Source organism: Haemaphysalis longicornis, unplaced genomic scaffold, assembly GCF_048455015.1.
Source record: "Haemaphysalis longicornis isolate Haplotype H1 unplaced genomic scaffold, Haemaphysalis longicornis Haplotype H1 scaffold_5, whole genome shotgun sequence".
In the NCBI taxonomy this organism is placed as follows: domain Eukaryota; kingdom Metazoa; phylum Arthropoda; class Arachnida; order Ixodida; family Ixodidae; genus Haemaphysalis; species Haemaphysalis longicornis.
The window spans coordinates 45,517,485-45,589,097 of NW_027526385.1; the positions used below are offsets into that span (position 1 = coordinate 45,517,485).

Sequence of the window (71,613 nt, forward strand, 5' to 3'; positions counted from 1 at the left end):
GCTGGGCACGCACCGGTGCCAGTGCACCTGCCGTGGCTATGACGTCACTCCCCTGGAATGCTCAGACCGGCGAATGTGCAGACCCAATTCTCCGCGCACCCGTATTTCAATTGGATTGGATTTTCAATCCGATCCAATCTAGTCCGATGCTCCTCGCGCTTGCGCAGCCCGGCCCTTCAAAGTCCACGCGAAACGGCTCAACCTCGGCCAGTGGAGCTTGTGCTACAAAAGTATGATGCGCATCATGGGCATGAATTCATTCGTTCTCTTCGATTTTTTAAATTTTCTTCGCGTTGTGTATAGCTATGCAGCATGCCTATACTCCCGGGTTACTCTTGCGGATTGAATACTTGAGCGAATTTCTGCTTTGCAAAATTTTGTAGCGTGAGCTACACTGGCCGAGGTTGAGCAGTTTCGCGAGGCTCGTGGAGAGTCGTGCTGCGCGCCGGAGCCGCCGCTGCCACCGCCGCCACGACTGGATTGGATTGGCTTGGATTAAATTTGATTGTATTGGATTATACTGGATTTGAAATCGCTTTAGCAGCAGTAAGCATGATAATCAGCTAATCCTAGACAACCAGGAAATCTAAGAATAACCAACTACCTTAGCTCACGCTGCGTATATTCTGGAATAGCCGAGCTAAGCCAGTGCTAATTTTTTTTGCTTGACAAGGGCCGACAGAACAGGGTGGTTCGGTAATTATACTCCTCAAGTAAGGAACTTAACTATGCGCAGGAATAAGAATTGCGACATTAGGTTGTTAACACGAAAGTATTTTATTCCCGGATACACGAAGATTTCGCTGACGTCATATCCGTGACGGAAGTGACGCCTGTACAACGAAGCAAACAGCCTGCAAAGGGTGCACCCCTGCACACAGCGTCTTATAGCGGGGAAGCAACCTTTAGCAGTAAAGAGTGCGTTATACTTAGGGTTGTTCGTTTTCCGGTTTTGTATTTTAACGCGAAAGTGTTTTATGCCATAATACCCCACGATTTAACTGACGTCATATCCGTCACGGAAATGACGCCGGTACACCTTTGCCGAAGCGACCCGCCAACAGGACGTCGCTCTCCAAGCACACCCACAAGACAGCCGCCCACCCGCAAATCATGCTCAGCTGCAGATTTCGCTGGACATTTCACTTTCCTGCTTTACTGATTCCTATGACAGAGGAATCAACTACAATTTTTTTTTCTCATAGAGAGAACGGAACATGCCAGGTTCAAACAGATTTGAAAGAGAGCCATCCCATGCCCCTTTGGATGATCTGCTTTGCCCAAGCGGACACTGGATCGCGTAGTGATCCATCTTACCATTTGTCCTTCGAAGTTTGGAGCACAGAACCCTTTGTGACACTTAGTAATTGCCCGCAGTTGTTTTGGAACTGTGACGGCCGGGCGGAGGGATCCGGAACTCCAGAGATCGTTAGATCCGCTTTTGCATTAACAAAGCACCAGCAATGAAAGATCGGCCTCCTACGCAATTCCGATACGAGGACAGAGGGAACAGCGTAGCTGGTGGTGTTCCCCAGATTTAACTTGGCTTTTCTTAGATCTACCCCGTCCTTTAAAGATGGTTAAACTCGAAGGTATCTTAAGACACAGTTAAATCAAATTGCATAAACTCAAATCCTCAAGTCAAAAATACAAACTTCAAAGTCCGAAGCCAATGTCAACGCCAACTCAGCTAAAGGCCATAGCCAACACTCGCGCTACGAACCCAATAGAAATTCTCACAGCCCCTAATGCGATGATAGCACAATCGGATACACGCCGGTTTCGTAACGCGAGGGGCCCAAGTTAGAATTCCGACCACGGGAGGCGTTTTTTAACACGACAGTGTTTTATTCCGGAGTTCACGAAGATTTCGCAGACGTCACCTCCGCCACGGAAATGACGCCAGTACAACGAAGCAAGCGGCCTGTGAAGGGTGCACCCCCGCACACATGGTCTTGTTGCGGGGAAGCAACCTTTAGTCCTAAAGAATAAGTTATACTTAAAGTCGTTCGCTTTCGGGTTTTATATTTTAACAGGAAAATGTTTTATGCGGCGACTCATCAAGATTTCACTGACGTCATATGCGTAACGGAAATGACGCCAGTGCACCTTTGCCGAAGCGACCCGCCAGCAGGACGTCGCTCGCCAAGCACACTCACAGGACAGCTGCCGACCCACATATCACTCAGCTTCAGATTTCGCTGCACATTTCACTTTCGCGTTTTACCGATTCCTGTGACAGAGGAATCAACCACAGTATTTTCTTCTTTAGGCGCGCACTCCCAACACCTGCCCATGGGCTCCTTGCCTCTTGGACACTGTTCCTCACACTTGGCCTAGCATTTTCTCCCTCTCCAATAACGCGAAGGAGTTTTCTGTTACCGTTCGGCACGGCCAGAACTCAAGCTAAAACAGCTCCGTTGTTGAAGGTATGCCGTGGTTGAACGCGATTAAACTGAGTGTATGAAGCCATAGCTCCGTTTCCGCGCCGAAAGGAAGCGCACCCACAATTTCCCCGCAAGAAAAGTCACGGACTCTGCTCGGCGCAGTCGCCTGGCGAGGCGCGAACACGAAGAGAAATTGGTTACAGCAAGCACCTTTCATAATTATATGACACGCTCTCTCTCTCTCTCTCTCTCTCTCTCTCTCTCTCTCTCTCTCTCTCTCTCTCTCTCTCTCTCTCTCTCTCTCTCTCTCTCTCTCTCTCTCTCTCTCTCTCTCTCTCTCTACTCTCTCTCTCTTTCGCTCTACTCTCTCTCTCTTTCGCTCTGTCTCTTTCTTGTTGCCTCTCTCGCTGTCTCTCTCTCTGCTTCTCTCTCTGTCTGTCTGTCTCTCTCTGTCTCTCCCTCTCTCTATCTCTGTCTCTCTCTCTGTCCGTCTCTCCCTGTCCGTCTCTCCCTTGCTCTCGATGTCTCCCTCTCTCTTCCTCTCTCTCTCTCTCTCTCTCTCTCTCTCTCTCTCTCTCTCTCTCTCTCTCTCTCTCTCTCTCTCTCTACTCTCTCTCTCTTTCGCTCTGTCTCTTTCTTGTTGCCTCTCTCGCTGTCTCTCTCTCTGCTTCTCTCTCTGTCTGTCTGTCTCTCTCTGTCTCTCCCTCTCTCTATATCTGTGTCTCTCCCTGTCCGTCTCTCCCTTTGTCTCTCCCTTTCTCTCTCTCTCTCCCTCTCTCTCTCTCTCTCCCTCTTCGCAACCCTCCCTTTGGAACAAACTAGTGATTAGAGTGGTTCCCTGCGCCACTGCACCAGGCTCTATAGCGATTTTGGCTGTGCTTTGAGTTTAGGTTTAGGGTATACGAACCTTTTTCAAGCTTTACATCTTCAGTATACAGCTTCAGCTCTTACAAGAAAAAAATGTCCCGTCGATTCCCACTTCAGCTAGTCCAGTAAGTGTGCTTTAGGACTGGGAACGAGTTCGGAACGTGTGCGATCCCTGACAGTTTTTTTTTATTATTCCTGACGATCGAAAAACCGCAATGACCTTCCCGTTAGTTTGAGTTGCCCAGTCAGTTCGTAGCCACAACAGACACACCGGCGTAGAGAAGAACGAGCCTTGATACGTGGGACGGCCTCCCATCTTCCCTTTTATTAGTTGAACTCCTCGGTGGGCCCGTATTTTAACGCGTGAAGCGACCTTCAGCATTTCATATACAAGAATAGAGAAAGAAGATAGAAATAATTTAATATGGGTCTTTGAGGAAAGACTTGAAGCTGAGCAAGGTGGAACTTACGTTTCGGCGTCTTCCGAGAATCCCGTGTAGAAAACGACCTGCCAGGGCAAGACTGCACGAACCGCCAGACTTGCCATGGAATTACGGATGGCCTCCCGCGTTGCGTAGTTGTCGGGCGACGTCTTCACCGCCACGACCACTTCGGTGTCTTTCTTGCCGGACGCGTGCCGGCACAGCTGCTTGGGGAAGTGCTGGCGGACCAAGGAGCTGTTGAAGTGGTGTAGCACGAGGCCAAGAACCAGTAGACTCACGAAGATCCCCAGCACAGTAGTGACCCGCGAGCGGCCCTTGTTCGACACCATCAGGATCAGGCTGCGATGATGAGGTAAATTGAGGCGCCGGTTCACTACATACGGGTTGGGGCATAGAAGAAGCAGACCGACGTCGGTGGGTACTGTCCACGGATATGTTTTAAAGACAAGCTTTCCATGCGTCTCTGATTACGACCACTCCGTCGCAAAAACAAGCAATCAATCTTTAATCAAACAATCAATCAATATTTGCTATCAGCAACCGCACAGATACCCAGGGGCGCAGACCAAAAACCGGATAGGGAAGGCTTGACTTGGTCTGTTTTTCTTAAGTATAGCAATGTACAGAAAAAAATATACATACGTGTGAATGGGTAATAGATATATATACACAGTTGAAACTTCAAGTATTCTTGATCAGCACATGCGCGAAGACACAGTTCAGACAAAGGGATGAGGACTCCTCCATAACAACTACTTCACAGAAAGGATATATCTACTGACCCAGCGAGTTCAGTAATGACGGCTGCTTAAAGGAGAGCAACTGGCGACCATAATTGATGCGTGTATGGGAAATCGCCCATGTTTCAGCACGGCGAGTATGATGAACAGGACAGTTTCGTTTTATAATTGATAATTTAACGATTGTAATGTTGTTACGCCTCATTCCTGCGAAGTAACGCTTGAGGAGCGTGTCATTATACAAATGTGGAACGGTTGTATAATAAAAAAACGCACTGCGTAAAAGCAAGCGTTGCACAACGGATTTCACAAAACGATATTGATAAGCAAAGCATTTCAATCGCCTCAAAACACGTTTCCCGCGGTCGGAATCGAACCCCGGTCCCACGCGTCATGGAGGAGACGTGCGTTCGATTGCGCTATTCCGACACGGTCAACGCACTTAGGATTTCAAGCGCAGCTTTCAATTGGTCTCACTGATGGCGACAAACCTGTTAGCAAAGCGCCTACATCCACGTGGACAGCGAACGAATCTATCTAAAGAAAGCCGAGCATTTACAAAAAAGACTGCGGCTTAGCTCAGTTAACATTGGATATGCAAAGCAAAAGCTTGATTAGCTTAGTCTGGTTGAGTCTTGGTTTCGCATGGTTAACCTTTGATGTAGCTGTATTGCCGACCACGGCCCAAAGCCGTTCGGTCCCGCGCAACGCTCACAGGAAGAGGCCCGGCGGCGTTCGCCGGGGCGAACGCGGCGTTCATTTACGGCGAACGCGCCGTTCCTCCTTGCCTGACGCGAGGCGAGTCACGTAGCCCGAGAAGACCCAGCGGCGCATGCATGGGAGGCTGCGGGGGTGGTCGGCTGCCGATCAGCTGAGCGGCCGCTACCGCGGCAGCAGCCGCCGCTCATATGAACTGAACCACTGAAAACGAGGCCTTGTGCGCAGCGCCGAAAGCGGGCCCGGCAGGCCACACGATGCGGCTTCGAAGGGTGTGTCGCCGGGGGGGGGGGGGGGGGGGGGGTGAGATGTCTTTGGTCAAAAACTCCAACCTCCCCTCGCGGGAACCCCTGTGTAGATGCGACGCATAGGGGGTTCACGTTGCAGCATTGGACAGCGGAGGAACGGCGCTGGAACGATGGAGCGGAGCGGCGCAGGCACCGCGTTTTATAGCGCGCATAACGGTGAGGCGACGCGCCGGCGCCAGTGCGTCTGCCGCGACTATGACGCAACACAATCCACTTTAATCCAATCCAATCCAAATCCAAGCCAAACCAAGCCAAGCCAGGCCAATCCAATCGAATCCAATCCAATGCCCCTCGCGAGAGTGTTCGCTATTGGAAAGGAGAGGCGGTGAGCGGCGGAGAGCGCAGTTGGCGCGGCGAGGAGAATGGGGGAGGGGCGGACGCCGACGATGCCGGATGCAGGGACAAGGCGAGTGAATGAGATGCGGTCGCATCTAAAAGGTTGACTTGCGCATCCTCCGCGAAACCGCTAGACGAAAACAGTAAAGCGTTGTTTTAAAATGTGCACGCGGACGTCTGGAATGCTGAAGCGACTTCGTCGTCGTCTCCGGCCGAACCACCATGACACACGGAAGCACGCTACAAGTTACGTATAATAATGGAACAACTGGCTGCGTCAGGCGGCTTAACCCAGAAGACCGGTTCTCTACAGCACCGCTAAGTCTCCATCATCGTGATGGGGCGTCGGGAAAGTTCATTTAGTACATCACCATCATTCTGTGATCCGCGGTTTATGTTTCAATACTACTTGCGCATACTTCTCGTCGTGTGTGGGCGAGCAGCACACGTGACCCGAGAATGAGGTGGTGAAGGTGGCGAGGGGCATAAAGAGAATCTGCAACCGAACTCCCTCAGCAGGTGGCCATGTTTGACTCTGAAAGGCACGAGGTGGGAAAACCAGTTTACAAAGGCCCATCACAAACCGATTCTTCGAACGTTGGCTTCACCTGTAAACGCAAATGCATACCTGGGAAGGCGTCTTTTCATGGGCAATATAAGCCGCCTTATGTCAAAATATGGGTGATTTTTTTTTCTATTCGCCGAAAATTTTGATATACGCTCGATCGACCAGCGCCTAGAAAATTAGGTAATAGAATCTCAACAAACTGCAAACTTTAGGATTACTTTCGGCCGCATCTTTTGTAAGTAATTTTCGCTAACACAATTTGTCCTCTCCCGATGTAACCTTGATCGATTAAAGAAAATTTAGCGAATTAATCGAGCAAACGAGCCTAGCGACGCATACTAGCTAGCTGAAGAAACAAACAAGAGTGCCTAACAAATTGAGACGGAAAAAAGAAGGCCGAACACCAACCAAGAAACGACCAATCGAGCAAAAAAGTTGTCAGAATGCAGTTAAGCAAACAATAAACAGACATATAGACTGCCAAGCAAGCAAAATATAATTGTTAGGAAAAAAAAAGAAATGAAAAGCATTTAAAATGTAAACAAAAACCATACAATCAATCAAGACACAGGCAGGAGAAGGAAGCATAAAATTGCGTTACAAAATGGCAAACAAAAAATTGGCCAATTGCCTAAAAAAACGTGGGTGCAAAAAAATGTTTACTATTTACGCACTGCTCGAGTGCGTTGAAGAATTTAGGCAGATAGTAAAACCCACTACGCGAATCTCAGGAAAACAAGCTGCATGAAAGGTATAAACAAAACACCATACTATAAATCAAGACGCAGTCAAAGAAACCAAGCATCAAACCAGATTACAGCCTGGGAAAAAAAGGCCGATTGCCTAATAAAACGCGTCTTCAATAGGAAATATTTTATAACTAATGCGTCGTGGGAGCGCGTACAAACATTTAATTATCAAGCAAAAGCAGCTCTCAAAAAACAGATTCCTGCGTAAGCACTTGTGTTCATTAGGCACCGAATTGCGGCTTCTTGGGAAAGCACGCTATCTAGCAAGCAGGCCGGATGATTTCGGCAGCTCTAACGCGGCTGGTTACACTTTAGACTGCGTCTAATCTTACGAAAGCCGTGAGAATTACCCCTGGAAAATTCTCACGGCAGTTTCCATAAAAGCTGACTGGCCTAAAATTCGCTCAATAATATGACGTTCCAATTTAACCTAACATAACATAGCCTCACCGAACCTAACGTAACCTAACCCAACGCGTCATACCCTACGCAAATCCAGCCCAACTACAACAAACCTAATCTAACCCAGCCCAGCGACACAGAACACAACCTGTATTAAACGAAATTCAACCCATTCTAGAAGTCATGTGCGTCGATCTTTTGATATATATATACTAGGTGACAATTTAAGAACGGCACCGAAAGTTGCCGCTGTGCCTTATCACCGCAGCCGGATGTTTCTCCGCGCGGCGCAAGCAGGGCGTTACTGGGAATATTTTGAACATGGCGTGAGCTGTTCCCTGATTCTATGGACTTAATATGCTTATAAACGACTCCAGTGACGACAAACAAACTGCGTGAGACAAGGCAGACGATATCACGCATTCGTAGCAAACCCCTTTCAAAACGCGCGCGCACTGACGTCACGGGTCCGGCGCTTTGGCGGAGTGATACACTACATGAGGTGGTGCCGTTCTTGAGTTGTAACCGAGTATAGTAAAAACCAGAGTAAAAAAAAGCATCAACAAAATTACGATTAACAAAAAATTCGGAAAGCCAAAAAAGAAAAGAAAAAGCTGGCAATGTCGGACTCGAACCTGAGCCTTCTCATGTAAAAGTCAGTACTATACCACAGCGCTACGGGGTCAGCTACAAACGCCTTTTAGGGGTGAAGCACCTTAGGACCCCCCTTGTCCGTGGCTTCTCCATTGGCGTCCGTGAACAGTGTTGCGCATGCGCGAGGATCATGGGATTGGATTGGATTGGATTGGATTAAATTGAATTATATCGGATTGGATTAGATTAGAATAGTATATAGTGTACACACGCGCTGTCACTCATTTACATGCGCGAGTGGGCATTGCCCCGGGTGCTTTACAGTAAGAACGATCCCCAGTGCTTCGCCCACTAGTCATGATTCACTTCGTGCATATGCGTGTATATTTAGGGAACATTCATCCAATAGAATCTCCGGGTAGCGTGCTCAGCCAATGAGAGGCGACTGCCGTGAGAAACTTCTGGCAGCTACGAGCACGCCTTTTTAGGGAATATTTATCCCATAGAATCTCCGGGTAGCGTGCTCAGCCAGTGAGAGGCGACTGCAGTGAGAAATTTCTGACAGTAATTATTCTCCCGGTTGCCGTGATAACAGACACTACCTACACTTTACAGCAGCAAAAACGAATAAAAAAGTCCGCCTACTCCCCACTCTTGAGCGATCTCTCCGTGATCACTCCTCAGGGATTTTCCCCTCCGACCTCAACTCGCGACCAGGGCCGGCTGGCACACATATATCTGCCACGGAGCAAGAAATGCATAAGGTGCACAGCGTTCTCCTTCGAAGCGTAGTTTCGCTTAAGCGTAATTTTCGCCCCGATACTACCTGGTCAGGTTGAAACTGTTACAAAAAGCACGAAAACAAGCACAAAAATCAATCTCTCGCTGCTCACCTCATTGTTCTTCCGCTAGCCATTCGCTTCGACCCGACCGTCATCTTCTTTCTCATTGATATGCAGGCCTGGCACGCGAGATGCGGTTTCGATTATGATCATGACGGTGACGTCACCAACGGTTTTTACGCGCACCCACAATCGGCAATTGACCAGATCTACTCCTTTAAAACAAAACAGTCTCTCCTAGGCCACTTACCCCTCAATGTCGCCTTCTGCCACATATTATGCCTGCATTTTCGACACCACCACCGCCGCTACTACCGCCATTATTATCATCATCATCATCATCATCATTGGTCATCGGCCCATCTAAACATCGCGTATAGGCGTTTCCTAGTAAGCACAGCCAAGCGACGCATGGCGCCATCTAGAGCATGTTTGAAGCTATGTCCACGTGCTTGTGGCCCTGAATTTAACCGCTCAGAACCGCTTGCTCTCGTGTAGTAGTTTTGCTCCTGCGAAGCAAACATCCTAACCCGCGTTCAAATCCCGTTACCGCTTTTTTTTCATTTTCAAGGATTTGTCATATTTGAATATTAACATTTGTTATCACGCATATAATCTATTTATGAATTTATGACATCTTTGCGCATTATAAATGGGATACCGGTATTTTCGTTGCCTTTTGGTCAGTTTCAGCTACTGCTCCTTGTACGTTTTTGCGGGTTTTCCTTTTTTAAGGTCAGATTCGGCTATTCCTGTGGAATATTTTTCTACGCCGTGGTTTTCGACCATTGCAGGTCCGTTTTGGCTGCTATTTATTTCAGTTTGGTTGGTTTTATATGCGTTAGGTGCGTTTATGCTGTGATATAACCCCCATAAGCAAGCTCAGGTGACGGTTGGCTGTACTGACTAGGAAACGCATATACGCCATCTACATCCACTGCAGTACGAAGGATCCTCCACTGACCTCCAACCCTAGCCCATTGTTTGCCTCCAATGTTTAGGGTGACAGCCTCAAGGTATATGTTTCGAGCACGTGCTTTGTGAGATAAAAAATCGGTGGTAGAAAAACGTTGTGGTCAGAGGGAACGGGAGGGAACGAGTGAAAGGACCTTCGGAAGGTGCCGTGAAGGGGACTGGGTAAGTATTGATCGGTACAGCCGGAAAGTTCACAAGGAAGATGCACAGCATATGAACTGTAGGTCAAACTGGGCTTTCGCTTTCACATTCTCGCTGAGGTATAAGCGTTCCATCTTACTTATGCATCTTGGTAAGTATTTTAAGAGGCTTTCACGCATGAGCTAAACGAGATATCTCCAATAGTTGTTTGTGGGACACGGTTTGCCTGTACGTAAAGAAAGGACATGCTGAAAAATCATTTTACGTGAAAAAGAAAGGGGGGTAGGGAATGTTTTAATGAAACAAAGGGGCAGGTGCGTGTTGTGGGAAAAGGGAAGAATTGAAAGGGGAGCATTGGTTGTGGACTGTATCCAAAGAAGGGGTTCGTGTTGATGGCTCCTGGAAGTCTTCATTGGTGTCGACCGCAAGCTAGACTACCGGCGCCAGACCACTCTTAACTACTAGCGTACCAGTTTTGCATAACTACGATTCGCCTTTGCAGTTCATGCCTCGTAGTGTAGGGCATCTGGATTGATGTTTATTAGGCTTTCGGAGCTTTGGCCAAGTGTGAGCTTTTTGCAGCAGTCGATTGAGGGAGTTTACTTCGTTTTCTTGTGGGGTGACCCTATATGGTTTGCGGTAGGTAGCCCCCCTCCCTTCCCCGCCTATGTCTTTGGACGCTCTCCGCCATCTGATTTCTCGTCATCCTCGTCTCGCCGTCCAAGATGTCCTCTACGTACCCAACCAGCTGCCGTGAAATCCCTATTACCCAAGGCTCAGTGCTTCAAGCTTAATACCCCGAAGGACGCTTCTGTTGCGACATGATTGATGCAATCGAAGAAGTCGTGGGACCACACGGCCTCAAGGGTCTCCAGCACCAAGGAGGCATGAAGTTTTGCGCCGCGGTTTCGCCCGCTGCTGCCGCTAAAACACGTGGTGCCATTGTCGTGAATGGCATTTCAAGCCCCGTTACATGCATCGGTCACCAGACCTAGTGCGTCACCGCGTGTATCGTTTCCAATGGTACATGAACGACCAAGACCTGGTTGCAGCCCTTTCGCCTTACGGCAGGGTGCTAGGCGTTCACTAGCCGAGCCTCCACGGTCTGCCGCGCATTGAGAACGGCGTGCGCCTCATCCGCATCGAGATGAAGTCTCCCGGCCCGAATTTCCTGTCGGTGTGAGGATACAAGGTACAGTGCGAGTACCAGGGCGTCAAGAGAGTGTGCTCTCGGTGCGAACGAGAGGGCCACAACCACTCCGACTGCAAGACGCCATGTTGTCCGCGGAGCGAGACCTTCGGACACGAGTTCGACACATGTTCGGCCGTATGCCGCCGCTGCGACGGAAACCAAGTCAGGGCGGACTGCCTGCGACCTCGTTCTTATGCGGACGCAGCCAGTGAATACCCCGAACTCTCTCGAAACACCAACGGGATTCCGCACGTGACTTCGGCCCGGCGACAGACTTCACCAGACGACATCCCCTGTAGCGTTTCGTCTTCCAGTGATGACGATTCGCAGGCCACGATAATCATCGGCGAGACGCCGATGGAAGATATGACGATGCCTGTGAAGGACACGTCCTCATCCGACGACCTTACTATCCATCCCAATGAAGCGACGGCGGGCAGTCCATACTCTTTATCCAACGAAGCAACCCTTCCGTACCCCAGCTCTACAGATATCGACACGGAAGCAAATGGCTCAGCGGATTATCGTAGGGAGCTCCCGTCGTCCCAGCCAGTAGATCCTGCCCTTGTTCCAGCGGCCAAGCCCCGAGGTTCCCGCAACCGCAGACTTCGTGCCTCCTTCATCGAAGAAGCCGCCGAGCCCGTCCGCTGAGATGCGTCAAAACCCTATCGTCGTGACGCGACGGTGGCCGGCCCTCCCGGAGTGCCTTCACGACACCCGGACGACGCCTCGCTCCCTGTCAACCTACCGAACTCGAACTAACCTGCTTGTCCAACGCAAGTTGAAGATCCGCGTCTGGTCAACCCGATCAACCAGGTTGCGGACTTGATGGACACCTCACGTGTGGAAAACAAACGCGTGTTATCGTCATCAACCGACTCGGACGACGTAGCCGACACAGGTAAAAAGTTGTGTCTGCCTGCCCCTTGCGCTAGTACGGATTTGTGAAATTAGAGTAGCACCAATGGGCTTCTCTGTCTCTATTATCTTTTTATTTCCCTGATGTTCCGGTTATTCTCGCTCGCTGCAGGTAACTCTCACTGGTGGGGGCGCGGCGAGACGGCAGAAGTTCCATCAAATACCGACGCGAAAGCCCATTGATGCTTCTCTCTCTGCTTCTTCCTGTGTTTGGTTTTGTACTTGCGTTGACGGTCATTGTGTTCTCCTCCTTTTTTTTTATTGCCGATCTTCGACAGTAACGCAGGACGCCGGGTACACAATGACAAAGAAAAATCCACAGTATTGACGCCGTACCCCCAAGGGCCAGTGCGTCTTTTAAAATTGCATAAGCGCAGTAAGAGGTAATTTTTGACAACCACTCTGGAGGAGAGTTCTTCGCTCTGTGAACTTCAACGAACTATGAGACACTTGCCCGAAAATACTCTCGCCTTGGTCGCGCGTCTACATCACAATGAAGCCAAGCCATGCGCGAACGCCAAATGCTGTGCAGGCCCAACAACAGGACACTATCAAATGGCACACCGCCCTCTCTATCAATGCACAAAAAACGTACTATGCCGTGTGGGCTAAATTAAAAATCTTTCCGAAGTGTTCTTTGGAGGACATCCTAAAGGAACACTGCGGCCCAACAATGACGACAGGCATGTTCCACAGTTTCGGGTTGTTTACAGATGGGACAGTCGGTTCTCCATGGCACTGAGATCCCCCTTTCCTTCATCCAGGTTGCGACTGAAAGTGTTCTCCTCCCCTGCTCATTTCTTTACATGTTTCTTTGTCCCGAGGCCACGTGGCAGCGTTCCACGCCGCACACGTCTCCTGTCGGCCCCCGTAGTTGCTGCGTTCCAGACTCGCGTGCCTTTCCACCTGATATATTTTCCCATTTTATTGCTTTTAGATGCGAAGGCATCTCATTCACTCGCCTTGTCCCTGCATCCGGCGTCGTCGTCGGCGTCCACCCCTTCCCCATTCTCCTCGCCGCGCCAGCTGCGCTCTCCGCCGCTCACCCCCTCTCCTCTCCGATAGCGAACATTCTCTCGCGAGGGGCATTGGATTGGATTCGATTGAATTGGCTTGGCTTGGCTTGAATTGGATTTGGATTGGATAGTAATAAAGTGGATTGTGTTGGATTGTATTGCGTCATAGCCTCTATGTCATAGCCGCGGCAGACGCACTGGCACCGGCGCGTCCACTCACCGTTATGCGCGCTATAAAACGCGGTGCCTGCGCCGCTCCGCTCCATCGTTCCAGCGCCGTTCCTCCGCTGTCCAACGCTGCAACGTGAACCCCCTATGCGTCGCATCTACACAGGGATTCCCGCGAGGTGAGGTGGGAGTTTTTTTAGGGGCTGCGTGTGCTCTTGGCGTCCGCCAAACCTCCGCGTTCCACGCCCGCGTGATGTTTCAGAGCGTTTGCTGAAGCTCCTGTATTTTTCTGAATTTTTATGGCCAGTACTTTAGCGTTTGCTGAAGCTTCCATATTTAAAAGAAATTGGTATGGTAGATGGTAGCGTTTTCTTTTTTCTCCTTATGCTACGAATATTAACCGTAAATGTCCAAGGGTTTAAAAACAGTGACAAAGAGAGGTGATTCACTTTGTCCGAGAAAATGTTTTACTGCGAAGCAGTGTACCTCTCACCAGCCAAGGAAATTTTTGAGTCCGTGCCAGCAGGCTACTGGTTCCACCCAGGCAACAACGAGAAAAAAAAAACATTGGCACCGCCAGGGATCGAACCTGTGTCCGAATGGAGAAGCAGAGCGAGCGCCGTTCATCTTGCCGACTAAGATACACCCAGACGTGAAGACGGGGAGACAGACAGTGGTTTTGAGTGAGCGCCCGAAGAGGGGAAGGGCGCTTTTTGGAGGCGACACATGAAACATGAGCGAGGGGGAGGCAGTGAGAGAGGTGTCACCATAGTCACGAATTCCGCCCTCCTCCTCACCATTCGACAAACGCTCCCCTCCGTCTTCTTTCTGCCGACGCGGCTGGGTTCGGGACGCCGCCCCGGCGAATTCCAGGTAACCGCTGTCAGAGTCTCTGGTTTAACTCTTTGTAGAGCCACGTGTGTGAATTCGAGTGACGCCGCACGGGTAATCGTTGTGGGTGTCATTTACAGCTTCGCAGCCCAACCGCGCCTGCACAGCGTGGATTGGAGGCAATTTTTTTTTTTAGATCTGGTCTTCCTCCAAGAAGTGAACTTTTTTAAAATGAAGGCGTGCGTCAAAACGTATCAGCAGAACATTAATATTCCGTCTTATTTTTGTTTGGCGCGCAACCACTGCTGTGAGGGGTGGGGGCCCTGAAAGGCATTTTGAGCACACTAAATGAAGTAGCGCAATCGTTAGATTGGGTCGTCAAGGTCATCTGGGCCAAGCATTACTCTTTTACGCGCAGCGGAAAGCTCACACTTTTGTTGCAAAGTTTGACGCTTTTTTCTCACCCTTTCCTTCGTGTTTTTGGACGCCGCCATCTTCACATGTCTACATCATCGATTCCCAGATGTTCGTCATGAGCTAGACATCCTGCTATTGGGCGGCTTTTTCACGCACTTCCGGCAAAGAGATGAGTCGTCTGCTCAGCGTCGACTCGCCGGCTGATCTGCCAGGGGAGTGTCGGAGTGCTTGAACATTTTACGACAAACGAAACAAGTGTAAACAAACGCTTAACCGTTCGTATTGAATGCAACACGGCCATAACACGACATGGATATTCTCTTACCGGAGTACGTTCCATAAAGAAAGCGTTGAAGCCCCGTGGCACTTCTTTCGTGCAATCGCAGAGAACGCCCTGAGCCGAATGCCCGGGTTTGACGGATACATTTTTTTCCACTTTAAAACAATCCAGAGATGCGTTTCGAACGAACACAACGTCACAACATGCGTTGCAATTCTGAACCGCGATTGACAGACGATGGGTTGCCTCCTCCTGCCCGTCGTAAATTCGGCACTCACCTCGCGCGCGGTTTGCGGGGACGAACAGCAAGTCACTTAACTCTGGCGCGCAAGCCGAGAGGGCTTTTAGCCACGCACACTGCACATACCCCATGCGAGGTTGAGTCGTACGTCGCTCGAGAAAGATAATCCAGACCATGGGAAGCACTATCCACCCGCAGAAGCACAACGTTGCATTTCATCGCGAAACAAAGGCGCCCACAACACACACACCATCGCCTCCTGTAATGCCAAAGGCATCTCGCACTTCCCAATGGGAGTGAGTGGTACGCCTGCAGTGCCCACATATCGCGAGGTGGGGCCCCGAGCTGAACCGGGATCACGCAACCGTAACTGACTTCTGGGGCGGTTTGTGCCTTGTTGCCAAGGCAACCGATGTTTGAGATCGCCAAAGAAAGGCGCTCGCTCCAGCGCTCGAAAGCTCAGAGCCGCGCCGGAGCATGTTTTGCCAACGTTGCCGCTCTCCACCACGCGTCGCCCCAAGCTGAACTGGTCACATGATTGAAGCGTTTTGTGCACGGGTTCTGTATCGGTTTAAAATGTCTTTTTCACATGGTGCCGGCAGGAATTACCACCACCGCAAAATAAGACCCGGCACCAGCGGGGCCACATCTGATACGGCGCTTTTTGGATAAACAGTGCGCGGTGCATGAAAGGGACCGAGCGCAAGATCCTCCCCAGCGGCTGCGAGTTCGCCGCCGATTAAAGGCACATTCCCACTGGCGATTCGCCTCGTCGCGCGACGAAAAGCGACGTCGCAAAGCGACGAGCCGGCCGTCGCTTTTCGTCGCTTTGCGACGGCGGGTCCGATCGCTCTCGGTCCGAATTCCCTCGTCGCGCGACGGCCCCACAAAATCGGTAAGCCAATCACGGCCGCGGAGTAGGCTGACGTAGCCGGAAACGAAACGTTTCTTTACATCCGGTATGCAAACGCTGCGGGCGGGCGGGCAAGGACGAGCCGCCGCTGCCACCGCCGCTGGCTCGCTCGGCCAGGCGCTTGGCCCGCTATCGCTGTACCCGCCGGGTCGGGCCGGCAAGCAACTTCCCGTGTGCATCGGTTCTTTGGTCAGTGGCTTCAGCGTACGCGTGCACTAATCAACGAATAGCGTGGAACTCATCAGTGTGGAGAAGCGTGTATGGATTGTAAATAGAGCTAGGTGGACAGCGAGACGGTAGGTTGACTTGCAGCCTCTTCGTCTATCGGCGACTGGTAAACACGCGTAGAGTTCGGAGGCGTCAGAACGTTGCGCCTGTGAAAAGAAGCGACATTTGTGGGCCGTGATGCGGGTGTTGTGGCGTGAAAGCAAGCGTGTGCATTTCTTCGTGCAATAATATGTTGAAAAGAGCCTTCGTGAGTTTGTTATTTTCTGCTCCTCCCGCAACCCGCAAATGCTTTCGGCATTGCTCCAGGTTAGTAGCATGTGTTTTAGTTTGATTTCTACCTGCTTCTGTCGCGTATTCTTTGACTTCGAATGGTTGACGCACCAACGAGGTCGTATGTACAAGTCGGGAAGCAGCTGTTCTGAACACAGTCGCATCATCGCTCATCGCAAGTGCGAACACCACCTCAAGGCCTCATCGCGTGACGCGCGCCGTCGCGCGACGAGACAAATCGCCAGTGGGAATGTGCCTTAAAAGTCACGTGCTGCACTGCAGCAACGCACGCCGCTAAAGGGCAAGGCCAGGCCACCGCACACATGCGGCCAGATTTTTCGTTCGCTTATCCATCCTTGAGCGGAGTGCGGAATTCATGGTGTCAACAAAACTTGCCCGTAGCAGACGGCAGTCGGAGGAGCGTAATGCGGAAGTACGTCACCGCTGACTAGCGCAGCATCATGGGAGGCAGTGCTCGCGCGCCGTCAACAGTTGAAAAGAGGAGGAAACGCGGCGCGACGATAATGCGCGGTTTTTGATTTACGATTTCTCAGCTAATACTCATCGCTTTAACAAAATTCTTGCGGGAGGAGATTGCTAATACATTATCTTATTTGGTTACATGTACATCCATGCATCGGCGGAAGTTATTTCAGGACCCCTTTAATCTTCAACCACATATCATTCGTTGCTGCAGTTTTAGTTCGACAGATATCGAAGGGAGATTGCTAATCTTCAAATTTTCTCTTTCTTATGCCCGCTTTAAGATCATCTACGTGTATGCTCCTGCACGCGTCACAGCTACAAACAACTTTATTTGCCTAGGGGTTTATCTTTTGGAGCGCGTGCCCACAATTCTTTGCGGAGATTTTAACTGCGTACTTCATAGTATGCGCAATGTACGCGGTCCGGGTCAGGGACGACTGACGTGGAACGCACGCGAACTGAAGCTCCTAGTGCAAGACTTTCACCTGGAGGATGTATGGCTGCTACATTGCGGAAATAGTTTCTTCCCCACGTGGAAGCACGGCTCCTCAATGTCCAGGGTAGACACCTTTTATTTAACTCTAGACCTAATCACCACTGTGTCAAATATAGAAGTACAATAGACTCTCGATAAACAGAACTTGAAGGGACCGAAAAAATTAGTTCCGTTTAACAGGAGTTCCGTTTACTGAGATAGATGTGTAAAAGTGCAAATTTGTGTGCGTATACGCACTGTTCATACCATTTCATGGAACTAGAAGGTGAATGTAGCTGATAGTTTTTCAGAAAGCAAGAAAACTAAAAAAGGTTTAGGCGCAGCATTCACAAAGTTGATTTGGCAACAATGAGTCACTGTGGACTACAAAATGTATCAATTATTTTTGTTTGAGTCCTTACAACTGCGTCTTAACGGAGGCTAGAGGCCTCAACTTCGCGAGTGTTAACGAGCCACCGAATGCAGAATACGACAACGCGGTAATGAAGCGCGAATAGCACCGCGATGGCACGAACAAGGCAGGGGCTGAGCCCTGTAACCTCAGCGTCTTGAATCAAGACCAAACGACTGGAACAAGAACTTTGATGTCGTATTCGTTGCTCTAACATGGCTGAGCCCTAATGAGACGAGGCTTACAGTGCCCATTAGTTATAAGCCTTGATTCGTGCTCACCAATGTGTTCGTGAAGGCCCACGGCATCGATTGATACGAACACCATCGAAGGCAAGTCGATTTATCGGACTATTCAACTTTTCATCGGCGTGAGGCCACTATGCATAGGCGTGGTCGCCGAGGTTAGGCCCAGCGCCACATCAGTTGAGGCCGCCTCGACCCCGCAAGATAGCAATTTTAGACGCGGAGATGGAGCCGTCCACTCCGTCCATCAGTGATTTTGGAAAAATGAGTGTGCAAGTCGAGGGCGGAGACATTTCACCCGAAGAAATGCAAGAAGCAGGATGGAAAATGGCGAGCGTCCGACTCGCTCGAAGTCGCCAACGAGAAACCCCGTCGCGGACGAGCGAAGACGCAGCCGCAGCTAAGCAGGCAGCGGCTAGCGCCCGGAAAGCAAGATCTTCAGCAATCAATGCTGCGGTAATGCCAGCGCTGCCAAGGGATACCATCAAGATCATCTTGAGACCTCGAGGAGGTATCAACTTGGCCAAGCTAGGCATATAGGAATTGACTGCAGCCGTACATGCAGCGGTCGGTAACACCAAGGAAGCTGAGTACGAGGACATCCTCTGTGTAAATGCTCAGCAAAACATCGTTGTCATCTGCACCTCTGAGGAGGAACGAGCCACCCGGTACAGCCAGATCAAAGAAACCGCCATACGGGAAAAGAAGCATGAAGTGGGGGCCTACAGAACTGCTTTGATTGATTGATTGTAGGGTTTAACGCGCCGACGCAACGAAGGCGATGAGGAGCGCCGTAGTGCAGGGCTACGGATTAATTTTGACCACCTGGGGATCTTTAACGTGCGCCGAAATCTCGTACACACGGGTGCTTTTGCTTTTCGCCTCCATCAGAAAAGCGGCCGCCGCGGCCGGGAATCGAACCCGCGACCTCGTGCTCAGCAGCGCAACACCTTAGCCACTGAGCCACCGCGGCGGGTCCTACAGAACTGCGCCGCACGATATACGGTCAAGGGAGTCATCAGAGCAATCCCGATCAGCGAGACCTCCGAGAACATTGACGAGCGCGTGGTCAACAAGCGTAATCCGCTAGCCCTAGGAGCCAAAAGAATCGGCAAAACGACAACGGTCATCGCCGTTTTCAAGGGCACGAAGGTTCCGAATTACGTGAGGTACGGCTCGGCATTGCTAAGATGCTCTCTCTATAGCAGGCAGGTGCACATGTCTGTCACCAGTGCGACTGCTTTGATTGATTGATTGATTGTAGGGTTTAACGCGCCGACGCAACGAAGGCGATGAGGCGCGCCGTAGTGGAGGGCTACGGATTAATTTGGACCACCTGGGGATCTTTAACGTGCGCCGAAATCTCGTACACACGGGTGTTTTTGCTTTTCGCCTCCATCAGAAAAGCGGCCGCCGCGGCCGGGAATCGAACCCGCGACCTCGTGCTCAGCAGCGCAACACCTTAGCCACTGAGCCACCGCGGCGGGTCCTACAGAACTGCGCCGCACGATATACGGTCAAGGGAGTCATCAGAGCAATCCCGATCAGCGAGACCTCCGAGAACATTGACGAGCGCGTGGTCAACAAGCGTAATCCGCTAGCCCTAGGAGCCAAAAGAATCGGCGAAACGACAACGGTCATCGCCGTTTTCAAGGGCACGAAGGTTCCCAATTACGTGAGGTACGGCTCGTCATTGCTAAGATGCTCTCTCTATAGCAGGCAGGTGCACATGTCTGTCACCAGTGCGGACGAGTTGGTCATAGAAAAGACGTGTGTCCCACCCCGAACGAAAGAAGATGTCATTGATGTGCCAAACTCAACCCGGAGGAACAGCATCTATGCTCACCAAGGTGCAAGCTGTGCGGCGGCGGCCATGTTACGGGTGACAAGACCTGCAAGGCACGCTACAAGACGTCATATGTCGTCAGGAAAAGACAATGGGAGCGGCGTTACGCTTCGGGAGAAGAGAGCCAGCTGCCATCGGAACGCAACTTCTCAGTACTGGACTTCGCGCGCAAACCAAGATCCCATTCGAGGAACCGCTCGACTTCTAAGAGCCGGTCGCCATCCAACGGCGGCATCTTGCGCCGTCAGAGTCGGAGTCCCAGCACTTCCCGGAAAGGAAGATCCCCGTCGAAGGAACGCGTAAGCTGGTCGGACGCGGCCAATGGCACCAGAAAGGCCGGCGGCAACGCAACCAAGAAACAGCAAACGCAAAGCAGAGCGCGAAATGATAGAGGCTCTTCGCGAGAAAAACAAGGAACTGAGAAGAATGGTAGATGAATTGAAGAGCCTACAATGTCTGGCGGAGGCTAGGGGCAACGACACCGCCCCGGGCCCTTCGACCGACATATCTGAGTCTCTGCCTAAAGGGCAGCCAATGGAAACTGCCAACGATGCCGAGGAACTCAAAGAACCGGCACTAAAGAAGAGGATCACGAAAAAACGTGGCACCAAAGAAATTAGCAGGAACGAAACTCGCATAGAAGTCAGGTTGAGCAAGTTGGAAAAGAGGATGGAGCGAATGTTCGAATCAATGATGAAAAAATTATCGACTCGCTCAAGTGGGCCATCGATGAAAGAAGCAGAATAAACCACGAACGGTTCTTGAAGATCGAGGGAGCCATCCAACACACTCTAAGCCGAGGCCTTATCACAAAAACAGGACCCACGCACGGCGTTGCCGGGCGGCACTACCGCGACAGACATAGGCGTGCGCACAGGGGGGGCAGGGGGGGCGGCCGCCCCCCCTAATAATCTGAAGGGGGGCGCCAAAGTTGCCCCATGCCTTGCCGATCTAACACATGAAAGTAAAAATTTCTGCTCAGAAATATGTTGTATGTGTTGCAATTCCATCGCCTTGAAATAAAAATTTGATAACCATCCCTCTTTGCACTGTGTTCAGGCCGCTAGGCCTTCAGTGGGAAGAGGTCGGGAGTTGCTGGAAAGGGGGGGGGGCGCAGCGGTAAGACTTTGCCCCCCCCCCTAATCGAGAACTCTGCGCACGCCTATGGCGACAGACCATTCATTGCCCCAGAAACAACAATAGTCATTTCGCAGTGGAATTGCCGCGGCCCGGACAGGAAGTGGGCAGTTCTACTGAAACACATCGAGAACAGCGACCGGAAACCAGACATAATTCTACTCCAAGAAACTTTAGCAGTGCATCGCCCCCTACATGGCTACAGAGCGCTATGGTCTACCGACGACAACAGCCGTGGACTATGTGTCATGGCCAGGAAGGTGCACACATTGCTGGAACTTAATCTCCCGAACGTTACAATTGATCACGTTTTTGCGGAAGTGGTGGTAGGCAAGAAAAGAAAGGAAAGCATTTATATCCTCGACGTTTACAGCAACCCAAGTAAACGCAGGCAGCGCTTCAGGGCGATCCTACACAAGGCGAGTGCACAGGCAGGCTGCTCCAAGCTACTGGCCTGCGGCGATTTCAACGCCATGGACCAGTCCTGGGGTTACGTCAAGAGCAACGCCAAAGGCAGAAACCTGGCGCATGATGCGCTCGACAATGGGACGTCCTCGTCACGAATCCTGCCAGCCCGACGAGAACGGGCACTTCGGTGTCCAGAGACACCACCCCCGACCTCACCTTTGTCAAAAACATTGTGGCGAAGGACGTAGAGTGGAAGAACCCCGGACTAGACCTTGGAAGTGATCACACCCAGCCGAAAAAAACCATTGGCCGACCAATTGGAATTCCAATGGGTCGGCCATTTGGTCAGCCAATTGGTCGGCCAATAATGTTGGATGACCTATTGGCCGACCAATTGGACCGCCAATAGGTCTTCCCATTGGCCGCCAACTTGTTGCACTTTTAGTTGGTTCTATCCCATTGCTGCAGCCACTCCATCTGAGCTGCCGCTGCAGTGCGTTGGTTACCTGTATCACAAATAGAACTCTTGGAATGGATGAATATCTTTATTTCTCTGTTTGTATACACAGCATGCAGACTAGTTCGTCCTTTAAGCAATTTTCCACAGGCCATTGTCCATGCCGTGCTCCGCTCGCCGCAGGCTGGCTGGACCTTCACAAAGTGAGTGGCAAAAGAGAACAATGGGTTTAATGCGCGAACCGCAGTTTCGCGCATTAAAACAACAAGGCACTGAAATGTTGAGTGGCGTGAGCTCACCTCTTCAACAACGTCCCATGCATGGCGAACTCCGTTGCGTGGCGACGTCGTGAACCCGTCAATCGTAACATGAACAGCCCTGAAATACATTTAGGCAGACAAATTAATTCTTAATAATACCGCTCACGCTATGAGGAGTGAAAATGGCAAGGAAAACTGAACCAGCTATGTTACTCACATAAACAGAGGCACTCTTCCTTCGGTGCGAGGCTTAGCGGCGTTCAGCGTAAAGATGCATCTTGAAACACACTGCTTTGGGTGTGCGACATCATCGTCGCCACTTCTCACACTCTTGCAGACCACTTTACATTTCCAATGTAATGCACAGTCAGAGAAGACTGCGTGTGCAACCGACCAACACGCCTACACTACGTATACACCGCCAGCACCACGTTGAATACCACTTATCCACTGTACGTCTATGGATTGGATTCGATTGGATTGGATCGTGGTTTTATTTCAAAACAATTTTGCTACTCGTGTCGGAAAGTTTTCTTTAGTGTTTGCTTGTTGTTTTTTTGAGAACTTTATCTTGAATCGCTGATTGTAATATCAAAATTAATTGCCTCATAAATATACATTTGTAAAGGTTGAAGTTTTGAACAATTCTGAAGGTTTCAAATTAAGGGTGAGAGAGATAACTAAATTTCAGCAAATGGTTGTCGTAATTGAATACTATCCAAATACTATCCAAAATGGCTCCCCAATCGGTACATCATGTTGGAGCAGTCAGTAGTATTAACTTTATGGTTGGAGCCAATGGGTCCAATTGGGCCAACTGGCCATCCTAATCGAGCCAATGGGCCCAATTCGGATCGCTCCAATAGCTCCAATTGGCCCCATTGGGTTTCCATTTGGCCCCATTGGGATTCCATTTGGACCCATTGGGTGGCCAATTGGACCAATTGGTCGGCCAATGGTTTTTTTCGGCTGGGCATGATTGTGGGAACCACAGTGCGACTGAGTAGAGCCAGCGCACCTCAGGCACGAAAGCACACATGGGCGGACTGGGAAGCCTTCAGAAGGAAAAGAAACGGGGCCGCAGACGAAGACGAACACATCCAAGACATAGACGCCTGGATGAAAAGCGTTGCCAGGGACGTCAAGACGGCCACGAGAGAAATCGAGACGGATGTTCAAGTCGACAGCATGGACAGCAGGCTAGCCCACCTAATCGAGGCGAAGCGATCTCTACAAGAGCGATGGAAGAAGCAAAGGCTCAACAGAGGGCTGCGGAAGAAGATCGCCGGTCTGAATCGCAAGATTGAGGAGCACTGCCACGCGCTAAACAACCATAAATGGAACGAGCTCTTCAACGCCGGTGACGGCCAACTCCACAATGGCAGGACCTGGAACCTGTTCCGGAACCTACTGGATGAAACGAAGACCAAGTCTCATCAGAGGGATAGACTTGCAAAGATCATACACGCGGAAATCAAGGAAAGAGGCGAGGATGTGGTGAAGAAGAGACTTCTGGAGAAATACATCCCCTCCACGCAGAAAGTCACCCACAGAGATTGCTTTGGAAGCCCGAACGACAGGTTGGACAGAGACATCGACGTCGAGGATGTGCGGACGGCTTTGCAAGAGCTTGACAGCAGATCGGGACCGGGCCCCGACCACGTGCCGAACAGAGCACTCAAGAACCTCGATGACCCTTCGATTGTGGCCCTCACGAAATACTTCAACGAGTGCTGGAGGTCGGGAGTCGTGCCGAAGGAGTGAAACATTCTAAGATGATCCTGATACCCAAGCCTGGCAAGCTGCCGAACACGGACAACCTCCGTCCAATATCGCTCACATCCTGCGTGGGCAAGGTAATGGAGCGCGTCCTACTAGCGCGCTGGCAAGAATATATCGAAGACAACGACCTGTACCCCGAGAGTATGATCGGATTCCGGCAGCACTTGTGCACGCAGGACGCCATGGTACAACAGAAACACCTCATTGTCGACAGGGACACCCGAGACTCAAGGGCCGTCATGGGCCTGGACCTACAGGGGGCCTTCGACAACGTCAACCACTCGGCGATCCTAAGCCAAGTCTCTAAGCTGAACATATGGGCAAGCGGACACACGAGTACATAAGGAGCTTTCTCACGGGCCGAACGGCAGAAATAGTTGCGGGGGATCTCGCAACGGAAGCCAATGAGAACGGCAGCCGAGGCACCCCTCAAGGGTCGGATCACCTTGCCGCTCCTAATCAACCTGGTCATGATCGAGGTCGCCAGTAGACTCGCAGAGGTGGAGCACGTCGGGCACACCATATATGCCGACGACATCATGCTGTGGGTCGAGGGCGGCAGCGACGGTCGAGTAGAAGAGGCGCTTCAGCGGGCGGTACGGACAGTCAAGGAAAGCCTCGAGGGCACCGGCCTCAGATGCTCACCGAGTAAGTCCGTGCTACTGCTGTACAGGCCCAAGGAAGGTCTTCGCACCGAAAAGACAAGCGACCGCGAGGAAATCTCCGTCTACACCAAAGACGGTACCGTCATACCCAGAGTCGCAGACATCCGTATTCTGGGAACTCTTATTAACGAGCACGGAGGTAACGGGAAATTAGTGACACGTGTCGTCGGCAAGGCGGCCAGCGCCATCAGACTAATGAGAAGAGTGTCGAAAGACCGAGAAGACTTTGCAAGGTGAACCTCACGAGGCCCGTGCACTCTTTCGTCCTCAGCCACATCACATACGTGGCCGCATTCCACAAATGGAAGAGGGATGAAAAGAACAAGCTCAAAGTAGTCATCCGAAGGGCATACAAGACGGCCATCGGGGTTCCCGAATCCACCAGCACGGAGAGGTTGTACACCCTGGGCATCCACAACACCCTCGATAGAGTGAACTACCCTCGACGAAATCGCCGAGGCCCAGAGGATTGCCCAGCTGGAGAGGCTCTCTATGACCAAGCCCGGTAGGAGAATCCTGGAGAAGCTGGAAATCCGATATCACGAACAACAAGGCGCCAAGACTCCCGTCCCGTACGAGATCAGGAGCAAAATTCGCGTGGACACGATCCCGCGTAACGTGCACCCCGAACACAATGAAGGCAGACGCAAGGCGAGGTCCAAGGCGCTGGCGGACCTGCACGCCGGCGACGCGGGCGCCCGTTACGTGGATGCTGCCGAATAAGCGAGCAGAAGAGGTTTCGCCGTGGTTGTCATCGATGCCGGGAGGAGCATCAGAGCGGCGGCCAGCACGACGAGCAGTACACCCGAAGAGGCCGAAGAGGTGACCGGCCGCACTGGCCATCAAAGACCCGGGCTGCCTCATGATGTCCTCAGCGACTCGCGGCAGGCAATCAGGAACTTTTCCCGAGGCAGGGTCTCTGCTGCTGCGACGAAGATTTTAATCGAGACGCCGAGACACCTGGAAAGGAGGAGAATCAAGTGGTTTTCGGCACACGGAGGGGAAGTGTCGGACAGCGACGCAAACCGTAACGAAACCGCACACGCCCGCGCGCGCGAACTATATAACGGATCGCGCCGGGTCGAGCGGTGATTACTTGTGGGTCAGCACAAGAGACCGAATCACCAGCTTTAAAGAGATCACCAAGGCCTATCGGCTCGCCAGACGCGCGCTCCCGCCGCCCTGTAAAGGGTAGTTTAGAAATTCAACGGTACTTTAGAAATTCAGTTTTTTGGCGGCGCGTGCAACTACAAACATTATAGAGTGTGCGCGCTGCCCAGATAACAGCGTGCACAGACCCATCGACTATTTATTTTTTCTGAGGTGTTTGCAGCAGATTCTCTCGGGGTATATGAGCAAAACATGGTAGCACAACTATATATGCTCTGCTTCAAATTCCCTACCTCAAATTCCAGAAAACATACGCTCCTAACAGCTGTTCCGAGCTTTACTAGAAATGAAAGCCGGATCAGCGCCTGGTCCAGACGGTTTTCCAACAGAACTTGACAAGCGCTGCTGGGCAGAATTAGGCTCTTCCTTAGCGCAACTAATTAATTCAATCCTACCAGATCAGCGGCTTCCAAACTCGGTCAAAAAAAGGACCGGAACCTGCAGTTTGCCGCGCCACACTAGCGACATTCCTTAGCCGTAGCGGCGGAAAACGGAAGTTGTGAGTGGGCAGTTAGCCGTCTCGCCCACAGCTGGCGGCACGTTTTTTGAGCGAGCGCGGCCCCGCGCCCGCAGCTGCAGTGGCACAATGGCAGCAGCAGTTCCGAAGTCTCCTTGGAGCACTCGTTATTGTTGTGTGGTTGGGTGCCCTAACACTCAAGCAAACACCAAGGGCCGTGAGCCGCCTGTCAAGTTCTATCGCTTTCCGGGCAAGTGGTACGAGAAGGAGCGGCGGCAGGCGTGGACAACTGCTGTGCGGAGAGTCAAGTGAGCAAAACCTCGATTCATCACATTTGTTTGTTTACAACGTGCTTTTTTCACGCTGGGCGCGCTGTGTTCGGACAACAGTGAGATTGTTTCACTGTTCATCCTCGATAAACCGCACCGGTGCGCACCATCTGTCCTCGATAAACTGGGGCGCACCGTCGCGGGGCAGTTTTTCGTTGCCCCCATCGCGCACCGTGAGAGTTGATGGTGCGACGGAGTGCAATCCAAGGCGGAACGGGCTGTATATTGTTGCTGACAAGCATGAATTTCTTGCGAATTAATCAGACAGCGATGCGACGGTCTCATAACGGGCGTTAATAAGGGCCGGATATTAATAATGAGGACGCGAACTTCGTGTACTGCAAAGAAGGCTGAATGCATGGCCAGCCAATTGGAGCTTTGCATTCGTTTCGTTCGATTGAATTACACGAACAGTTACTGCCTAGACCACGGAGACCTACATGCTTTGCTGTGGCGGAAGGGCGGAACATAACAGGCACTCGTGTTATGGCTCTCAGAACGAAGATGAGAAGAAGCTTGTAGTGCTTGTAGGCAGCTGTTTAGTGGAAGCGGTGAAGTGCGTTGTCGCGCATGTGTGAAGGATATGGCTTGCGTGTACATATAATCATTAGATTTCAATAAATAGCACTTTGTTGTGGCGCTGTGTCATATTACGCTGCTTTTTAGCCACTTGTGAACGTTTTGATGAGTTGCTTTCACAGCCTAAGAGATGGCGCTAGGGTAGAACCGCTCAGTTTGTCCTTCTCATTGGAGGTGAACTGGGGTAGGTTGAGGGCAGCTTTGAACGCTGTGCGGATTATGGCGTTGATGTGCTCTTCGTCCGACTTTGTGAGATTTTGAAATGGTAGACTGTAGCCGATACGAGGGATAATCATTGCTTGTACTATTCGGACGGTGTCTTCTTCCCTCATTCCGTTCCGGTTGTTTGTTAGCCGCTTTATTATGCGTGCCAGTTGGGAAGATTTAGTGCGCAGTTGCGTTATGGTGGTGTCCGCTCGAGCATTTCCTTGTAGGTGCATCCCAAGTATTCTTATTTGCCTCCACTCTGGTATGGGCGCTGTTCCTATATATAGTTGTACTGGAGTGTTTTTGGACATTTCTGTGGTGCAGTGAATTCGTAGGAATTTCGACTTTTCTGGAGCGCATTTTAGGCCATTCTCCAAAGCAAGCTTCGATATCCAATTCACTGCATTTTGAAGATTTTGCGCCTTTTCTTGTAGGGAGCCTCGGTTTTCCCATAGTGTAATGTCGTCTGCGTAGATTACGTGTCCAACATTTTGGAGTGCCTGTAGTTGTTTGGCAATTTTAATCATGGAGACGTTGAATAAGAGGGGGGATATGATAGATCCCTGTGGGGTACCGACGTTTCCCTGCCGGAACGGATCTGTTCGTATTCCCCCAGGCCGATCGTCGCTGTCCTCTTTTCAAGGAAGGCCACGACGTAATTGTAGATTCTTTCGCCACAGCCTATTTTGGTCAGAAAATCTAGTATGGCTCGGTGGGTAACATTATCAAAAGCCCCCTTTAAATCGAGGGCTAGTACCAGGTTTTCCCCAGGGACTTTTTTGTCCAGTACTTCTTTTTTGAGTAAAAGGAAGGCATCTTGCGTTGAGAGATGTCGTCTGAAGCCGATCATGCTGTTCGGGAAAATATCGTTGTCCTCCATGTAATTGGTGAGTCGGTTGGCCACAACTCGTTCATACACCTTACCCAGGCACGAGGCTCACGAACACCATAGAAGAGATAAAACACGCCACCCTTCAAGCACAACAAATACGACTAGAAAAGTCCCGCACGGGGAGGGCGATCCTATGGCAAGTAGGCGATCCACCTGATCGCAGACGCCAAGAGCAGGAAACAGACCTAAACCCTGCACAACGATCCCACATGAAAGCGCTGCCCCTTCCAAAAAACATGCATCCTAATATCCACGTAGAAAGAACAAAGGCCAGGGTCAATTTCCTGCAAAAAAAATTCGAACATCACGATAATGGTGTACGTCGATGCAGCGAAGTATGACGAAGAAACGGCGGCATTAGTGGTGACCACCCGTGAAGGGGACATCATAGACTGCATCACCATGCGAAACACCACCACAAAGCACGCGGAGACCGGAGCCCTCCTTCTCGCGATTCGCTGGGGAGAACGAAATGGCCGCAGCCTCAACATCATCACCGATTCGCAAGTGGCTGTGCGAATGCTAGCGGCAGGAAGAATACCACTTGCACTTAGAAAGGTGCTTCCAGAATCCCTCGAGAAAGTTCACAACATTACGTGGACCCCCGGACACGAGGGACTGCCGGGTAACGAGGCGAGCGTGCGACTTCACTCACCACCCCCCTGTGACTGATGCCTTACGATACCCAAGCACCACTACGTACTGGGAATACCTACAAAATACCAGAAAAGAGCGGGCTACATATCCAATCCCGCATCGCGAACTAACAGCAAGTGAAGCCCAGATGCTACGTAAGATTCAAACGAACACCTTCATACATAAATCTCGCTGGGCGAAAATTTTCCAACAACGGCACCCTGACTACACAGAAGACTGCAGGCTATGCGGAGAGACTGCTACCCTCTTCCATGCCACGTGGGCCTGCTCACACCTCTGGGCAGGGGCCGAACACCAAAAGAACCCGCCACTGACTTCCCGCGAATCATGGGAGGCCGCCCTCGCCAGCCGCGAGGGCCCTCGCCAGCTCCGAGATCCAAAGGGACCTAATCAGTCGGGCGAAGACGGGAGCAGAAGCCACTGGAGCCCTGGACAAAGGGTTCCACCTATGATTCTTTCATCCTTTTCTCCCCTTCCCCTTTCCTCCATCTTTACTTCAATAAAGTCAGTCAGTCAGTTTGCCCTCGATCAATGCACCGTGCCGGTGCGCACCGTGCACCGTGCCGGTTTTGGGGGCAACCCTGGTGCGTGTTTGTCAAGGATGCTATTAGGGGAACGCCATTGGGCCTCCTCAATTATCAGTCCCGGATTTTCCGCGGACTGCCCGAGACGCAATCCGGCGCTTGATTTTCCCATGTATTCCTATGGGACTTCCGGTCCGGACGCAGTCCTCGGACTGCCCGGGGACCGTCCAGGATCCTGGTAAATCGCGGATGCCCAGTGTATGCACCCAGGGGCTCTCTACGAAATTTTGCAGACCTTCGCGCATCACCGACACTGTTTTCAAAAATCGGTTTGCGGCTACCAATCAAGTTGCTTGAATCTTTGTGGCGCATGTGTAGAAGGCAAATAGTTGTTTATGATTGTTCAGGGGTTCTCAAGCAAGTGTTCCGTCTGCGTAAATTCTTTTTCTGAGCGATACTGCCATTGGTAAATTGTACATTACGGCACTTGCATTTGTTACGTATATGGCTCTTTTTTTATTATTCCTGAAGCGCATATTCCGATCAAAGCCGGAAATTTAGGCCGAAAGTAAATATTGTGTCGGTAATTAAAGGGGTTACAGCGCACGGATACAATGACGAATAAACGAAGAAATGCAGCACACAGTGGTGTGAATTTGATTTTAGTCGTACGCAAGTAAGCACCTTCACAGCTGCAATTAATGTTGCATGGCGATAATCAAGATATCTGCTTGGAGGTGTTCAAAAAGCGTTCGAAATAAAAATAGCGAGGCACAATAAATAGATAAATAAACAAATAAAACAGCTAGCGCAACGGCAATTATACTTATCAGCGTGAGCAGTAATTTTTGTTTTGGCTTTTTTTTTCGTCAGTTTAGGGAGTTTCGAATGCTTTTACACGCTCTTCAATAACTTTTCAATTTACTCGTTAATGGTGGATTTATGTGAGGACACCCCGTTGCTGCTCTTTTTTTTTTTTTTGTTCTGACAGGCTGTCATAATAAATTGTTTGTGCTTTTGGCTAGATGCGCAACACTGCACTTTTTTTTTACATGCTGTTGGATAATGGGGCTTGGTAAATCGTGACTTGGCCTTTGGCAAAAGTTTTTTTAAAACTGGTAACACATTGTGTATGAATAATTGGTGACATAGGTTAGTCCTAAGCTTTTCTTCATAACAAAAGAAGGGAGAATGCACAGGTATCATACAAGCAAGGTACCCGCAGCGCGTTATCGAATCAGGATTGTCATGTTCATGCTCCTTGGCTCCATGTGCAGGGCCCTGTGCTACATGCCTAGTTTGTCTAAAGTCTGTGTGGCGTGTCTATTCTTAAATCACTTTGATACTACTGTAAAAATTACAGAGGCTCGTCTCAAAAATGTTGCCTGTGTCACGGGTGACAACAGCTAGGGCTCCAGTCTCCCCTAATTCCATTACTCCTATTAATAATGGCTGACATGAAATGCCATTGTCTTGAGTGAGGGGTAAGAACATGATCACACTGCTTTCATTCATCGTGCTAGTGTAAAGTGAATGAAAGGCTGCTGTTCATTATAGGGAGAGGGACATACCATCTTCATTTTGTGCCGCTTGGTAGTAAGAAAGAATTCAACTGCCACCATTTTTCGGGCCTTCCGCTTTTCACTTGAGTGAGGAGGAGGAAAAAACAACCACAGCGTAATATTTTCAGCATTGTTCAGACATCTTTCTTGAAAGGTGCAGAAGGAGAGGCAAGAAAGGAATGCATATTTGCTTTGTGCATTTCATTTGTGAGGGTGGGCTCTAATTAATGCCACCTGCAGCTCTTTGTTCGGATCAGCCTTCTACGATGTTTGGTTTTGCGCGCTGGTAGTTGCGCTGTTTCACTGCCACAGGCAAAACTTTAAAAAATGCACGAGGTAATATTGTTTCACCTTCACACAGGTGCACTATAATCGTTCCTGAACGATTATAGTTCGGTCGTAGCACATTTTTATAGAGGCATTATTTAACATTGGTAGTATTTCTCTTCCAAACCATGGCACGCATTTCTTCGCAGTTCATAGAAGGTGTGCGTTCTCACAAAATAGTTTTGCTCCTTGAAATTTGAGAATTGATTGATCCTTCTAAGGCAGTGGTTCTCAAATGGGGGTCCGCGGACCCTAGGGGGTCCGCGAAGCCATTTCTAGGATCCGCAAAACCCTCACCCGCTTTTTTTTTTTTTGTTTAAGCGCGACTGTGCCACGTATTGATGAACTGTCCAAAATGAAGTGATGTGGCACGTTTGTTTGATGTTTTTGGTAGCAATAAAAGGCACCTGTTTCACGCTCCAGTTGTGTTAATTTACCTACGTACCCCCCCCCCCCCCCCCTCCCTCCCCTCCGCTGCAAGGGGTCCCCCATCACTCCCACCAGTCCACAACGGGTCCCCGACACATCCATGGCTGAGAACCACTGTTCTAAGGTGTTCTCGTGTTTTGCAGCCCAGACGGCAGCGCATGGAAGCCAACAGCGGCGACTCGAATCTGCAGTGTGCATTTTGCGGGAAACCGCAGGAGTGATGTCAGCACCCATGCATCGTACTATCCCACCATCTTCCCCAGTGCATACAAAAAGAAGCCTGCAGACGAAGCCAGGTCACAAAGGTAACTTCAGTAAACTTGACACATATCGCTGCACCAGGTTATTGTTGACCGAAACGGTTGTCATTGTCACCCGAAGAGTGGCGGTTGGTTCAGGTAAATTATGTAAAAAGAAGCACCTGCTGTCAAAGGAATGGATACAGTCATAGGCGGAATGTTTTCAATTTCCAAGGGGGGAACCGCCGTGGTGGCTCAGTGGCTGAGGCGTTCTGCTGCTGAGCACAAGGACGTGGGTTCAGTTCTCGGCCGCAGCGGCCGCTTATCTGACGGAGGCGAAAAGCGAAAATGCCTGTGTGTTCGAGATTTTAGCGCATGGCAAAGATCCGCAGGCGTAAAAATTAATCCGGAGCCCTCCACTACGGCGCACCTCATTTCCTGCGTTGCCTCGGCGTGTCTTCAATCAAATATATATATATATATATATGGTTAGGAACGTGGGTTTGGTCCCCACTCTGGGCGCATGTTTTTCTTTCTTTCTTTCTTTCTCGCTTCAACTAATATGAAAAAAATATATAATTTCACTAACGGTAAAAAGAATATAGTCCAACCATTCCCCTATGCCTTCTTTGGCGTTGTAGACTGCCCGAATTTCTTTCTGTATATATATATAATATGATACATTGAGATTTTACAACACTTTACGATCCCCAGGTGGTCAAAATAAATCCCGAGCCCTCCACTGTGGCACGCCTCAAGCCCAGGTGTGGAATTTTGTGTGTTAAATCCCATGAGCATCAAAAGCATACAAACCAATTAAAAGCAAGCTGAACATTTAGCAACACATTCATTCCCTACACTGGGCTATCGGAACATCAGAAAATTATGGTTAGTAGGCTCTGTCCTTGTCATTAAAAATATAATAGAGTTATTCCTGTGTGTATATTTAAGCACATTTTGTTTGCACATGCCATTCACAGTCCAAAGTTAAGAAATGAAATAAAAAATGTGTGACACAACTGTCGCTGGTGCTTCTGGTGCATACGCTCTCCCATGGTGGGGAATAAATGGAACTTATGAATAAACGTTTTGCACATTCGTGCCAACACTGAAGCGATAAAATTTGATGTAAAACGGTAGAAACAGCTCCAGGGAAACCTCAAGTGACCAAGGTAACAAAACTCTGGCAGTGACATTTTGGTGATGGGGGGGGGAGTAAGAATCAACAAAAGACAGAGCCCCCCTCCTCCTCGTAGTGGGATCTTATCTTTTTCTGTAAAGGCTAGGGAATTTCTAAGGTAATTTTCCAAAATTTTTTGGATGTGTGTACTCGTAAGTTGTTTTTCGGGAAGCCGAATTCGGGCTTAATTTATGTTTTCATAAGAGTACAGAGAGGTATGCCTGTCGAGAAGAGGGAGCAGCTGTAGTGTGTGAGCAAAAGGTGATCAACTGTCGCCGCATCTAGGTGACAATGTGTCTGTTGCTAGATCGAAATACTACTCCTGCCCACTCTACTGTTGTCCTTGTTGGGGGCTTTGAGTCGCAATAAATGGTACTGGACAGGACAGTGTACTGAAAATACGTATTTTGTCCTTGTGGAAATGATAGAGTCCTGCTCATTTGATCGGATCTGTGGTGTGTGTTTCTTGTAAGTTTGCTGTTCCTCTCTTTCAGTTCTGCATTATCTAAAAAAAAGTTCACCATTTTTACTACTATTTGTACTTCACGTGTTATAGAGTTTTATTAAAGGGACACTGAAGTGGTATGTAAACATTGCGGGATTACTAGCGCAAATTGTAGTCCGGAGTCCCCAGGCCATGTTTCGACCACTCTAGGCGCGTTTACGCGATTTTATTTAGTAGAAAAACTAATTCGAAAATGCTGTCCTCCTCTCTTTACGCTCGCCCATTTTCTGTGGCGTTTTCGTGTGACGTCAGGAGGGGATGAGGTGGCAATTGGCTGGCTGCGCTACTGCATGGCTCCCCGGCCTTCAGACAGAGTCAGTCGGCCCAGCGTTTCGTCCGCCGGCCGCCGGCGGGTCGTCGCAATCAAGGAGGTTAAAAAAAATTGCTTGGTCGCAATTCGTTCGCTTAGTTGAAACGAAGCCAGGACACGTTTGTGAATGGAAGAATGTGCCTTTCTTTACTTGGTTTGTTTGTACATTGTATCTAGCTCCAAGTCAAGGTCGCTTCACACAGGCGCTGCACAAGCGCACATGCGACGCTTCGCTGACTGGTATGCCAGTAGGAAAATATAAGGCCTCTTGAAGGCTGGAGAAGAGTCAGCGAAGTTAATATAGGTACTAAATAAATAAAATCAACTGATATTTTTACCGTGCAGCGTAAAACTAGGGCGCGGGAAGCACTTTTTTGCGCTGGGCGAACAAGAACAGCGGTCAGCAGCACGACTACGCATCTGCGAACGCTTTTCCGTCTACGAAATGCAATTGCTAGACGTGAGCTACTGTGGAAACTCGGGCGACGCTTACTGCACGAGCGCAGTACAACAAATAGTCACCCAAGCTGCTTGAAATGCCAAAACTAAATAAAAGTGTAAACCGGTTGTGCAATATATACCTTATATTAGGGAGGCCTGCGGATCCGGCTTCGTGGCCGAGTGGGCTGAGGCGTTATGTAGTTCACCGCAAGTATTTTGCAAGTCACGAGTTCGAATCCCCGCGGGTACGTGCTTTTTTTTTTTTTTTGTAAGTTAACTTTTATGTTTTCCGCCGATGTTTTCTATATTGAGTTCACCTTTTTTTGGGCCGCAACGTTCATGTCTACACGAACTAGTTCACAAAACACGCGCAGGCTGGCACTGGCGCGCTAGTGACTTCTCGTTGGCGTGCTGTTGCCATAAGCACCGACTGCTTGCAGGCAGTGGGCACAGGCCAGAATGAACAGACCCTTGGCCTGGTGCGAACACGCTTTTTACGATACAGGCATGAGGGAGGCAAGCTCCAAATATGGGGGAAAAGCGCATGACATTTGGGCGTCTGCGGGTACGCGGAGGGCGTTCATGCACTGCGTAGGTCTCGGCTAGTGAATGCTACGACTACAAGCCGTCCTGGGAGGCTTATCTTGTGCATTTTACAGCCGCCAACATGGCAGAAGCGCGGTACGATGATTACTGAGATATTGAGAATGCCCATCCAACAACGCCATTGGTTATGTTTTACAGAACCGAAACCGAAACCGAAACTTGTTTGATTGCTAACCTTGGGCATCGTCCAATCACGGCGCCCCTCCTCTCAACGTCACAGCCTTAGTTGGTGCGGCCGCCGCAAACCGCGCATGGTAGTTTTTCTTCTTTCGCGCTTTGTAAAATAATTACCGATTTGTCAACCGGATAAACGATGAAAAGTGTGCTAATTTGAGCCAGTCTACGCAGTGCAAGCAAAAACGGGAGCTTGACAAATTCACTTCAGTGTCCCTTTAAGGAATACAGTCGAACACGGATATATCGAACTCCAAGGGGATCACGAAATAGTTCGATATATCGATAATTCGAAATATGAAGTATGCCTATCTGAAGCGTATCTGAAAACTCCGCACATGATTGAGAGCTTTTGAAAGTCACTACAAGTGGTACCTCACCGATTTGTTCCTCACAGCACGGTAAATTCAAAGCCACACCGCTACGATAACGACACTTCAACATAAAAATAATCTGCAAGATTGGCTCGCTTCTTGTGCATCATAAGTTCACAAAGCTGTTCTAAATCCAAAGTCTTCCGTTTTTCCGTGACCATGGCTCCGAAACGTGGGCCGTGGACAAAAATACGTATCCCGGTACATGGGTCCCCCTGCGCGATGAACCAGTGAAAAACGCTCAAGCATGCAGAAAAAATGCCAGAAACTGAGCGCGGCAGGAAAAGTTGCCATCATAATCACATCCGCCCCGTAAGGAGAAGCGCACTTGCAGGGGCACTTGAGGCGCAGCGTTCGATATACCGAATGTGCCCGTGACCGAGAGTTCGATACACGCGTATAACAGCGCTATACTTTTGCAAGGGATTTTCAAGGGGATGTTCAGACAGTTCGATATAGACAATAATTCGATATATCCGTGTTCGATATATCCGTGTCCGACTGTATAGCGCAAAAAAGCAATATCAAGGGCATTGTTTCCGCAAGAAGTCAGTAAATAAAAATTCACGGGGAAACATTATGCTTTTGTCATTAAATAGTGCTCTGGTATGCTTCGTAACCAAGCAGTGAATGTTAGACAGGCTGTTTGGAATGACGGGATGCCTACTTTACAATTGTTTAGTTTGATTGATTGATTGTGGGGGTTTAACGCGCCGACGCAACGCAGGCGATGAGGCGCGCCGTTGTGGAGGGCTCCGGATTAATTTTGACCACCCGGGGATCTTTAACGTGCGCCGAAATCTCGTACACACGGGCGTTTTTGCTTTTCGCCTCCATCAGAAAAGCGGCCGCCGCGGCCGGGAATCGAACCCGCGACCTCGTGCTCAGCAGCGCAACGCCTTAGCCACTGAGCCACCGCGGCGGGTACAATTGTTTAGTTTGCTGTATAGCTAAAATAAATAGTCCTATCATTGTATACCATACGCCTGTTGGCCTGTCCTTTCAAGAAAAATCTGCGAATTACAAAACTGGCCTGGGTATGTACACTGTTATGCATAGGACATCCATGACAGTAATTGAGCACTGTTCTGTCAATGTGACCAATAATGCGAAGGATGTATCACCCCCCGTGAAAATGTAAAGAACATTTCTAGCAAGAAATAATAATTTCCAGCTTCATTTCTGACTAGATTTATAGGTTCTAACTGAAATTGACAGCTTCTAACTAGAAAAATTCTTAGTCTAGCTAGAAACGATTATTTCCAGCTTGCAGGTGTTTTTTTTTTTCTTCTAGCTGGAGTGACAAATGCCAGCTGAAAGTAAATGCTGCGAGCAGAAAAAATCTTAATCCAACAATAAATGAGCTAGAAAATGAATTTCTAGCTAGAAATTCTGCCTATTTCTAGCTAGAAAAATTTCTGGTTCAATAAGCGAGCTAGAAAAAATTTTCACCTCGGATAGCTTTAATAAACCGAGCTTATTTTGTTTGCAATGCAGGTGGCTTGCTCGTTTCATGAGAAAAGCCTCGTTTGGGCGTTGCGACACAGAGTCTACTGTGGTACATGGCATCGCGGAAGCTGCGAAAGAGCCTCCGCCTGACAACGATGGAGATCTCGGGCTGGCTGGACAGCAGCGGATGGGAGAAGACGCTGTACGGGTTGACATGGACCCAGGATGCCCCGTTGCCTGCTTTGGAGATGTTGCAGCGCAGACTTCCCCAAAGGAAACTGCTGAACAAGTATGTACGCGCCTCGGTCAAAATTTCACATATACAGTGAAGACTTCAGGGTCTCTCTGCAGCCAAATGTTCCTGCCTTTATGGTGGTGCATTGTAATGCTGTTTCATTTTTGTTGTGGAAGGATCGAGCGGTGAAAATGTGGCCAAGACCTATTCTCCAGAGTTGCATTCGTATGCATTGAACAGTAGTTTGACTCTTCAGAAAGACTGCAGTATCATCTGCTCCAACTGCCAAAAGGTTGGAAAGGTAAGGATTACTCCGAATAAAGCCCATTATAATTTAGCAGAGTTTAAAATCATGTTACCGACATAGAAGCTGTTACCATAAAATACCAATCAAAATGTGCCACCATGCAAGCACCCACCCTCCCCCATAACCACTCCCTGATGGTCCAACCAGAGAAACCAAAACCGCCCAGGAACGCAGCTAATTGGCTTTGCCTAATCCAAAATGCAATCCAAGAAAACACAGCATGCCGTAAATTCAGCTCACTCTCGCCTGTTTGTTATTTTTATCGGACAGTGGCGGATGTGCTTGTCATTGATTGCAAGGTTTCAAAGGGCAGGCGATCGGGTGCACCCTAGTGGAGGGCTCCGGACTAATTTCAACCACGTGGTGATCTTTAACGTGCACCAAATGTGCTTATGACATCGTGATAATGGTGGTTTGTGGCAGGCGTTCATATACAGATGAGAAAATTGAAGTCATGGAACAAAGAGAATATGCGAATGGACAAGAAGTACGAGACTTCGCCACAGCGGAACTTTGGCAAGGCCTTCGACGAAAGTTGAGCAACAGAGTGCCACCAATGTTCAGTGAAGGAGTGGATGACACTCTTTTTTTTAGTTTCGTGGGCGAGAAAGAAGCGCAGGGAGTGCTGTGAGTAATAACAGGCTTCTGTCTGAAGGAGCTGCTATATAGTGCAGAGCTTGCAGCTCAGAACGTTTGTTGCGTCGAGCCAGTGCATCGAGCGATAGAAAGAGCGGTTTGGCATTACAATGCATCGTGCCACTAACGAAAGCCAGAAGACACAGGAAGGTTTCTCAGAGGCACCAAAAACTTTTCGCTCCTGCTGTGAACGCCCTCCGAACACACGACAAGTACACCTTGTTTAACATCTCAGAAACAGACCATACGATGGTTTGAATGGATTGTTTGGCTGACAGTAACAACAACGTGGTAGGCGAGAACACGGTGCGAACTGGTTGCGCCAAGAAAGATTTCACGGGCGTCTTCGTCTTTATTACAAATATGTTTATCTCTAATGCACTGCGGTATTTTTTTTCTTTTTCTGGAGTTGGGCTCTAAGGGAGGTTAACATTTTCGCGCCACTATTTTGAATTATAGGGCAGTTCCGAACAGGGGCCCCCTCCCCAAAATTCTGTGAACTATCCCCACGTCAAAAGGGGGCGGGGCGCTTGCTCGATCAGTGTATTACGGTATATTCATTGCTGGCTAGCAGTTTTTACTCTTCGAGCTACATACACTCCATGCAATGAATTTTTTATTTAGTTTACGCATTTAATGCACTTTCACTACTAAACAGCAAAAGGGGCCGTGTACTAGACACGCCCTCATTTGTGTAGTGCTGCCGTGTCAGGGATTGCATAGCACTAGTGGTGGGTGACCTCACGAGAAAAAAAAAAAATGAAAGCATCAATTTGTACATAAAGACAAATGGAAAGCTCGAAGAGCTCTCAAATCATTATGAAAGCAAGCAGTAGAAGAGCAAATAAGGGGATGAGGCAGTTTGGTGCGGGACTTGAGCTGAGGGCTGTTCTGGGTCCTTGGTCAGGCCCCAGTCAGGCCACACAAGCAATCAAAGCTCTCATGGAATTTCTCTGGAGCACAGAACTGGACAGGGTTTTGTGATTTAAACTTTTGGGTGCATCAAAAATGACATCTTTTCGTTTTCACTTTTTTTTTTTTCCCTTTTTTTTTTTCTTCTCTCATTTAGCGTAGCAAGCCAGCATGACGGCTCAGCTAACATCGCTGGTCTTTATTACAGTTATTCCCTCTCTCTCTCTCTGAAATATAGTAGCTATTATTTATCCTGAAAAGTTTAATGCTTTTTGTTCCTAGTTCCGGTAATCTGCAACACTGAAAGGCTGTGTGCACTTTTCTCTTTATGACCTAATTTGTAGTCACATGTGCATGCCTGCGAGTTAAGATAGCGGCGGTTCAAACCGCCATTCTGCCTTTCGTGACACAGCACCTGGGCCTTTTTTAAATGTCACAGTCTACATTGGTTCATAAATAGCTGTCTACGTACCCGAAAACTCCTGTGAAAGTGTTCATGATGTTCTATTAGGCCCCCTGCAAAAGTTACTTACCCCTTTTTCTGGCAGACCTCGGAGCAGCATAAAAAATGGACTTGCCTTCAGTTTTTGCTTGATTCCTTTGCGAATCACGTACTTTAATGTTCTCTGTATGCACACTGTTGCAGGTGGGCACGAAATACAGGCACATAAAAGTGGTCACAAAATTAGCCATACAAGGAGGAAAGCTATGCCTAGAGTGCCACATATCAAATTTTCCCCTTTGCAGTGGATTTCGCCATCACTTTTTCAAGATCAGTAGAGATTCGTGGTATGCTCGTTGTTTCAAGAAGCGCTGCTCTAGATGTTTATTGATCACAATTCCCATTCCTTGCGGTGTACAGCTTTATGTGAACTGTAAACTATTCCCGGTGTGAGAAGCAGCTAGCACTTCTCGTGTAGCTATTACAAGCCATCTGTCCGTAGGGTTGTGTCACAGCATAAAGGCAGGCTTTGCTCTACAGAGATCAGACCATTGCCGCTGTATTTGTGTGGATTGTGTTCTTCGCCCATTTGCCGTCACGCTGACAACCAGTGCTCGTCTGTCTTCCTGTGATTAACACCTTATTTCCTAAATGTTGGTTTTTCGGGGCCCATTCTAGCCTCAGACTTGATTGTCCTGGCTAAATAATGCAATTTAATAGCCTTCAAGCAGATTATCCCACATCCCACTTTAGTGTGGGCACAAAAACGTGTAGCGGCATGAGAAAGTTGATGGACAACGACCGTGCCTCTTGAAAAAAATTTATTTGCGTGTTGTGCGCTTTAAATGTTTGTGCTGGCACATAAATCGGCCATGCAGACAAAATACAAGTTTCTTTTATTCGAGAGATTTCGTGTTCTGTGGTGCCCCCAGCGCTTGTCCGGCAGCAAACGATGCCGTATTCACTGAGAAATTAATCAATTTAGGTTCAAACTTTGATTCCCCCGCCAAACTGTGTGTTTTCATGACATCTGCTGTGAAGTCACAATGGCAGGTATTCAAATGAACTTTCAGTGTGCTATTAGGGTCTGCAACCTTGCTTGCCGTCAGTCCTCCCAAATGGCCCTACCATACGCAGCCGTGGATCGCCATTGCCATGTTTTCGACCGTATTTGCAGCTAACTTGTTTTGGTTCAGGTAGAAACAAATTGTTTCATGGAACATGGGGTATGCTCAACAAACAGGGTCGCGTAAGACAACATCATTTGTGCTAATCGGCCAGTGCCGTGTAAGACCACCCCAAAGCAGCGGACTGCGGTTCAGCTAAAACAAGCATAGTGTGACCAGTAGCAACAGCAGTGCGCATCGGTACTGTTTACATGTATTTCCGTAACTTCCATTGTTTTCTCCGCCATTCTTACTGCTGTGAAATAAATATGAATTGCATTTAAGCACAAAAAGCTCGTTTGGCAAGCTTATAAGCCCTGCCTAGGTAATTTGCGTTTGCTTTTGCCGACCTCAGCCAATCGCACAGCTGGGCGTATGACATCATAAGTTCTGTTGCGGGAAATGAGCTAGTGGGTTGCGTGGCCATTCCCCTTTTTCCTAATTATATAGCTCATTTGAGCGAAGTGGGCGTTAAAAGTGGTGTCAGTGTGATTCTTACAAGTCAATCTTTCGAATGAACCGAACTTGTGTTTTGTCTGCATGGCCCTTTTAAGGTTGATTTGTATGGCATTTATACGTCTCTTTCAGGGCACTCAGACAGATACAGCCCAGCCAGGAAAGCTGGTGATTCTGTTGTCCATGGCAACCGGGCGTAACGCCTCTACGCAGGTTTCACACGTAGAACAAGATGGCGAGGTAAGATCCCTACTTCAGGATCAAATACGTTGGTTGTTCAGTCTTCTGCTGATGTATAGCCTCAAATTTTAGGTTTGGTGTCGAGAGAAAATAACTTCATTACTAATAAAATAAAGCAAAGCTGAATCAGGGGCCATATCAAGGGTTTCGCTGCCTGCAGGGGGCCACTTAGACTCACTAACTAAAAGTTGAAGATATTGTTATTTTACCTGAAGGATCATTTTTCCTAGCACATCTGGCTTTTAACTTGGGGACAAACGATGACTTGCGAAAAATTATACAAATGAGGTTGGTTGTTCTTTTACTGCGAAGCGGTAAACAGTCGAGCCTTGTTATGACAAAGTAGTATCGGAGCAGTAAATTAGCTTGTTGTATCCGATATTCGTTGTAACCGTAGAGGTAACAATCGGCTCTAATAAATCGGCTGTCTGGCTCGCGCAACAATCCTAGATAAAAAACATTGTTCTAGGCTTCGAACCCACTACAAACAAAGTAGTCCTTATTTGTCTCCTTGTGGCATTTCAAACTAAACAGACCGGAACGTGAGAATATGAAATTACAACAGAACCATGTTCGTTCGGCAAAGCAGGCTGGCCTTCTTATTTACTTGAAGGAGGATGTGGCCTTTGCCTGGTGGCTTTTCACAGTCTGAGTGGAATTCAGTTTTTCCCAGTGTCCAGGCAATAAAGGGCCTTAAGCTACTAAAAAACGGTCGTTCTGTCTCACTTTCTTGCTTTTGCTATGCTAGCTGTCGAGTTTTGGGCCTTGCAGAACTAAATGTTTCTTCGTTATGGACAATATCACGCGGCTCTTGAGGTTTCGGTTTCATTATAAAAAGAATAGGTGTCATTGAAATGAAGCATGACCAAACAAAATTCATATTTAGTTCGCTATATCCGATAATTCGCTATATCAGTGTTCACTGTAACGAGGTTCGGCTGTACCTCTAACCAGCCGAGGAAATTTTCGTGTTTGTGTCAGCAGAAAACTCCCAGGCTACTACTGGCTACACAAACAAACATCCCAGGCTATCACTGGTTTCTGGCTACACCCCTGGTTACATAAACAAACTACTGGCACCGCCAGGGATTGAACCTGGGCCCGCATAGAGAAGAGCGAGAGCCCACCGTCTTTCAAACTGAGCTACGCCCACACGTGGAGACGGGGGAGACAGACTGTGGTTTGGATTAAGCGTTTGGATAGGGGGAGGTTGCTCTTTGGCGGCGACGCATTGAGCAAGAGTGACGGGGAAGCAGTGAGAGAGATTACACCAAAGACACGGTGTTGCCCTCCTCCTCACCCTTGCAAAGATGGTAAAAGTAGCCGCCAGAAACGGCGCGTTCCAAACTGCGCAGTAAGGCGCCGGCACGTGCGACATGAAAGCAAGCAAAAAAAGAACAGTACTCTTGCTCGCGCTGTTCAGGTAGGGGGCACGCCTACACTGCGAAAGCGGGAAATTTGAATTTTACTATATACAGCTCCGTTCAATTGATCAAGAGAGGAGTGAGACAGGGAGGCGAAGAGCATGATGGGTAGTAGCAGTGAGCGGATGCTACGTGTGTGAATTCAAGTGACGCCACGTGGGTAATCGTTGTGGGTGTTGTTTACAGCTTTGCAGTCCAAGCACCTTCACAGAGTACAATGGAGCCATTTTTTTTTTCTTTTTTCTTTTCTAGTGGCATGAAAAATGGCATGAGAGCTAGCCAGGAGCTTGCTCAGGGCATTACACTTAGCATAAGGCACTCTGCGCTGGTCGTGCTGCTTCATGTATTTGCTTTTCTTCAATCCATGGCAAAAGAACTCAAGGGGAAAAGTGAATCAATTGGAATTCGAACTTGCAGCCTCAGGAATATCAGTACAGTTGAACCTCGTTATAAGAGACACTGATGTAAGAGACAAATGGGTATAAGAGACACTATTCACCCACATGGTTGGCTGCCCTATCTTTCCCATTAAATCGACCTCTTTTATAACAGACATCGGATGTAGAAGACTGGTTATAAGGGACAAGTCATCCTTGAAGTTTAATCATTAATCTCGCTTGCAACAGACATTTTAACTTCAGATGCAGTGCCACCAGTGACTAATTGCAGTTGCTTCCATTGTGGAAACACAGGTAGATGACAGACACCTGCTGTCGCTATTTATTATAACTTCAGCAAAACAACAGTGGTTCAGTTACCTATGAAATGACGATAAGCCCTGCCAATGGAAATGCAATAGACAGAAGTGGTTGAAGCTTACTCCCATCCATTGAATGGAGCGCGATCGCACATGCGGGCTCTCCCACTCGCGTAGCTCCCAATCAAGAAGTGCTGCAGATGTTGAGTCCTGCAAGCGTAATGAATAGCCTGAGCACACAGCGGAAGCTGTGCGCTCTGGCTATTCATCAGGCTTGTGACCTCAACATCTACGATTCATCTTCCACAAACAAGGAAAGGAAAAAAAGCTCGTAGAATCAGTTATAAAAAAAAAGTGTAAATACAGTCATGAAGCAAACAAAGTTTCATAAATTCTGGGGCCAAACATTAATTAGAATGAATCTTTTGAAACATGCTGTAACGTTCTTTTGAGCTTATTTTAGTCATACGGTGCCCACATAGAACTATGGGTTGATCAGTTAGTGAAAACATAATACCCTGCTTATAAGAGACATCTCTTATAACAGACAGAAACTGCTCCCCGGTACGTGTCTCTTATAAAGGGGTTCAACTGTAATGCAAACAGAAACTTGTTCATAGCAATAAATATGTGTGATGTCAAGAAAATAAGGCACAAAAATTTGTTCACTTTTGTGTCTGTTGAGTGGACCACTATTCCCAAAGCTTTAGACACCCAAGTAATTGTACGATGTTTCTGCAACAAGCTGCTGAGGACCATGTTCAAAAGGGCTAATCACCGCACAAGTGGCATTTAGGGCAGGAAAGCAGTCTAACATTCCTAAATTGCACTGCTCGCTACCTCACGAAATTTACTATCACTGCTCATCTTGTATTTGCTGTACCCTTTGTGTTAAAAAAATTCGATTGATTTCGTTTTCAGTTTTCTACATGCCACTTTCATGAATGTGTGTATACTCTAAATCCTAGTTTAACACTTTCGTGACCGCGCCTATTCCCATCGATAGTATGTTATCGATTAATACAAATTCAAATTTTTCAAATTCAAATTCAAATCCAAGTGCTTCTGGACCACCAACACCATCTAAATAGTAAAGGAGGAAGTATTTTATCAGTTTTGCTTTAGAGTTTCATTTTTCCGATGCGGGGGGTACTTTTATTGTCCTTCGCTGGCGGGGAGACGAGCTCACGTAGTTTCAGCTATGGCAACGCCGCCACTCGCCAATGCTATGCACGAACGGCGAATTTCGACGGATTCCGATCTATCTGAGGCTGAATCTATGCATGATGGTAGCAGCACAGACATGGAAGACGACTTCGAATCGTCAGACTTTAGTATGGACAACGACAGTGCGTCAAGTTGCCCCAGACCATCAATAGGTGTGCGCCGCTGAGTTTCACTGTCTTCTTCGGTCACTTTATCGCAGGCGCGCGTTGTTGTAAACAGATCCGACCCCGTTGTAAAGGTTACAGCTCTTATCTGCAGGGTGTCGACTTCGTTCGGGTGAGACCACTTGGCGCCGGCTGCACAAAGAGTCGAGTTCCCTCCACGAAGACTGCCCGGAGTTGACGGCTCGCTCTGGAGCACCGCGCGGCGTTCCGTTAGAGCCGTCGATTTCTTCATGTTGTTTTTCACCGCCGAAGTCGTCAGAGTGATATGCAACCGCACGAATAATCTTCAGACAGCCAACGTACAGCGAGAGCTCATTGAACAGCTGCTGGGCTGTGATGAGCAACATTTCGCAGGTCCCACCGTTCCTCCTGTTGCGTCCCTTTACTTTTTCAGACACTGCTCGCTATTTCCCCCTACAAAATATTTTTTGTTGTTTCTATGCCGTGTATTCCACCAAATAAGATGAATTGGCAGGTTACTGGCCCCAACGCAATCTTGGGTGTTTTTAGTCATGTACAGAATTGTGTACATAGCGTCACAGAGGTCAGCAGCGTCAAGCAGCACTGAATATGTCCACATACGCATATATCTGTGTTATATGCATTGTGTCTACAATTTTTAGGGCCGCAAGTCATGTGAGAAAGTGAGGAGAAAGAGTTGAAAAAGCTCGGCCGCTTGTTTGTTTACGGTCGTAGTAATCTTACTAGCCATGGTGCTAAATTCTTCATTGTTAGACGAAGGGTACAAAAGTATGCTAAACTAGTGAAAACTTCCAGTTTTGGTATTTCTTTTTTTTACAGCTGTGTACATAGCGTCTGAAAGGGTTAAAACTGCAAACTCGGGCTCCCCAGCACCGGCCACAAAAAATTGTAAAATACCGGAACTGCAAACTGTTCTACGAAGAAAGGAAGGTTGAACAGAAAACAAATTTTGAGAGCAAAACTTGCGCATCCAGCCGCTGTTTCACCGCGTCAAGAAACTGCGTAGCGCTGTGGCATGATAGGGCCTAGTGTTTGTACTTTTGTATGTAAATAACTTTTGTACTTACACCGCTCATATTTGCAGTATTATTCAATAAGAGTCTAATGTTCAAACTGCATATTTCAAATTGTTTTTATGTCTACCCTGTGCAGAGTAGCATTCATGTTATCAATTTTTTTTTTCTTTTTGCTCCCTTTTTTTGTTTTCACAATTTTTTGATGAAATTTGTGATACTACATCTGTTGCTCGGAATTTCCTGGACTACCCAAAAACAACTGGAAGGCAGTAGTGTTTGTATAATTGTGTGTAGATAAATAACTTTTGTACTTACACAGCTCATTTTCACAGTATTACTTTATAAGGGCCTTATGTTCAGATTATATATTTCAAATTTTGTTTATATGTGTACCCGGTGCAAAGTGGAATTGATGTTCTCATCACTTTTTTTATTTTTTGTTACTTTTGTTTTGTTTTGATATTTTTTAAATGAAATTTCTAATGAATCTGTTGTTTGAAATTATTATACTGTTGGAAAGCCCTATTCTTCCGCCATCATTTCGTGTCTTACACTTCAGCATCAGTCATATTCTGCGGCAGGAAAAAAATATTTCCTGGAACACTCCAAAACAACTGATTTTTTTCTGCGCTCACGGAAGTTCTTGACATAATCACACCAACATTCCTGCAGTTTCGCATTGCTGATTTTTCTTGGTGTATGAGTGGCACTTGTAGGTAGCATTCTCTAAATAAAAAGTGGGTGCTCTAGTCACACCTTTCTATACGATGCATTTTTTTGTGCGGTTTGTGCGAAAAAAAAAAAAAACATTGCTATGTCATAATTTCTATATTGATTCACAGCAAAAGCATATGTATTTGCCGGTACATCTATATCATTATCAGGTATTTTCAGGTACTGAAGCTAATGCAAAATTTAAAGCCGTTCCACTCGGCGTGAAAGCTGACGGAAGTGCAGAGAAAGTGATTCGCCATAATGGGCTGTAGCGCCGCTTTCCGCTCACTGCTACCACCCAAAGCAATTCAAATTTCCCGCCTTCGCAGTGCTCGTGCGCCCCCTGCCTGAAACTGCGCCAGCGGGAGTTTTGTTCGTCTGGTGCTTGCTTTTCCTCTCGCATGTGCTGGCATTGCACTGCCACTTTTTTTTTGCTTACTGTCGTAAAAACCAACCCAACGAGTGTTCTTAACTAATAGAATGCGGGTGCTGCCAGTTAATTACATACATTTTGCGCCAAATGTACCTGCATTTTTTTTTTTTTTTTTTTTGGCTAAACGAGGACATGTATGACAAGTACCAGCGTTTCACGAGTTCCGAATGGTTATGACTATTGGTTTTCGAAACCTCTGCGGGACGCCCTACGACGGAATGCCAGGCTGTACTTGGGTCCGTTATCTCGCGGCACCGCCCGATTCCCGCAGTCGTTTGACATCGGCCATTACAGCGAGCTGCGATGACAAGGTGAGCCCCTGAAGTGCTCTGCACTTAAAAGGGCTGAATAAGTCCAATGTCATTGCTGCTTCTGTCGGATGCACCCACATTGTAGCGCCCACACAACCAAATGTTGAACATAGCCACCCGATGATTGGTGGCAGCTGGAGATCGATACCCAAAATTTTCTATCGCAGCACAGCGCATCAGTGGGCGCAGGAGGTCTCATTTTATTGCACATCTTTATAAGGAAAGTAGAGGTTGCGAATGAAAAGGGGTCACGTAAACTGCGTGGTAACATCGGACAAACTTGTGTGAACAAGTTTGAAAAGTGTCGTGTGCATCTACAGCTTTGTCAAGTTGTGAACAGTGTGTCACACCTTAGGCTCAGCACATAGAACAGTAAAACGATTAGAATAACCCAGGTTATGTTCAACGGCAAGGTAGTCTCCGTCGGGAATGGCGGTAGACGTGGACAGGGGAACATAAGTAGCGGCTTGACACGGCAAGGGAGTCTGTTTGGACATGCTCAGGTGCGGTGGGGATGAATTAGCAGAAGTCGGCAACTCGAGACGAAGAAGGCCTGTAGTGCAATCGATGTGTGCGGCGTGCTCCGTCAAGAAATCGCGGCCAAGGATCTCGTCGTGAGGACATTTGTGCAAACCAGCGAAAAGAGCAGTGGTGTCATGGCCGGCGATATTGGGGCAACAGATACACACACCAGCGATCGCCGGTGTATACCACCGTCGGCAACTTGAACATGCAGAAGGGCAGGCATGAGGGCTTTTCGTAAGTGACACTCAGGGATAGGGACTAAGCTGCTTGAATCAGAGAACAAACTAGAGTAGTAGATATCATTGTTCAAATTAAGAAAAAAAAAATGGACTTGGGCTGGCCATGTAGTGAAACGAACCGACAGCTGGTGGACAATTAGGGTAACAGAGTGGATACCAAGAGATGGGTCTTGAAGACGGGGAAGGCCAGTAACATGATGGAAGGATGAAATAAAGAATTTCGGGGGTAATTTGTGGACTCGAGCAGCGCAGGCCAAGAGCAGTTTGAGATGGGAGAGGCCTTCGTCCTGCAGTGGACCTGAGTAGGCTAATTTTGATGATGATGATGCACTAGATGACTACGTTGCAGCTCTCTCTTTTTTTTTTCTTTTTTGCTTTTTGCAGCTGTGTTAACTAATGTGTATTCTCCATCCAGTTGTTCGTGAGATGACATTATATTTATTTATTTAAACATCAACACTTGTGTATTGTAGCAAGGTGAAGGGTGCAAACGTGTGGGCTCTAGCATGGCAAAGCATTGCAGATTTCAATTGGCATACAAAATTGATAGTGTGAGAGGTCATTCTGTGCGGGATTTAAAGCAGTCTTAAAATGGTTTCAATAATTGCCTTGTGTGTAACGTAAAGAGATTGGCAACGTGAGAAGAGAAGGTGTACCCATATCCTACAAGCCAAATTTCACATTTTCCAGACTGTTAAAACGAAATTCAATTCATGATTTCTCTAGTAGGGAGGGATGTATTGCCGCACTTGTTTTTGCAAGCGTAATTCACTGTCGATTTCTATTTTCCAAAGCTGTCACAGAAATGGCTAGAAAATAAAACTAAAACCTGGTCTCCAAAAGTGTTTCGAATCCTTGAGGCTTACAACTAACAGCAAAAGTGGAGTGCCAACTGGGAATCCTTGAAGAAACAGCACGTGTGATTCGTATTGCAGCACCAGGTTGTGAGGGCAGTCAGATATGGAAAGAAAGGTGCGAAGGCTGCTATTGCCATTAAAAGTTTCAAAAGGTGCGAAAGTGTAAACCACTTTGTTTAGAAACTTTGTGAGGCGAAATACCACTCTCATCCAGAGAAAAAAAAGCTTTTGTTTCCCTCATCAAAAAATATCAATCCTGAAAGTTACGCACTTTCTGATGTGACAAAATTTAAGCCATTCCCATGCAGCCTTCCAGCTGTGTTGGACGCTTTCCTATGCGGTATTCGCTGCCTTGGTCTGCAGTCGAGCAAAGCATTGAATAGTTTTGTTTTGTCGCGGTACAAATGAAGTGAAATCGCCCAAGAAACTGCAACTGCATGTTTTAGGAGCCTTCAAACTATTTTGATGCAAAGCATTGCCGAGGGATTATTTCCAGGACGGTCTTTCGTTCTAAGTACCCACAAAAACAGGAATTGCTGAAATTGTTTTCCCGCCTAACCTCGTTATAACAAAGCAGTATCAGGCAGTAAATTAGTTTGTTATATCCGATATTCGTTGCAACTGTAGAGTTGGAAATTGTCTCTAATAAATCAGCAATCTGGCTCGCACGGAAATCCTAGATAAAAAACGCATTGTTCTAGATTTCGAACCCACTATAAATGAGGGGATCATTACCCGTCTCCTTGCGGCATTTCAAACTAAAGGGACTGGAACTTGATAACGTGAAATTGCAACAGAACAGAGTTTGTTCGGCAAAGCAGGCCTGCGTTCCTATTTACTTGAAGAAGGACGTGGCCTTTGCCTGGTGGCTTTTCACAGTCTGAGCGGAATGAAGTTTTTCACAGTGCCCATGCAATAAAGGGCCTCCTCTTTTTCTGCAGTTTTTCAAGCTCCTAAAAATGGTTGTGTTGTCTCCAACTTTTTATATTTTGCTTTTATATTATGCTAGCTTTCGAGTTTGAGCCTCGCGGGAACCAAATATTTCTTCGTTATAGCCAATTTCCCGTGGCTCTTGGGGTTTCGGTTTCATTATGAAAAGAACAAACGTCATTTATTTATTTATATTTTATTCATTTATTTATTCATACTGCCAATCGCATGAGGGATTATTGCATGAAGGGCAAAATAATACAACCTTCAACATAATTCAAACATACCGCATTTACACGTACAGCATTATACAAAATTTTTAAAAAGGCAGTATCGGTTTGTGCACCTTTGTGTGTAACAGTTCAGTATTAGTACATCACAACAATCATGGAGCTGCAAACAGCGTCTAAAATACCAAAAACAAAACAAAAACACAACACGATGCGTTATAAGTGGCAGCTACTATGTCTGAATTACATCGATGAGCGTAGGTGATTTTCCAGCAAAGATGAAAAAGTTTCGTAAGTAGGACTGCTTGTTACGGAGGGAGGCAAGTTGTTCCATTCATGTATGACGAGTGGAAAGGAGGAGGAAGGAAGCATGACCAAACAAACTTTGTATTTAGTTTGCTATATCCGATAATTCGCTACCTGTATCAGTGTTCTCTATAACAAGGTTCGACTGTGTGTGTTTTTTTTTTAAACCTGGTGTAGACTTTACATTAGAAGCTTTAAGTTTTTGTTTTGTTGCATCTACGGTCACTACCATGGATGCAAGAGGCAAAAGAACTTGTGCCTCCCAAGGATTTGACTCCATAAAAGAAAATGAAAAGGTATTGTAGGACCTGTGTGGCATCACTCTGCCAGTTTTTTTTTGTCTCCTTTTGAATCTCTTGCCTCAAGTGTAGTTCAGGAATACTGATGTGCCACGCGAGGACAGCCTTTGTGTGTTTTTGGCAAAACTGCGTCTCGGTGTATCTTTTAACACTCTAGGTGTTAATTTTGGTGTGAATGCAGAAACTGCATCCAACTCGTTCAAGGTGATACTTGACGCCCTTTGCATTGCCCTACAAGAGTGGGTGTTCGTGCCCTCGAGGCAACTGATCAAGCATTCCCTGCCAGGCCCGTTCAAAGTTAATTACCCAAACTGCACATTTATAATTGACGTCACGGAAATTCGAACAGAGATGCCTTCCAACCCTGATCCCCAGCATGCATTGTATTCCCACTACAAAGGGGGATACACCGTACAATTTCTCGTGGCTATTGTACCCAATGGCATGGTTGCTTTCATTTCTAATGTGTATGGGGGGCGCAAGAGTGATTATTTTGTATTTTATAACAAGAGGCGCAAGAGTGATTGTATTTTATAACACAAGACTCTGGATTCATAGACTTAATCGAACCACGCAAATTGGTGTTAAGTGAGAAAGGTTTTCCTACTATAAAAACAATTATAAATGACATAGGTGCAGTGCTACTTACGTCACCCTTTAATTCTGATGGTTCGCAACTCTCCGAACGGGATATGAATTCGTCTTACCGAATTGCATCTGTCCGCATCCATGTTCGGAGAGTAATTTAGAGGCTGAAAAATTACCACACACTAAGGAACAGATTACCCCTTGCGTTGCTACATGACAAGGTGCTTTCAGTTTGTGCAGCTCTAGTAAATATGCAGTCGTGTATCGTAAAGGAGCAGCCAGTTTGAAACTGGGTTGTCGAGGTTTCAAGTATTGTATTTGCGTGATTCTAGCGTGCCCGATTGTAATGCGCAGGGAAGTTTACTTATGAACTTCCAAAAACATAATTTGTCGCTGATTCTACCGCGAAGGCGTGAAAGACATGACACCACGTGCTATGCAGATGGCATTTAATTTCAAGCATGTAACTGTGGTAGCATACATCCACTGTACTTTCTAAACTTGCGGATCAAACTCCTGCTGGCATTAAACTAATTGAGGGAACATTGATAGCCGGTTTAAGTTTTGAGCCTGATAGTAGTGCGACTGCAAATCCTAAGGCTATTTACAGCGAAAAAAGGTGTGTCTTAGAAGAGTGCAATTTAGGTATGTAGTTGCAGTGCAAACTGGCACCTTTTGTGTTTCTTTTTTCAGCTCTCGGTACATAAAATTGCAGTCAGAAAACTTTTTCGATTTTTACGTTGCCGCTATTCTGTTTGCACTGAAGAATGACAGGAGCCTGTGTTCATAGTTGGGACTGAAAGTACTTTCAGCACTGATGTAAACAAGTCCTGAACTTAAGTAAGAAATTTGCACCCTTTTAACTTTACCCATTCATATCTGGAGTTGAAAGGGTAGAAATGTGTGTAGTGAATGGCAGCACAGTGCACTCGGCACATAAATTTGGTTTTGTTTGTCTTCTGCTGAGCACAACGCTCTCTTCAGGCATTTATTTTGTGCTTAGTGATCGATGGTGCTGTTATTTTCGAGCTCTCTTAAGTGGGCCTTGTGTTTGTTGTGCTGGGTGTGTTGTTAAACATTCCAGATGACAACAGTGTTCCTTTTATTCTTTGCGTCTTGTAATTAACATTGATTTTGTGTGTTGGTCACTTAATCTGTAGTATTTTTTTTTTATGCAGAGCTGCAGACACACCGTATTTGCTAGTATTCCTCCTGTATGTAGGTGTCGTTGAGACTGCTTTGTGTTTGTGATTTTTTTTGCTCTGTACTGTGTTCAGTGTCAGCAAAAAAGGTTGCTGACAAGAGTGCAATGGTGTTTTAAGAGAACCAATCCCTCATGGTTAGTTGCCCATGTGTCACTTTTTTTTTATGTCCATGTAGGGTCAAGTTTTTTGCACGCCATAATTATGCTGTGAAACTAGCTGTGGAACAATGTTGCAGCAGTACACTGACGACAATATAATCTGTTTTTAGGTGGTTTTTATTCGTTCGCACTTCTTTTATATGATGAGCTTCTGCCATGGGCAATTAGCCGTTTACAAAGGCTAACTGGAAATGAAAGATGTGACCATTTGGATCGATTGATGACTCGATAATGCTGATGAAATGACTACTGGCTCGGGGTCAACGGCACCTGGCAGATGAGTCTACTTTTCAAAAAATGTACTAGTTATTTACAAGTCTTCTTTACAACTCATAGCATAGGTGATCAGAGGTCAGAGAATGCCCACATCCAGGGCTCTCCTTTCTCATCCAAAACACCAAACGCCTTGTTTTTACCGCAAAAACACAGAACGCCTGCCTCCAGGCCTCCCCTCTCTCATCCAAAACACCAAACGCCTCGTTTTTACTGTAAAAACACACTTCCAAGGACGCATCACCACACAGTGAGAGGAGGGCCTATCAAGTAACCTAAATTAGCCTGCTGCATGGCCACAACAACAATCAGTCCTAGGTTTATACACAAAAGTCATGTGGGCCAACACTCTCTCAAGTGAGTACTCAAAAGACATTTTCTCTAACACAAGTTCAACGGCAACAAAAACCAACAAACATGCTCAGCGCTGGCCATCACACCGTACAACAATGCACGCTGGTAACAACACTCGTGGGTAAGATTCCCTTTTTAATAGCGCGTGGCTGAATTTAGGGAAACCCTACAAGCAGCCACGAAGCACCGCCCTCCCGCTTATGCATCCCCGCTGTCGAGGCAGCACTTGGGCATGGAATGAAATGACGCATACAGTTGAACCCCTTTATAAGAGACACGTACCGGGGAGCAGTTTCTGTCTCTTATACGAGATGTCTCGTATAAGCAGGGTACCATGTTTTCACTTGCTAATCAGACCCTAGTTCAATGTAGGCACCGTATGACTAAAATAAGCTCAAAAGAACGCTACAGCATGTTTCAAAAGATTCATTCTAATTATTGTCTGGTCCCAGAATTTATGAAACTGTTTGCTTCATGACTGTATTTACACTGTTTTTTACAACCGATTCTACAAGGTTTTTTTTCCTTTCCTTGTTTGTGGAAGATGTATCGTAGATGTTGAGTTCACAAGCCTGATGAATAACCAGAGTGCACAGCTTCTTCCGCTGTGTGGTCAGGCTATTCATTACGCTTGCAGGACTCAACGTCTGCAGTGCTTCTTGATTGGGAGCTACGCGAGTAGGAGAGCCCGCATGTGTGATCGCGCTCCATCCAATGAATGGCAGTAAGCTTCAACCACTTCTGTCAGTTGCATTTCCATTGGCAGGGCTTCTCATTGTCATTTCATAGCTGACTGAACCACTTTGTGTTTGCTGAAGTTATAATAAATAGCGACTGCACCTGTCTGTCGTCCACCTGTGTTTCCACAATGAAAGCAACTGCAATTAGTGACTGGTGACACTGCATCTGAAGTTAAAATGTCTGTTGCAAGCGAGATTAATGATTAAACTTCAAGGATTACTTGTCCCTTATAACCAATCTTCTACATCCAATGTCTGTTATAAAAGAGGTCGATTTAATGGGAAAGATAGGGCAGCCAACCATGTGGGTGAATAGTGTCTCTTATACCCATTTGTCTCTTACATCAGTGTCTCTTATAACGAGGTGCAGCGTACCACATAACTTACAACAGTTCAACCTCTCTAGATACTGTGTGTCAGGTTCTTAACAATAATAAGTAGAAGAGAGGAACTTTGGAAACGCGACTTTGTGTAATACCCGCAACCCAAATCAAAATCGCACAATGGACAGAGATACACTAAAGAATAAAAGGGAACAATAGAAAGCGAGAGAACAATGTAGAAACTAGTGGGAATGTGGGAGACCAAACGGTGAAGAGTTCAAACAAACAGGAAAAAGTCAAAGTCCGGGAACGAAGGGCAAGGACACAGTATGTGGTTGTTGCCGGCGCAGGTTGGATCAACGATGAAATGTCCGGTGGTCGTGTCGTGGCCGCAGTGGTAGAGCACGCACCGAGCTCCCGTTGTGCAGTCATGGCGAACGCAGCTTTCTTGGGGCATCACCGTCTACTGACCGACTCGCTTGCGGAGAAGACCTCCTGGAGGTTGCAGTTGTGGAAGAACTTTTTAGAGCACGGCACGGGTCCGGACGCCTGACTGCTGTGCGTCCCGGTCACGCTCCAACCTCAGACTCCTTGTTCTCCTTGTCGGGATTGCTTCTGCCGCCGGCCGCTGTCGCTGGCAACTTTCGGTTGGCCGGCTCGTGAGTGGGGGGGTGAATGACCCCGCAAGACAGTGATGACGATGGTGCTGTAGGCGGGTTTGGAGCTTACCCCACCACGCGTGTCTTGGTTATTGTTGTCATCTCCCTTTTTTTTTTTTTTGCGATTTCTTAACATGACACTGTGTCACATTTCTCCATTAACGCTACCTGACCCCTTGACGACCTCACAGCTCGAGGGCCTCGAACCACCATGACCCTTTCAAAATACGCATAGAAGACAAAAAACGTTGCCATTTAGGCAGAAAGGCACCACCATTGGCTAAGTTTCCAAGGCTGCAAATATCTCTATCGTTTACACTTGGCGGGCACACCTACACTACATCCCGGCCTCACAAGGAACAATGAGAAGCATTCGTACAGAATGAATGAATAAATTTGTTTTTAAAAGGTGCATAAAAGGTGCAGTTTGTATCACCCAAGGGTGGACATCGGAACGCCTGCCCAGCTTTGCCCTTCTCGTTTGGTATGAACACCCGGCCAACATAAAAACACCGGAACTTAACAGAGTGAAATGCGTTATTCTTCATTAAGTGAGGTACTCGGACTTAACAGGCGATCTCAAACGTTGCTCGTTGATATGTTTACTATAGGTACTGGTTGTACTTAGCCAGCCAAAGGCATAACATACATTTACATTGGGTAAAACAGTTTCTGGATATGACACCAGCTTTGTGAAAGTGAAGCAGCTGCACGCACTTGTCATTAGGCTAACACCGCAACCAAAAGCTCTTTGTAACTCTAAAAGCAAACCGTGACATACAGTTCCTAAAACTGACCAACGCCGCCTGTATTAACATTGCCTGACGCGTCGCGCGCTTTTCAATGGGAAGGGTAGGGGCGCTTAGTTCAGGCACTGATCCGCTATGTGGCGCGTGCCGGCGGACATCTCGACTTATGTCACTGCTCGCGAGTCGCGAACGCTGCACCCACTTCTATGACGTGTGTCTGTCAGCTTTCCTGTTGGGCTTCAAGGGCCGTTTCGCTTACATCTTAGCCGCGACGGGGCGCTAGTTCTGTGGCGCACTGGGGATCTCGTTCAACGTGTCGCTCGCTTCATACTTGCTGCGTTTTTCCAAAGATAAAGACGGAGGCAAACTGAAATAGTGTAAGAACATACTGATTGTCGGGTAGACATATAGCTAACAGAGAGAGAGAGAGAGAGAGAGAAAACGTTTATTGAAAAGCAGGGACGGGGTAGGGGAGAAAAAGAGTTAGGAGCTGTGGGTGGCCATCCTATTCCGGTAGGCCGCGTGCCGCGGCTGCCATCTTCGCCCGGGAGATCAGGGCCTCCTGGTCTTCGAGCTGGCAGCTCTGCAACGCGCACTCCCACTGCTCAAGGGTAGGGGATCTGGGTGGTGGAGGGTTGGTGGGGCACGTCCAGACGAGATGAGCTGTGGTGTTAGGCTCATCACATTGGGGGCAGTTGAGTGGGTAGTTAGTAGGGGATATGTGGTGGAGATGGAGGTGATTGTAATAAGTGTTGGTTTGAAGTCGGCGCCAAATGCAGGCGTCAGCGGTAGAAAGGGAAGGGTGGGGAGGGATAGCTAACAGAAAAACGATATTTTCGGATGGGGCAGCCATTGTTTTACTGATATTTTTCTTTCTGGAGTATTTAGAGAAGAAAAAATTGTGTGCACGTTTGTGTGCTCACTTCTACGATTACTTTCCAATAATACCACGTGCTTGTAAACTTCTGAAAATTATAGGAAACAAAAGGATAAGCAGCTGGGATCCCGCCACGCTGTCCAGGCGCTTCTACAGTACAGTCCTCAATTTTAGAAGTGCGTACCGATGCGGAATGCGAACAGCGGGGTCAAAACAATACCTAAATGCGGAGGGGATAGAGGTGGGATGCCCCACTCAGAAAATTTCAGGGCCTGTGATCCGAGTAGATAAGCGCGCAAAGCCAGCATCAGCCTGCGGCAGCGCAAGGGATTTTGCTTCGTGACAAAGGAAGTTTTATCAGCGACAGACCAAGACAGACAGGCATGGTGAAAAACAAGAAGGCGTAGGAGCGCCGCCTCGGAAACGCTAAACAAACTTTCCACTACTTTGCATAGTTTCCGAGAAGCGGCGCTGGCTGGCGGACACGAAAGCACGCTGGAAGGCTACGGAGCGGGGAAGGGTAGGAGAGAGCAACAGGAGAGTGTCTGTTTGGCCATTTTTCGCTCACGCGTTCGGCGTTAGACAGGCGGCGTTGAACTGACTAACATAGTGCAACTCGCAATCAAGGCCGATATAATTGCAATATGTGGATCTTGTAACCATAGTTAGTATGAAACTCTATGCTTGTAACAAGCAACTTAAAAGATCTTAATCGAACAGATTTGGCAACGGGAACTTCAAAATAAAAGTTCTCATCTTTGGGACAATTCCGCATAGAAAAAGCTCACATCTCCTTACACATACAATCACTGGCTGGTGCAGGCTGTACACATACACATGTGCTCTTTGTAAATTCATTACATACCACTGCATTTGCACGTAGGTGTAGTATTTGTGCGTCCACTTCAAATTCTCTTCATTTAAAAAAGCTACCCTAGCAAAAATTCTGATAGAAACTTGTATTAGTCTTATACATTTTTGTATTAGGTGTATAAGACATGTATTAGTCTTATACAAACTTGTATCAGTTTTATAAGTTTCATATACAAGTTGTATTAGTCTAATACAAATACACCTATTAGTTTGTATTAGTTTAGACCTGAGTCTAATACGAACTAATAGAGACGTATTGGTTTTAATAAAAACTAATACAAATGGACCCGAAAAGTGCGATTTCCTGAATTTTTATTTTTTCTGAAAAATCACAAGCCAAAAAAGGTTGAAATGATCGCCCTTGAGCAATAATGTTTATTTGGTATATTATTATGAAGCGTTTTGTTCACTAACAAATCTCCGTAAATCTCCAACCAAATTCTTATGCAAAATAGGTCAACTTTTTTTTTCATTTTCGCTCCTAAAAAATGCGCTACTTAATGATGGGAGCTGGGAGTGCTGTGCCAGCGATAAGCCACCTTACCTGACCTAGCGTAACTAAATAAGCTACGCCTTTATTTAGTGACGCTAACCTGACCTAAAGGCCCTTGATCATGATGGGACTTTAACCTGACCGTACCTGCGAGGCTGCAAGAAGAGCAGCAAGAAATCTAACTAAGCCGAAAAAACTGCAACGAAGTCAAGCCAAGCCATGCCAATGGTCTTCGTTGGGTAGCCAAGATGGCGACGGTATCAAAGTGGGGTGAGCCATAGAGATAATATACTGACGGGTGAGCCTCATTTCACAGACGATCGCCCCTACACCCCCTCTTGCTCCTGTCACGTGATCACGAAGGTCGTGACGTCGTCAAAAAGTCACGTGACAGTTTGTCAGGTGACTAATTGTCCAGAGCGAGCGAGCGAGTGAAAAAAAGAAAGAGAGAAAGTTTTTTCTTTTTTTCTGTCCCGTGATCGCAGAAGTCGTGGCGTCAAGACCAAAAGTCACGTGACCAAAATTGTTTCGCCATTTTTTTTGTTTTCGTTTTTTTTTTGTTTGTTTATGCGCGTTTTCTCTACGTGGGCGTCGGCGGGTCGGCGTTTGAGGCCCCATTGTATACCTTTAAACGTCGATGCTATCCGCGTGTTACGTTGTCAAGGCCGGTTATTTAAACCAAGTGCAGCGTCAATCTGGAAACGCTCGAATAGACCTTTCCAGAAACTGCAGCGCCGCTCCTTCCCCTGGCGGGCCCGCGCAAGGCGCCATGGGAACTGCGTGCGCGCGCGGTGCTAGCGGCGACGGGGTGATCGCGCCGCGCGCGGCGTGCGCGGAGCGAGCCCGTCAAAGGACAAAGTTTAAGTAGAGTGAAATGCTGTGCTTTCAAAATTATGTTTCGCATCAATGAAAGCATCTTTAAATCATAGAACCCAAAATAATAAATAAACTCCGCATCCTTCTGAAACTGCCTGCACCACATGATGACCTTTTGTCGTCTGCTAGCACCGTCGTCTGCTAGCTTGTAGAGTGGAACCAGCTGCTGACAGTTGAAAAGCGTCTTCGCGCTTCAGGCGGCCCGCGGAAAAAGAGAAATTCCTCAACGCGAGGAAATAGAAAACAAATGGGACACTTGAGCTCCCCGAGAAAAATGCAAATCACCAGCTCTTGCTTCCGGCAGCCCGGGGGCGGGGGGGGGAAGAGCCAAGTGGGAAAGCGAAGAAGCCCATATCGTGTGCACACGTTATTCGTGATGCATTTCCACGTGTATAAAGCTACACTCGTTTACGACCTGCCTTGGCGATTGTAGTTTACGCTACTGACGATATGGCGCCAAGGAAGCTTCAGGAGGCGGACAAACATGCTGTGTGCTCGGTTGAGACAACAATACGCTACGAGATTTGCATGTTTCATTGCACAAGTTTCCGAAGGACAATCAGATTAAATAGGATTAATGTGTTCGCGGGATAAATCGCCAGGGTCGGGATGGCCGCTTCGCTTTGTGGTAGCCTTCCGAGCATCACAGGATATGTGGACCCCATTTCAACGCGAGCAGACGCAAATGTTACATGGACCGAATGCGACCATTTTTTCACACCGGGTCTTCACCGACAGGTGTCGTCCGGTAAAGACAACTAAGCCCAGCATTATAACGTAAATTATGCTTTTTATGTTTTTTTTTGTTTCCTATATAGCTGCAGCGAAGTGAACGAAACGCCGCCCTACTAAGCGCCCGTACCGCTTCCAGGCATCCAAGATGAACTAGCGATATGCAGCCCTGTCGAGATACTCCTGTCAGCTCGGAGTAATCAACGCCCGTTTTGTAATAAATTTTAGCGCAAAGGGCGTAACAAGGCGATAAAGCAATGCTTTCGCTCCAGCAGATAACGATGAGGTTTCTCCAACGACAGCGACTGCCTGCAGCCCATTTCCTGCGGCATTGGAGGAACGGGGTTTCTGCTGTTGTGAATTCAGCATTTCGACTATTTCTTTTCGGTCGCTCATTGTGGAATTATTTCCCACTTTTAAGGTGTGGTGTGCTTCCTGTGTGAAAACAAAGGAGGCAGCTCGCCATAGCTGACCCAGCTAGGATTCTTGATCGAAGATGAGCTCCGTGAACCTGGCGTGAAATACCCCCCCATGTAAAATGGTCGGCGTCAACTGACAGTAGCGGAGCAAGCACGAACATGGCAGATCGCCAACCTGAGGAGACACGTCGAGCGAGTTATTCGAGAAGTGAAGAACTTGGAAATACTACATGTGGTATGATTTGCCAAATGCAATGGCTGACAAGCCAGACCAGATATGGAAAATGTGTTGCTACCTGAACAACTTCCTATAGAAACCACTTCTCAATCTATAAGTAAGCAAAATGTCAACTATGCGTGTTTTGTATTAGCGCCCTCTGAAAAGTTTTACCTTTTAGTCGGTATTGGTTAGTTTTGCTAACGGAATAAAAGTGTACGTGTCTTTTATTGCAATGATATCATACCAGCTGTCTCGTCTTTTTTCGACTGGAATAAACATTTCTTTTTTTCATATTTACACACAGCCGAAAACAGAAAAAGAGCTCAAGATTGCACGATAAGACTTGCCACCTCTTTGGCAACAGTACTTGAAACAAATACAGACATAGTGTAGCATGAATCCATGGGATACACACTGCAACTCCCCAAAATGCAGCAGTTTTTTGAAGAAATGCCGGCTGTGGTAAGAATGCTGAAGTTTGAAAAAGAAGCCAGTCAATAAAACAGCTGTCCAGGATAGCAGATGTTCTGCATGCATCACACAGTGTTAAACGCCGAAGCTGCACCGTCAAAAAATGCTGCCTCCGCAGGCGCTGTCGCGCACGGCACGGTTTGGCACGGTAGAGCTACATGAAGAGCGGCCCGTGCGGCAGCGGCGGCGGCTGCTGCGACGCTCACACTTCCCAGGCTGCTTTGCGGCCGCCGTTTGGGGGCGCGCGCAACTTTCCGGAAAGGTCTATTGCAAAGGTGGCTAAACTTTTTTCTGAACTTTTCTTCAAAACATTGAGTTGGCTACGCGCTGCTTCGCCAGGTGCTTTAGCTGGCCGCCAATTTAATGCGGCGACCCCATAGCAGCTTTAGCTAACTGCTTATTGCCCGCTCGCAATGAACTTGATGGCATATTAATACAACTTTAGGCCAATTATTAGCGCTACCCTCGTCCAATCAATCATGGATTTGGGATTCAATGTGTTGGCCACGGTATGTGAAACAGGCAAACAAGCATCATACTGCGTTTTTAACTAAAGCTTCTAGGAGCCAGGGTTTTATGGCGTCCGCGCGCGCGGGAAAACGCAATGGGAGAGCCGTCATCTTATCGCCACAGGAAATGAATACAGTCGAGTCCACTTATAACGATACCGTTTATAACAATTTTTCGGATATAACGATGAACGGCTATGGCACCGTCAACTTTTGTATTTTTTCGATGGTAAAATAAACCGCTTATTACAATGCTCCAGTGCCACGATATCGGATATAACGATTGAATCCGGTGATATTGTGCACCAAAAGCGCACAGTGACGGCTCTAATGACGCCTACTAATGACGCTCGAATGACGCCTAATGAAGCCTACTCAGGTAGTGCCATCGTAGGTGGGCCAATGCGTGACATAGCACCTATAGATGCTCTTGGAAAAGATTTGCGCTAGCTTCACACGCGGCAAACAAAGGTGACCGACTGTGGCTTCTTTTCCGCAAATTAGTAGTAGTATCCCTTTCCTGGCATGCGAATAAAATATTTTGAGCTCTAGCTGTTCCATCTTTTTATTTCGCAACCCCCTTATAACAATTATCGGTTATAACGATGATTTCCTTGGCACTTGGATATTGTTATAAGTGGACTAGACTGTATCGCTGCTCGCGTCGGAGCCGAAACGCTCCTCTGAACTATGGGAGTGAAACAGCCGGCGACAAAAGTAAACGCGCATCTCCAAAGCAAACGCAAAGTCCACCTCGCGTCGGATCTTCTTGAATGTGTGACGTAGCGAGCGCCTGATTAGTGCGCGCCGCATTAGAAAACGAAAGCCCCGGTTTGCGCGTGTAATTAAAACGCGGTCACCGCCAATGTCGCACACCATTCAAGAGATTATCGGACCCCAAGTTCTCATATCGCTTGCCGGATATGATTTGGACAGTTGATTAGATGCCATTAATAGCACAATTTTCAAGACCAGTAGAGTCAAAATAAAAGAATAAAAGTGTGTGCATGAAATTGTGTCTTTCTTCAGGATGACCGCTGCAACGACCAAGAAAAGTATCATCATCTCTTAGCTTTCGTCCAAACTCTGTCACCTCCACGTAGAGTGCTGAAAAGGTTCACACCCCATCAACTTTCGCAGGGCCAAAATGGCGCGATTTTTTTTTTAAATGCAGGGCACTTCAGTGGTTCGCCTTCTCGTCGAAGCTCGCTCGCTGGACCCATGGAGCCCTAAGGCGTTCTGACGTAGCGGCTGTCGTCGCGGCGTAACCCAGAGGTTTCGAAAGCCAAGCGGTTTGTTTGAAACTCGTAAACTGCTGGCGCTTGTCATACATCTCCCCGTTATTTAGCGCAAAAAAAAAAGGCAGCGTCTTCTGCCACGCGCGTGGCACCAGCCACGCCCCCCTGGCAACGGCTGCTGCCACGCGTGACGTCATAATGACGTCCTAACATTAATAATTGTCATTATTTTGTGTAGTGTAGTCCGAAATACACATTTTTTTTATTTGCAGTACAAAATAACGCACCATTGAACTGCTAAAACTTTTCTAAACAAACAATTTTTGTTCTTGCGGGAGCAAGCCGGCGATGCTGCTGCTGCTGCTAGCTGCCGTATCGCGTACACACATGGAGTCGCGTATCCGAAAGCGTGACGAAGCTCCGATTTTCTCGGGCCGACAACGTAGATAAACCGAAGTTCATATTGTTAGAAGCACTATCTGAAAACGTGAGAAAGTTGCTTGCGATTATGTATTGCGTGGGGACCCAGCCAGCCTTTCCAGACCGCAGCAAAATAGCCGCTCTCGAGTAATGTTGACCCGTGACCGCTTGGTTATGCTTGGTGTACGCCGATGGTTCCTGCGTACAGTTTCAGCCATGGAGGGTTTCAGCGTACGTGAGACGACATCGCACAGCCGACTGGCCCCGTTCGAACAAGCTATAGTATACGTTCGAACGCGGCGGCATCTGCTATCAACAGTTTGCACCACGGCAAGTTCAGAATGCTTAAATGGGCGACCTGAAATCGCGGTGTGTGTTCTCGAAATGAAGACAACTTGGCAGCGCCAAAAGATAATCGGAATGTACAGTGCCGAGGACGAAGGGTAGGGGCGGCAACTGTTTTTTACTAAGCACATGTGCGCATTACAATTACAGACAATTGCGCCAAGAATAGGAAAGGTAATCTTTGGTGTCCCCACACATGTACCACGTACGTACCACTGCAGTAGATCTCCTCTTCTGAAATATTAGCAAGGAAAACTTCCGAAAATCGGGAAGTTCTTATTTTCGAGTGGGCGAAATTGTAGCTTAAAATTTGTTTTACACCCACGATACGTTTATGAGCAGAAAAGTATTGTGAGCATGCGCCACGAGCATCATAATTGCGTGATATTCAGCGCTTAAAAAGATTTCGTAGTAGAATACATGATTCAACGACAGTTTAGGATCTGCGACCTTCAAAAGGTAGACTAGCTAGACGCTTCATCTCATAGCCACTGCACTGGTACAACTTCTACGTCTCACTATACCGTGGTGTACGCTATGTTGGCCAGACTTGACTGAGTTCCTTATGCAAAGGTGAATTCAGGACACTCAGACAATAGGGTCAGAGAAGAGGCTGTACAGACGGTAATAGGAAGGGTGTACGCTTGGCCGGCCATCATGTCTAATACACCTACATGCACTCCAGCATATGAAAACGTATGGGTTCTGCACAGGCTCAATAAGCAACGTCAAAGAGAATCTAATCTTAAGATGTGCCTGGAACGTGCAAGCATCTACGGATTGTTTGTGTAAACAGGTATAAGCAGCGAGCATGCTGCAAATGTAATTGATAAGCAAACGTCAAGGCTGTCATGGGGCGAATTTAACAAAAAGAAATGGTGAAAAAGATCCCAATTTCAAACTACATTGATGTTATATGTGCATGCACTATAAACACAGTCATCAGTATGTTAACTGTACGTAAACACTCAAGTGATATGATCAAACGGAACTAGAGGCCCCACTACAATCGCCCAGTTATGTTTCTTTGCAGTGGAATAGGTTGGTATCTGTTAGTCGCACAAACAAGATTCTCTGATGGCATGGAGAAATAGCTGGAAAGTGGCTATGGAGCTCCAGCTGCTTTACACATTTTCTGTAATACGAGTTATTTGTTTGAAGTTTGCAATAAAATTGATGTCATTTGTTAGTCTTTTTAACGAACGAAACTTTTCGTGGCCACAAAACAGTGGTCGATGAACAAATGCTCACTTTCTTTGGTGGCTTGTAACGATTCACTAGAATTTCACATGGCCAACCCAAGGAATCCATGGCTCGTACACTATAGGGTAGTGCTAGCCTCCAAAAACATTTGACAGGACTGGAAACTAGCGCGGTCCACACGCTCCATAGGTGGAAACCAGTAGCCCACCCACAGTGCCATAAAACAGCTAATGAATGGAGTGAGTCTCTGCTAAATATTAAGCAGGTTTAAAGGGTAGGTTCGCATTGATAGATTTTATGCCATCGTTCACTGTGCGTAGATTAACTATTTAACGGGCACAATAGTCATTTTTGTTATTTCGGACGGTTCTTGAAGGGTTGCCTAAATGTTCTTTAACAAAACAAAAAGTGAAAGCTCTCAGTTAGGGATTATAAAAACATTGTTTAGCCTCTCCAGCAATTGTCCCAGCCTGAAGGAACTCGGCTGATAGTTGGTGCCGACTGTCGTCCTCGCTTGCTAGCTCCCTGACCAAGCACATGAATGCAGTGACTAAGAAAGATGGTGACCAAAGTGAGAAGAGAAGGTGGATCCCGTACAACAGCCCTTGATCATCTAAACACCAGAAAAAAGCGCCGATGACTCACAGGCCACAACTAGGGCATTAAAATACCTTTTGACATGCATTTACAGGGCATTTACAACCTTTTATAAAAAAAAATCTTATCATTACACACAGTCCCTCCATAGAAAGGTTTGTTTCAGACAAGGTCGTTGAAATTTGTTATTAGTGACAACATAAACTCATCATTGGTCCCTTTCATTCAGCACACTTTTGGGCTTCGTTTTAAAAACCCTGCTGTTTCTATTTCACGTATAAATGAACTGCTTATGCAATATTCTCTTATTTACCTATGTTCGAAGTAAACTGTGTTATACCGTAAAATGTGATGTGCCGAGTGCATGCAGGTGTGACATTCTTCAACGGGACATGCAGAACATGAAGCTCAGTGCTGATAAACTTAAATCAGGGAAAATAAAGCTTCCCATGTTGCTTCTTTATTTTTGTAACTATTCTCGCTACCAAATACCTTGGTGGTAACTCAACTAAGCTCACCTTTACCCTAAGCCTTTATAATTATTTTGCTCTGCAATAATACATTCTCCGCTGGAGCATGCCTGCTGAATTCAGGCCCCAACCACGCTTTGCTATTTCACATTTGCAGCTGTATGAAATGTTGCTGTTTAGGTTTTGCCAACGATTTCCAACAGGCCACTTCACTAGTGTCAAAACCATTTTTTACCTTTAATTGCTATTTATAGCAAACAGTATTATATCATTTTTCATAACACATTTTGTTCTAACCTCATTCAATGATTTTGTTACCCCGCCAGCCTGGTTCATAAATCTTTGCGTGAACATGCTTGTCTTGCAGCTAATCTGCAGTAACAGACACCACACATTTTGGCTTTCCAGCGTAGCTTTGGTGTACGCAAAAAGGAATCTTTTTCTTGGCTCGTCTGCACCGCTCTGTAGAAAAAGATCACTTGCTGGTTTGGCTTTCCCGCAGGACTCTAGTGTAGTGCAAGATAGTATCGCTTGCTTATTCCTTTTTTGTTGAGGTTTTAATGCTGTACATCTTCCAGAAGAACCCTGGCATTTTGTTTAGAAATGGAGTGTCACAGCACAAACAGGCACAGAAAGTAGAGCTACTCACTTTTTGCATGGACACGGAAGTTTGACAGATCACTTGTCATTGACAAGCAAGTGTTTGATTTCTGGCTTAAGGTGCAACGCTGGGATAGTTTACTAGTTGGGGGGAAAAAACACAGCGGTGATAAACGGTACTGAAGTACTAGAAAGGTGCCGTGACCAACATGGTTTCCATGTGTTGGCAGCTTTTTTGTCCAGTGTTTTTCATGAATATTCGCCAGGGGGCCTTAACATGGCCTGCTTTTGTGTAACAAAAATGTCAACAGTGAAGCACTTATCAATGCTCACATGCTGCTCATTGATACCAGAGCAAAAGTACGTTCAGCAGTCATTTTATTGTTAAAGCCACCCATGATCCATACACCTTCCAGCTGTACTGCAACTTTCACAAACACCGACAGACATTCACATCCATGCACGTGGCCTTGGCTCCAGTTCTTGCACAAGGTATTAAGAAGTACTCTCAGGAGTGGGCAATGTCACGCTCGACACCAACCATTACCCCGAAGTTGTACCTGATAAACTATTTTTTAAGCCTGTTGGCTTAAAGGATTGTTTAAGTGCCCGTTTTGTGGAAGAAAAAGAAACAGCTAATGGGCACACAACACACAACCCGTGAATGTGTTTTTTAGCAGCTGGCTTCTGAAGAGACTTGCATCATTGTGAACGAAATGTGGGCCATTTTATAATGCCCCTTAGCACTAAGTAAATTCACTTAAGGAATTTTACAAAACAGTTTACACAGTGCGGAGTTAAAAAGCAATAGAATGTGAAACGTCCCCTCACAATTGGAAACTCTTCCTGTTCACTACCCCAAAGGCTTGGACAGTAGACGCTTAAGCACGCTTCACCAGTTGCGAATACAAGCATTAGTGCCAAGTTGAACTCCGCAGAGTGCTTGAGATGGGCATATAGATGTCACAGCCACTTGGAATTTGTGCATAGACTGCAAGCCTCCGAGATAAGCTCTCATCATCATTAGCCTATCCTGCTGAGAGTGAATGAAAGTATTGTGGCTGGTTATGTGCAATTCCAACCAAGCCAAACACAAGAGTAAAGAAGGAAGTTTTGTTGCCTAACCAGGTTAGAGGAGGCGAAAGATACTGGAGCAAAGGAAAGGGAAATAAAAGCCAAGAAGTAATTTTAAGCCTTGCCTATCATTTCATTAAGTTGAAAGCACAATGGTACTCTAAGCAACAAATCTGAGCATAGATGAACAATAACTGAACTGTCACTTGTTAACCTTATGCACACCATACTTTTAAAGGACTATTAGCAGAAGTTCCAAACTTGGCTCACACGGCGATCTTATCGGCTGCACTTCTCCCATGCTTGCACAGTTGAAGCTTGAGCCTCCTTGCACAAGAAGCCAGCCAGTCAGCGAATGGTTTCAGTGGTATCTTGAGTAGATATCTTTGGACGGGCAGTTGGGCTTCACCCACGGAAGTGAAGCTGCGCTCCCTGCACGGATTCTGCAGCGCCGCGTGCACAGATCGTTTCTGCAGAATAGTCAGGATACATTTCTCGGCGATAGTACTACTGCCCCGGGGGAAAAATTGCAGAAGCTACATGCGAGGTCGGATTGCGTTCGATGGTACCGTGCGCTACCTGACGACACTCGATTCGTGCACATGCTGACACTACGTCGCTAGCGTTGGCATGTCATCAAAGACAGCTACCTCGTTAGCCACGGCGCGACGCGATGGAAAATACTGATCCCCACGTTTTATAATACCCCTGCTACACTGGGGTCTAAATGTCATTTGAACCAAATGTCATTTGGCTCAAATGCCAAGTTGTGCTGCTACACTAGGTCTTTAAATGCCATTTGGCTCAAATGACATTTGAGCCAAATGAGCACCGAGAGAGACATTTAAGTATAGTGAACTAGAATGATCTAGTGGCGCGAACGGCGAGGAAGGGGCGTGCTCTTCTGTGTAGAAAACACCAGGTGGCGCTGCTGCGCCATCTTCGAAAGGCGCCGCCGCGGCAGGCTGTCGCTGTTCCGATGTTGGGTAGTAATTAACCCTTAAAAAAAAATGCTACTCGTGTCTGGCATTTCCGTACCTTGCTAGGAACGTTTTGTTGCAAATCTGCCCGTTTGAGCTGTAGGGAAACGGCTATAAATCGAGTTGTTTGGTGTCGTCTGCTACCTGCGCAGACGATCGATGCGAGCGTACGCGTTCGATGTGCTGCCGGCGGACAACTGCTATGTTTAATTCTTTACGAATGGATTTACTTTTTATATTTACTGTAATAAAGTCCCGGCATGAACCTACTTGTGAATTTCACTCTACAAAAGCAAATTATACCCAGTATTCACGCGTCCAGTAGCACCCGGCTGATTTTCTCAGCAGCAAAGTTTGCAATAAACAAATTACCTTCAGAGGAAACTTTCCCCAGGCACTTAGTGCTGAAGGCAGCGTCTCCAAATGTGTCGTTTGAGATCGCAGCTTCTGTGTTAGCACGTGTAATACATCACTAAACCTCCTAGTCGTCATGGCCCCTTTGCAGGCCGAACTGCTGTCAGCTTCTTGCAGCACACTGTTCGCAACAGCTAGGGAATATATGTCACCGCTTCCGCATAACACACCACGAAAAGAATGCTTGCGACGACACTTTGTCGTCATGTGGATAGAAGAGCACAGATTTCTCGTGAAAATGTCTAGCTTTTTTTTTTTTTTTTCGTATCGATGTCGTATAGCGAAACGAACGTTTCGATCGTCGGCACAATTTAGCCGGCACCAGAGCTTTGAAGGAAGCTTGACTTCTTGAAGATGGCTCATTGTGAAAGCATCATTCCACAGAACTTGCGACTTCATTTGATGAGCACTGCGGAGAGAGAGCCTCGTGTTGTGGCTGGTGCACCTCATCTTTTTCGGCTCTTCAGCTTGCTTGCTGGCTGCCGAAACTGAAACTCTCGTCCGCCTTTTCCTTTGCGGCTTCCGCGTGCATGCTCCGCGCAGAATTCGAAGCACAGTCAGGCAGGATGGTAGGTACAGCACCTGGAGCCAGTGACAGCTTCCCGCGTACAAGTCGCACTTTACAGCCGTTTATTACGTGGATGTAATCACGCAATAAGCACTCGGGCTCAAAGTGGCGCTCACCAACGGCTGAAGATATGGTCAAGAGTTTGTCCAGTCTTCCCAAATTTTGTCCCCCCTTTTTGCACAGTTCATCGTCCAAAGGAGCGGCGAACAAAGACGCCTTGGGAGCACCTGCAGGGTAACCACTGTGACGACCCGGAGCAAAGCAATAGGTGTCCGTCCTTTTGACATCGCGTACCCGGCCTGGCCAACCTCTATTCGACAGCACTCGCAATAACTATATTCCTGACGATTGTATACCTCTTGCTTCTGTGGAACATCACGGAAACGTAAAACACGCAGAAAATGAAAGGCCGGCCTCAGCCATAAACAGACGGAGAGTTTGTCCGACCGCGCGCCGCCAACGTATCGCACATCCGCTCGTATCGTCTGCGCCGCTAGCAGACGATTTGTTTGTAGCCGTTGCCCGGTGGCTCAAACGGGTCTGATAAGCAACAAAACGTTCTTAGAAAAGTACAGGGACAACAAAAGTGAGCATCTTTCTTCCATAAAGGTTAATTACTGTACCACAGTAAAAAACGGCAGCGGCAATAGCTGGCGAGCGCCCCAAGGAACGGCCCGTGCAACCGCGGTACCGTTTTCGAAGAAGGCGCAGTGGCGCCCCTGGCGGCGGTAGACGCGCTTTGCTTCAGCCCGAACGCTGCAAAGCGCTCCCGTTCGCGCCACTGGATCAAGACATTCTAGTTCACTGTACATTTAAGATTCCAAATGCCATTTCCAGCACTCTCGGACGCAGCGTCTTCGATCGGCAATAAAAAATATACTACTTCCGTACGTAAAACAAACAAAATATTGTTGTTTGTGAAACTTTGTTCACTGTTTATTTACTTAAAATACGAAATCAACATATTTAATTTTCATACTCTCAAAACCAGTGGGTCAGTTGCAAAAAACACAAACAAAAACAACGCAAGACAGCCATATTTAGAGTCAAAACTGGTGTCTCTTCTAATTTGATATCATTTTACCGCCTCGGACTGCTCCTAAGTTTGATTGTTGTATTAGTGTACGAGAACGGAACGGGGCAACAACAGCGCCACTACAGCACAGCGAACAGTTGTGAAAGCTTTCAAATGCCATCGAAATTGTAGTGTAGCATGGCGGATTCTGAATGGCATTTGAAGCAACCCATTTGAGTCAAATGACATTTGGACCCCAGTGTAGCAGGGGTATAACACAAGGCTGGGCATGGAAGAAAGGAGGCACAAGTAAACAACGAATGCAGGCGCGTAAAGCCGATAGCACGCGAACTGCAAGACAACGTGAAGCTTACAATATATTAAATTACAACACGACAGTTCTAGGAGCATGTAAAAAGCGGGGCGAAGCAGCGTGCAGAAAACAATGCGTTAGGCTTACGAAGACGTGCAACAGCAAGTTCAAAAAATACCCAATCTAAATAATTTCAAGCACACCTCCCAACAAGAAAAAAGCGCCGCGAAGCAGCCGCTGTACAGGGAGATAAGGATGTAACGCTGCGTCAGGCCTGCCATTCGAACCACGGGCGGAGAACATCGGGACATAAAACACCGCCGGCTTCCGTCGTCGTTGACACACAGAACAGGGAGGGTTGACACATAGAAGCGGCATGAACAAATAACGTAAATATGACGTTTTTGTGACGTCACAGGAAGTCACGTGATTATTTTAGCTTGACGTCACTTCTGCGTGGCAGCAGCCGTTGCCAGGGGGGCGTAGCTCGTGCCACGCGCGTGGCAGGAGACTTAACCAAAAAAAAACTGTAGGTACATTTGATACAAAATATACTATAGCCTGCAGCGCCCGCGTTCATTTAGTTGGGAACGGTCGTTGGTTTGGTTTTACGATAGTAAACAAAAAAAAAAAAAAGTGGCAGTGCAACGACAGCACGTGAGGGACGAAAAGCAAGCACGAAAAGAACCAAAAGAACAGAACTCCCGCTGCCGCAGTTTTGGGCAGGGGGCGTGCGAGCTGCAGCGAAGGCGCGAAATTAGAAATGCGTTGGACTCATCAGGGCTCCGTTTAATTCATCGGGAGAGGATTGAGACACTGATCTCCACTAGAGTAAGTGGAGATCAGTGGATTGAGACAAGGCGGCGAAGGGCGTGATGGGTGGTAAGAGTGAAGAGTGAGCGGATAACGGCGCCGCAGCCCATTATGGGGAATCACTGCTCTGCACTTCCGAGAGCTTTCACATTGAGTGGAACGGCTTTTT

The 71,613-nt window shown here is 47.5% G+C and overlaps 2 protein-coding genes and 1 long non-coding RNA gene across 5 annotated transcripts in view; 1 reads left to right on the forward strand and 2 right to left on the reverse strand.

The window, feature by feature from the left end:
• LOC144139670 (acetylgalactosaminyl-O-glycosyl-glycoprotein beta-1,3-N-acetylglucosaminyltransferase-like) overlaps positions 1-4,026 on the reverse strand; it is a 7,838-nt gene extending 3,812 nt beyond the window's left edge. The window contains exon 1 of the mRNA XM_077671961.1: positions 3,725-4,026. Within this exon, the coding sequence (XP_077528087.1) occupies positions 3,725-4,026 (302 nt within the window). The remainder of the gene's footprint in view (positions 1-3,724) is intronic.
• An 18,052-nt stretch (positions 4,027-22,078) lies between these two features.
• LOC144139208 (uncharacterized) lies at positions 22,079-22,913 on the reverse strand. Its single transcript, XR_013316102.1, has 3 exons — positions 22,487-22,913; positions 22,309-22,387; positions 22,079-22,203 (listed from the first exon to the last, which is right to left on the reverse strand). It is a non-coding gene; the product is annotated as an uncharacterized LOC144139208 (long non-coding RNA).
• A 3,458-nt stretch (positions 22,914-26,371) lies between these two features.
• LOC144138162 (THAP domain-containing protein 11-like) lies at positions 26,372-55,928 on the forward strand. Of its 3 annotated transcripts, none has more exons than XM_077670307.1 (5): positions 26,372-26,651; positions 31,993-32,154; positions 37,176-37,416; positions 41,414-41,521; positions 54,867-55,928. In XM_077670307.1, exons 1-5 carry the CDS (start codon positions 26,473-26,475, stop codon positions 54,915-54,917), a joined length of 741 nt encoding a protein of 246 aa, XP_077526433.1. In that variant the 5' UTR covers positions 26,372-26,472; the 3' UTR covers positions 54,918-55,928. The 3 variants fall into 3 exon arrangements, with proteins under 3 accessions (XP_077526433.1, XP_077526431.1, XP_077526432.1); XM_077670305.1 differs by lacking the exon at positions 54,867-55,928 and adding an exon at positions 45,115-46,784; XM_077670306.1 differs by lacking the exon at positions 54,867-55,928 and adding an exon at positions 45,128-46,784 and having other exon boundaries at positions 26,373-26,651.
• The last annotated feature ends 15,685 nt before the right edge of the window (positions 55,929-71,613 follow it).

Coding starts and splice junctions, on each gene's coding strand:
- LOC144138162 (XM_077670305.1), top strand. CDS start 26,473: ATGGCAGCAGCAGTTCCGAAGTCTCCTTGGAGCACTCGTTATTGTTGT. Junction 26,652..31,992: donor ACTGCTGTGCGGAGAGTCAA/GTGAGCAAAACC, acceptor CGTGTTTTGCAG/CCCAGACGGCAGCGCATGGA. Junction 41,522..45,114: donor ACGTAGAACAAGATGGCGAG/GTAAGATCCCTA, acceptor TAAAGGTTACAG/CTCTTATCTGCAGGGTGTCG.